Source organism: Rattus norvegicus, chromosome 3 (genome assembly GCF_021556685.1).
Source record: "Rattus norvegicus strain SHRSP/BbbUtx chromosome 3, alternate assembly SHRSP_T2T, whole genome shotgun sequence".
Classification (NCBI taxonomy): Eukaryota; Metazoa; Chordata; class Mammalia; order Rodentia; family Muridae; genus Rattus; species Rattus norvegicus.
In genome coordinates, this window is record NC_141536.1 from 109,222,426 (window position 1) to 109,291,783 (window position 69,358).

General features: G+C 41.6%; 1 pseudogene across 1 annotated transcript; it reads left to right on the plus strand.

The window, feature by feature from the left end:
• The first annotated feature begins 33,190 nt into the window (after positions 1 to 33,190).
• On the plus strand, positions 33,191 to 60,455 carry LOC148006537 (sodium/nucleoside cotransporter 2-like; annotated as a pseudogene). Its single transcript, XR_015683750.1, has 18 exons — positions 33,191 to 33,364; positions 33,919 to 34,015; positions 34,100 to 34,197; positions 40,717 to 40,808; positions 41,660 to 41,843; positions 43,865 to 44,006; positions 45,022 to 45,135; positions 45,520 to 45,597; positions 45,725 to 45,805; positions 46,226 to 46,306; positions 54,851 to 54,976; positions 55,058 to 55,188; positions 55,590 to 55,758; positions 55,925 to 56,122; positions 56,681 to 56,762; positions 58,199 to 58,297; positions 58,472 to 58,583; positions 59,697 to 60,455. The product of XR_015683750.1 is annotated as a sodium/nucleoside cotransporter 2-like (transcript).
• Positions 60,456 to 69,358: the final 8,903 nt, after the last annotated feature.

Sequence of the window (69,358 nt, forward strand, 5' to 3'; positions counted from 1 at the left end):
AGTGAAAGCACACAAACATAACCTCACATCCAAATATGAATATAACGGGAAGCAATAATCACTATTCCTTAATATCTCTCAACATCAATGGCCTCAACTCCCCAATAAAAAGAAATAGATTAACAAACTGGATACGCAACGAGGACCGTGCATTCTGCTGCCTACAGGAAACACACCTCAGAGACAAAGACAGACACTACCTCAGAGTGAAAGGCTGGAAAACAACTTTCCAAGCAAATGGTCAGAAGAAGCAAGCTGGAGTAGCCATTCTAATATCAAATAAAATCAATTTTCAACTAAAAGTCATCAAAAAAGATAAGGAAGGACACTTCATATTCATCAAAGGAAAAATCCACCAAGATGAACTCTCAATCCTAAATATCTATGCCCCAAATACAAGGGCACCTACATACGTAAAAGAAACCTTACTAAAGCTCAAAACACACATTACACCTCACACAATAATAGTGGGAGATTTCAACACCCCACTCTCATCAATGCACAGATCATGGAAACAGAAATTAAACAGTGATGTCGACAGACTAAGAGAAGTCATGAGCCAAATGGACTTAACGGATATTTATAGAACATTCTATCCTAAAGCAAAAGGATATACCTTCTTCTCAGCTCCTCATGGTACTTTCTCCAAAATTGACCATATAATTGGTCAAAAAACGGGCCTCAACAGGTACAAAAAGATAGAAATAATCCCATGCGTGCTATCGGACCACCACGGCCTAAACCTGGTCTTCAATAACAATAAGGGAAGAATGCCCACATATACGTGGAAATTGAACAATGCTCTACTCAATGATAACCTGGTCAAGGAAGAAATAAAGAAAGAAATTAAAAACTTTTTAGAATTTAATGAAAATGAAGATACAACATACTCAATCTTATGGGACACAATGAAAGCTGTGCTAAGAGGAAAACTCATAGCGCTGAGTGCCTGCAGAAAGAAACAGGAAAGAGCGTATGTCAGCAGCTTGACAGCACACCTAAAAGCTCTAGAACAAAAAGAAGCAAATACACCCAGGAGGAGTAGAAGGCAGGAAATAATCAAACTCAGAGCTGAAATCAACGAAGTAGAAACAAAAAGGACCATAGAAAGAATCAACAGGACCAAAAGTTGGTTCTTTGAGAAAATCAACAAGATAGATAAACCCTTAGCCAGACTAACGAGAGGACACAGAGAGTGCGTCCAAATTAACAAAATCAGAAATGAAAAGGGAGACATAACTACAGATTCAGAGGAAATTCAAAAAATCATCAGATCTTACTATAAAAACCTATATTCAACGAAACTTGAAAATCTTCAGGAAATGGACAATTTCCTAGACAGATACCAGGTATCGAAGTTAAATCAGGAACAGATAAATCAGTTAAACAACCCCAAAACTCCTACGGAAATAGAAGCAGTCATTAAAGGTCTCCCAACCAAAAAGAGCCCAGGTCCAGACAGGTTTAGTGCAGAATTCTATCAAACCTTCATAGAAGACCTCATACCAATATTATCCAAACTATTCCACAAAATTGAAACAGATGGATCACTACTGAATACCTTCTACGAAGCCACAATTACTCTTATACCTAAACCACACAAAGACCCAACAAAGAAAGAGAACTTCAGACCAATTTCCCTTATGAATATCGACGCAAAAATACTCAACAAAATTCTGGCAAACCGAATTCAAGAGCACATCAAAACAATCATCCACCATGATCAAGTAGGCTTCATCCCAGGCATGCAGGGATGGTTTAATATACGGAAAACCATCAATGTGATCCATTATAGAAACAAACTGAAAGAACAGAACCACATGATCATTTCATTAGATGCTGAGAAAGCGTTTGACAAAATTCAACACCCCTTCATGATAAAAGTCCTGGAAAAAATAGGAATTCAAGGCCCATACCTAAACATAGTAACAGCCATATACAGCAAACCAGTTGCTAACATTAAACTAAATGGAGAGAAACTTGAAGCAATCCCACTAAAATCAGGGACTAGACAAGGCTGCCCACTCTCTCCCTACTTATTCAATATAGTTCTTGAAGTTCTAGCCAGAGCAATCAGAGAAGAAAAGGAGATCAAGGGGATACAATTTGGAAAAGAAGAGGTCAAAATATCACTATTTGCAGTTGATATGATAGTATATTTAAGTGATCCCAAAAGTTCCACCAGAGAACTATTAAGCTGATAAACAACTTCAGCAAAGTGGCTGGGTATAAAATTAACTCAAATAAATCAGTAGCCTTCCTCTACACAAAAGTGAAACAAGCCGAGAAAGAAATTAGGGAAACGACACCCTTCATAATAGACCCAAATAATATAAAGTACCTCGGTATGACTTTAACCAAGCAAGTAAAAGATCTGTACAATAAGAACTTCAAGACACTGAAGAAGGAAATTTAAGAAGACCTCAGAAGATGGAAAGATCTCCCATGCTCATGGATTGGCAGGATTAATATAGTAAAAATGGCCATTTTACCAAAAGCAATCTACAGATTCAATGCAATCCCCATCAAAATACCAATCCAATTCTTCAAAGAGTTAGACAGAACAATTTGCAAATTCATCTGGAATAACAAAAAACCCAGGATAGCTAAAGCTATCCTCAACAATAAGAGGACTTCAGGGGGAATCACTATCCCTGAACTCAAGCAGTATTACAGAGCAATAGTGATAAAAACTGCATGGTATTGGTACAGAGACAGACAGATAGACCAATGGAATAGAATTGAAGACCCAGAAATGAACCCACACACCTATGGTCACTTGATTTTTGACAAAGGAGCCAAAACCATCCAATGGAAAAAAGATAGCATTTTCAGCAAATGGTGCTGGTTCAACTGGAGGGCAACATGTAGAAGAATGCAGATCGATCCATGCTTATCACCCTGTACAAAGCTTAAGTCCAAGTGGATCAAGGACCTCCACATCAAACCAGACACACTCACACTAATAGAAGTACAACTAGGGAAGCATCTGGAACACATGGGCACTGGAAAAAATTTCCTGAACAAAACACCAATGGCGGGCTGGAGAGATGGCTCAGTGGTTAAGAACACCCGACTGTTCTTCCAGAGGTCATCAGTTCAATTCCCAGCAACCACATGGTGGCTCACAACCATCTGTAAAGAGATCCGATGCCCTCTTCTGGTGTATCTGAAGACAGCTACAGTGTACTTATATATTATAAATAAAATAAAAACAAAACAAAACAAAAAAAAAAAACACCAATGGCTTATGCTCTAAGATCAAGAATCGACAAATGGGATCTCATAAAACTGCAAAGCTTCTGTAAGGCAAAGGACACTGTGGTTAGGACAAAACGACAACCAACAGATTGGGAAAAGATCTTTGCCAATCCTATAACAGATAGAGGCCTTATATCCAAAATATACAAAGAACTCAAGAAGTTAAACCGCAGGGAAACAAATAACCCTATTAAAAAATGGGGTTCAGAGCTGAACAAAGAATTCACAGCTGAGGAATGCCGAATGGCTGAGAAACACCTAAAGAAATGTTCAACATCTTTAGTCATAAGGGAAATGCAAATCAAAACAACCCTGAGATTTAACCTCACACCAGTGAGAATGGCTAAGATCAAAAACTCAGGTGACAGCAGATGCTGGCGAGGATGTGGAGAAAGAGGAACACTCCTCCATTGTTGGTGGGATTGCAGACTGGTAAAACCATTCTGGAAATCAGTCTGGAGGTTCCTCAGAAAATTGGACATTGAACTGCCTGAGGATCCAGCCATACCTCTCTTGGGCATATACCCAAAAGATGCCTCAACATATAAAAGAGACACGTGCTCCACTATGTTCATCGCAGCCTTATTTATAATAGCCAGAAACTGGAAAGAACCCAGATGCCCTTCAACAGAGGAATGGATACAGAAAATGTGGTACATCTACACAATGGAATATTACTCAGCTATCAAAAACAACGAGTTTATGAAATTCGTAGGCAAATGGTTGGAACTGGAAAATATCATCCTGAGTGAGCTAACCCACTCACAGAAAGACATACATGGTATGCACTCATTGATAAGTGGCTATTAGCCCAAATTCTTGAATTACCCTAGATCCCTAGAACAAACGAAACTCAAGACGGATGATCAAAATGTGAATGCTTCACTCCTTCTTTAAATGAGGAAAAAGAATACCCTTGGCAGGGAAGGGAGAGGCATAGATTAAAACAGAGACTGAAGGAACACCCATTCAGAGCCTGCCCCACATGTGGCCCATACATATACAGCCTCCCAATTAGACAAGATGGATGAAGCAAAGAAGTGCAGACTGACAGGAGCCGGATGTAGATCGCTCCTGAGAGACACAGCCAGAATACAGCAAATACAGAGGCGAATGCCAGCAGCAAACCACTGAACTGAGAATAGGACCCCCGTTGAAGGAATCAGAGAAAGAACTGGAAGAGCTTGAAGGTGCTCGAGACCCCAAAAGTACAACAATGTCAAGCAACCAGAGCTTCCAGGGACTAAGCCACTACCTAAAGACTATACATGGACTGACCCTGGACTCTGTCCCCATAGGTAGCAATGAATATCCTAGTAAGAGCACCAGTGGAAGGGGAAGCCCTGGGTCCTGCTAAGACTGAACCCCCAGTGAACTAGACTATGCGGGGAGGGTGGCAATGGGGGGAGGTTTGGGAGGGGAACACCCACAAGGTAGGGGAGGGGGGAGGGTGATGTCTGTCCGGAAACCAGGAAAGGGAATAACACTTGAAATGTATATAAGAAATACTCAAGATAATAAAAAAAAATAAAATAAAAAAAAAAAGAAGGCCATACCAACAATTGTTGTAGTCTCTGATGCCTTTCTTGACTGGATCCGGTTGAAAGTTGCTGAGATCAGGAGTTCAAGCAGATCAGTTCAGCATGTCTGATGATGACACTCACCAAAGATATATATTCTGTAATATATAAATCTCAAAAAAATTTTAGTATTAGCAGGATATCTGGTGGTTTTTTTTTTTTTTTTTTTGCTTCTCTGGAATCTAGATCTCCTGGGAGTCTCCCTCTATCAAATCTGATCCATATAGCTCTGGAAGATGTACAGAGCATAATCACCTTTTCTAAAAAACAAAGACAAACCCTTCTTCCCAAATGAGCATATCCTTTCGTCAGCAAACAGACAAGCTTGTATTTTGTATTCTTTTCCAGAGAAATAATATAACCCCAAAACTCAAAATCACACCCATTTTGAAAATTAAAAATCTAAAACAAATGAAGTAAACTAAAATACTGTATGAACCCATTCTTAGGCTTTTTCTATTCTGTCATGTCAAGAAATTAACCCAACAAAGAATCTGAGTTTCCTGCAGACTATAATATACCATCTGTCTGTTATGCTGTCTACCTGTAGTTACAGACTTCTATTTTTCCTGTCTTAGTTCTGAACCCTAGGCAAAATTCCCCGTGTGATTCAGACAAACTTCCTATATGTCTATGCTAAAAGCAAATAGACCAGCCTTTGAACTAATCATACTCCAACCAGGCAGCTTCCATTTCCAGCTCTCTGACTCAGAGCCGTGAGCAGAAACTCTCCGGTGTTTGTTTGTTTCAAGGTACCTGTGCCTGAGTCCACGTGACTCATCCTGGTGCCACCTTTCTCTCACTTAGAAGATAAAACTCTAACTCTTAGGCTGACAGTCTTAAGTTTCTAATGGATTCTTGCCCCACACTGGGTGCCACCTATAGCATTAAATTAAAAAAAAAAGGATTTTTCTATCCCATGCCACTGCTGGTTACTCTCTGGCCCCATTGGTCTTGCTGCCTCTATGGCTAGCCCCATGTAGAGACCATAAGTGATCATAGATGTCTTGTGGACTCTGCTCACATTTCCAGACAGACTCGGCAGACTCTCTGACCCAGAGCTCTCACATCATCTCCACCTGACTCACTAAGTTCCCTTTGCAGGTCACTGCCTCACCAGCCCCATGCAATAACAGACCATCTCATGTTTAGCTGTCACAAATCCCTGCAACCAGGCAAAATTAAAATTCTAGAGGCTTGTAATTTATTAATCAGATATATATCAGTAAATTCTCACCCCAGAAAATGTCCACACAATAAACTCAGAGCCAATTGGTATTGATATAAACTGCCCACCTAGATAAGAAAAATTGTCCTGTAATTATCCGTCTCTTATAAGATATTCATAGCTACCTGTGACTATTTAAGCCACATAGATCTGTGTTGCTGTTCTCTTCATCATCATCCCTCCTCCTCCCTCTGTACAGAGAGGAGAGTTCTATAAGAATCTCAGCCCACCTTTATTTTTCACTGCCCAAGCACAGGCCTTGTCTTATCTTGTGCTTACCCCCCACCTGCGTATAGACATCAGCCCACACATTACTATAATCCATAGGCTGACTTGGAACCTTACGAAACCATAAATATGGCCCATAGAGAGACTGACAATCTTATAGTGTAGTATTACAGAATATTACTGGTTTTTGTAGCTCAGTTTATTCAAATAGCTAAAGCCTAACAAAGACAAAGAGGCTACACATATATCATTTTTTAAAAATTATTTTCATCTTTATTAACTTGAGTATTTCTTATTTACATTTCGATTGTTATTTCCCTTCCCGGTTTCCGGGCAAGAATCCCCCTAATCCCTCCCCCTTCCCTTCTCTATCGGTGTTCCCCTCCCCATCCTTCCCCCATTACCTCCCTCCCCCCAACAATCCCGTTCACTGGGGGTTCAGTCTTGGCAGGACCAAGGGCTTCCCCTTCCATTGGTGCTCTTACTAGGTTATTCATTGCTACGTATGGAGTTGGAGTCCAGGTCAGTCCATGTGTAGTCTTTTGATAGTGGCTTAGTCCCTGGAAGCTCTGATTGGTTGGTATTGTTGTTCATATGGGGTCTCAAGCCCCTTCAAGTTCTTTCAGTCCTTTCTCTGATTCCTTCAACGGGGGTCCCGTTCTCAGTTCAGTGGTTGCTGCTGGCATTCGCCTATGTATTTGCTGTATTCTGGAGGTGTCTCTCAGGAGAGATCTACATCCGGTTCCTGTTGGCCTGCACTTCTTTGCTTCATCCATCTTGTCTGGTTTGGTGGCTGTATATGTATGGGCCACATGTGGCGCAGGATCTGAATGGGTGTTCCTTGTGCCTCTATTCTGAACTTTGCCTCCCTATTCCCTGTCAAGCATATTCTTGTTCCCCTTTTAAAGAAGGAGTGAAGCATTCACATTTTGATCATCCGTCTTGAGTTTCATTTGTTCTAGGCATCTAGGGTAATTCAAGCATTTGGGCTAATAGCCACTTATCAATGAGGGCATACCATGTGTGTTTTTCTGTGATTGGGTTACCTCGCTCAGGATGATATTTTCCAGTTCCGACCATTTGCCTATGAATTTCATAAAGACATTGTTTTGGATAGCTGAGTAATGTACCATTGTGTAGATGTACCACATGTTCTGTATCCATTCCTCTGTTGAAGGGCATCTGGGTTCTTTCCAGCTTCTGGCTATTATAAATAAGGCTGCTATGAACATATTGTAGCATGTGTCTTTGTTATATGTTGGGGCATCTTTTGGGTATATGCCCAAGCGAGGTGTGGCTGGGTCCTCAGGTAGTTCAATGTCCAATTTTCTGCGGAACCTCTGGACTGATTTCCAGAATGGTTGTACCAGTCTGCAATTCCACCAACAGAGGAGGAATGTTCCTCTTTCTCCACATCCCTTGCCAGAATTTGCTGTCACCTGAGTTTTTGATCTTAGCCATTCTCACTGGTGTGGGGTGAAATTTCAGGGTTGTTTTGATTCGCATTTCCCTTATGACTAAAGATGTTGAACATTTCTTTAGGTGTTTCTCAGCCATTCAGCATTCCTCAGCTGTGAATTCTTTGTTCAGCTCTGAACCCCATTTTTTGTTTACATAAAATCAGTCAATTCCATTTTCACTTGAACCCCAATTTTTAATAGGGTTATTTGTCTCCCTGCGGTCTAACTTCTTGAGTTCTTTGTATATTTTGGATATAAGGCCTCTATCCGTTGTAGGGTTGGTAAAGATCTTTTCCCAATCTGTTGGTTGCCGTTTTGTCCTAACCACAGTGTCCTTTGCCTTACAGAAGCTTTGCAGTTTTATGAGATCCCATTTGTCGATTCTTCATCTTAGAGCATAAGCCATTGGTGTTTTGTTGGGAAAATTTTCTCCAGTGCCTATGTGTTCAAGATGCTTCTGCACTTTTTCTTCTGTTAGTTTGAGTGTATCTGGTTTGACGTGGAGGTCCTTGATCCACTTGGACTTAAGCTTTGTACAGGGTGATAAGAAGGGACCTATCTGCATTCTTCTACATGCTGATTTCCAGTTGAACGAGCACTATTTGCTGAAAATGCTATCTTTTTTCCATTGGATGGTTTTGCCTCCTTTATCAAAAATCAAGTGACCATAGGTGTGTGGGTTCATTTCTGGGTCTTCAATTCTGTTCTACTGGTATATCTGCCTGTGTCTGTACCAATAACATACAGTTTTTATTACTATTGCTCTGTAATACTGCTTGAGTTCAGGGATAGTGATTCCCCCTGAAGTCCTTTTATTGTTGAGGATAGCTTTAGCTATCCTGGGTTTTTTGTTATTCCAGATGAATTTGCAAATTGTTCTGTCTAATTCTCTGAAGAATTGGATTGGTATTTTGATGGGGAATGCACTGAGTCTGTAGATCGCTTTTGGAAGATGGCCATTTTTACTATATTAATCCTGCCAATCCATGAGCATGGGAGATCTTTCCATCTTCTGAGGTCTTCTTCAATTTCTTCCTTCAGAAGCTTGATGTACTTATCATACAGATATTTAACCTGCTTGGTGAAAGTTACACTGAGGTATTTTATATTATTTGAGACTATTATGAAGACTGTCATTTCCGTAATTTCTTTCTCAGCTTGTTTCTCTTTTGTGTAGAGGAAGGCTACTGATTTATTTGAGTTAATTTTATACCCAGCCACTTTGCTCAAGGTGTTTATCAGGTTTAGTAGTTCTCTGGTGGAACTTTTGGGATCACTTAAATATACTATCATATCATCTGCAAATAGTGATATTTTGACTTCTTCCTTTTCAGTCTGTAATCCCTTGATCTTCTTTTGTTGTCTGATTGCTCTGACTAGAACATCAAGAACTGTATTGAATAAGTAGGGAGAGAGTGGGCAGCCTTGTGTAATCCCTGATTTTAGTGGGATTGCTTCAAGCTTCTCTCCATTTAGTTTAATGTTAGCAACTGGTTTGCTGTATATGGCTTTTACTATGTTTAGGTATGGGCCTTGAATTCCTGTTCTTTCAAGGACTTTTATCATGAAAGGGTATTGAATTTTGTCAAATGTTTTCTCAGCATCTAATGAAATGATCACGTGGTTTTTATCTTTTTATCTTTCATTTTATTTATATAGTGTACTACATTGATGGTTTTTGGTATATTATACCATACCTGCATGCCTGGGATGAAGCCTACTTGATCATGGTGGATGATTGTTTTGATGTGCTTTTGGATTTGGTTTGCCAGAATTTTAATGAGTATTATTGCGTCAATATTCATAAGGGAAATTGGTCTGAAGTTCTCTTTCTTTGTTGGGTCTTTGTGTGGTTTAGGTATAAGAGTAATTGTGGCTTCATAGAAGGAATTCGGTAGTGCTCCATCTGTTTCAATTTTGTGGAATAGTTTGGATAATATTGGTATCAGGTCTTCTATGAAGGTGTGATAGAATTCTGCACTGAACCCATCTGGACCTGGGCTCTTTTTGTTTGGGAGACCTTTAATGAGTGCTCCTATTTCTTTAGGAGGTACGGGGTTGTTTAAATGGTTTATCTGTTCCTGATTTAACTTCAGTACCTGGTATCTGTCTAGGAAATTGTCCATTTCCTTCAGATTTTCAAGTTTTGTTGAATATAGGCTTTTGTAGTATGATCTGATGATTTTTTGAATTTCCTCTGATTCTGTAATTATGTCTCCCTTTTCATTTCTGATTTTGTTAATTTGGACACACTCTCTGTGTCCTCTGGTTAGTCTGGCTAAGGGTTTATCTATCTTGTTGATTTTCTCAAGGAACCAACTTTTGGTTCTGTTGATTCTTTGTATGGTTCCGTTTTGTTTCTACTTGGTTGATTTCAGCTCGGAATTTGATTATTTCCTGTCTTCTACTCCACCTGGGTGTATTTGCTTTTTTTTGTTCTATAGTTTTTAGGTGTGGTGATGTATGCTATCTCCTGTTTCTTTGTGCAGGCACTCAGAGCTATGAGTTTTCCTCTTAGCACAGCTTTCATTGTGTCCCATAAGTTTGGGTATGTTGTACCTTCATTTTCATTAAATTCTAAGAAGTCTTTAATTTCTTTCTTTATTTCTTCCTTGACCAGGTTATCATTGAGTACAGCATTGTTCAACTTCCATGTATATGTGGGTGTTCTTCCCTTATTGTTATTGAAGACCAGCTTTAGACTGTGGTAGTCTGATTGGGCACATGGGATTATTTCCATCTTTCTGTATCTGTTGAGGCCTGTTTTTTGACCAATTATATGGTCAATTTTGGATAAAGTACCATGAGGTGGTGAGAAGAATGTATATCCTTTTGTTTTAGGATAGAAAGTTCTATAAATATCTGTGAAGTCCATTTGCTTCATGACTTTTCTTAGTCTGTCTATGTCTTTTTTTAATTTCTGTTTCCATGATCTGTCCATTGATGAGAGTGGGGTGTTGAAATCTCCTACTATTATTGTGTGAGATGCAATGTGTGCTTTGAGCTTTAGTAAGGTTTCTTTTACGTATGTAGGTGCCCTTGTATTTGGAGCATAGATATTTAGGATTGAGAGTTCATCTTGGTGGATTTTTCCTTTGATGAATATGAAGTGTCCTTCCTTATCTTTTTTGATGACTTTTAGTTGAAAATTGATTTTATTCGATATTGGAATTTCTACTCCAGCTTGCTTCTTCAGACCATTTGCTTGGAAAGTTGTTTTCCAGCCTTTCACTCTGAGGTATTGTCTGTCTTTGTCTCTGAGGTGTGTTTCCTGTAGGCAGCAGAATGCAGGGTCCTCATTGTGTATCCAATTTGTTAATCTATTTGGGGGCAGGGAGTTGAGACCATTGATGTTGAGAGATATTAAGGAATAGTGATTATTGCTTCCTGTTATATTCATATTTGGATGTGAGATTATGTTTGTGTGCTTTTCTTCTCTTTGTTTTGTTGCCAAGACAATTAGTTTCTTGTTTTTTCTAGGGTGTAGCTTGCCTCCTAATGTTGGGCTTTACCATTTATTATCCTTTGTAGTGCTGGATTTGTAGTAAGATATTGTGTAAATTTGGTTTTGTCATGGAATATCTTGGTTTCTCCATCTATGTTAATTGAGAGTTTTGCAGGGTACAGTTAACTGGGCTGGCATTTGTGTTCTCTTAGGGTCTGTATGACATCTGTCCAGGATCTTCTGTCTTTCATAGTCTCTAGTGAGAAGTCTGCTGTGAATCTGATAGGTCTGCCTTTATATGTTACTTGACCTTTTTCCCTTACTGCTTTTAATATTCCTTTTTTGTTTTGTGCATTTGGTGTTTTGACTATTATGTGACAGGAGGAGTTTCTTTTCTGGTCCAATCTATTTGGAGTTCTGTAGGCTTCTTGCATGTTTATGGGCATCTCTTTCTTTAGGTTAGGGAAGTTTTCTTCTATGATTTTGTTGAAGATATTTACTGGTCCTTTGAGCTGGGAGTTTTCACTCTCTTCTATACCTATTATCCTTAGGTTTGATCTTCTCATTGAATCCTGGATTTCCTGTATTTTGGACCAGTAGCTTTTTCCGTTTTACATTATCTTTGACAGTTGTGTCGATGATGTCTATGAAATCTTCTGCTCCTGAGATTCTCTCTCCTATCTCTTGTATTCTGTTGGTGATGCTTGCATCTATTGCTCCTTTTCTCTTCCTTTGGTTTTCTATATCCAGGGTTGTTTCCCTTTGTGCTTTCTTTATTGATTCTATTTCCATTTTTAATTCCTTCACCTCTCTGATTGTGTTTCCTGGAATTCTTCCAGGGATTTTTGTGATTCCTCTTTATAGGCTTCTACTTGTTTATTTATGTTTTCCTGCGTTTCTCTAAGGGAGTTCTTTATGTCTTTCTTGAAGTCCTCCAGCATCATGATCAAATGTGATTTTAAATCTAGACTTTGCTTTTCTGCTGTGTTTGGATATTCAGAGTTTGCTTTGGTGGGAGAATTGGGCTCCAATGATGCCATGTAGTCTTGGTTTCTATTGCTTGGGTACCTGAGCTTGCCTGTCACCATCAGGTTGTCTCTGGTGTTACCTTGTTCTGCTATTTCTGACAGTGGTTAGACTGTCCTACAGTCCTGTGTGTAAGGAGCGCTGTAGACTTGTTTTGTTGTTTTCTTTCAGCCAGTTATTGGAACGAGTGTTCTGCTTTCAAGCCTGTAGTCTTTCCTGTCTACTGGTCTTCAGTTGTTCCTGTGGGCCTGTGTATTGAGTCCACCATGCGGGTGGCTTGGAGCAGAAAAGTTGGTCTTACCTGTGGTCCTGTGGCTCAAGTTGCTCACGGTGGGCTACTTTTGAGCTCCCTGTGAGGGCAGCAACCAGGAGGGCCTGTAATGCCTTTTCCAGGAGCCCCTATGCACCGGGGTCCCAGGTGGCCTTAGGTGTTTTCCTCTGGAGTGAGAAATGTGGGCAGAGTGTAGTCTCCTCTAGTCTTCCCCTCTTAAGGTTTAGCTCTCCCTCCCACGGGATTTGGGTGCAGAGAACTGTTGACCAGGTCCCTTCAGGTCCTGACGGTGTCTGGAGCGCCAACTTCTTTAGTCTTAATGATGATGCTATAAGATTTCCTAAAATTATATCAGTGATTATTAAGTTCTTTTTTAGTGGGGCTGCTAATAAGTGTTTTTCTGATAGTTAAAACTGCAGTGAAAACTTTGCCAGTCTCCCAGGTGTCACCAGTTAATTGCTCTTAGTAACCAGACTTTCTCCTACTCAGAACACATTCCAAGAGGTTGTAAAACAATGATCAAGAGTCATAAAAAGAGAACAAATGATTTATTACAGGTACAAGGACAGAGGATAAGATATTAACTGAGTTTATCTATACATAACTTCACTAACAACTATGGTTTTAGACCTTCAGTGAAACTGTAGAGCTGACACTGGTGATGAATGTTTAGCCAGATAATTACTCCTGATGGATATTCATGTTACATTCTCAGTTGTAAACCTCTATTTCAATTTATGCTTTTATCTTTCATATGAACTTTTGATGAACTTCCAGATCTTTCATCCAGAATGAGTGAGTTCTTTCTGCACCGATGCTTGGTCTTTTGCTCCATATGCATATGTAAGTATGGATGTTTGTGTAAGTATGTAATTGTCAGAATGTATGCACGTGTGTGTGTAAGAATGTAATTGTGAGAATGTATGTAAGCTGGGCCCAGCTAAATTTGAGTGGAAATGTATCAATGCACATTTATGGAATTCGTGTGTGAAATTATATATGTTTATGCATATTTTGGTTATTTAAAGTTTTTCCTTCTGCAAGTGCTATTCACTTCTCTTGGTTCAATAGAAGTTTATTGCTCCAAACTTTCCCCTGGCCGGACAAGCAAGAGTCATAGGGACAAAAGGGAAAAGGCTCCAGCAATTAATCCTCTACTTGATCTCCAGCTGTTTGAGAATGAGGTGCTAAATGCCAGAGACTGCAGTGTTCTGCCTCAGAGGATACAGAAGGCAGGCGGGTCAGTCAGAGTAGCAGAGCATAGTGACTTAGACATAGATAAGTAAATCAGCTACAGTAACATAGTAACTTACACTTAGATAAGTAAATTTATTATTATACAGCAACCCTAAGTATCTCGTAAGACAAAGTCTTACCCTCCACTGATGCTTTTCCCTATCCGCTGCCTCAAGAAGAACCAACAGGAGAAAGAAGAACAATGTCAGGGCTGGCCCCTGACATACTCACTAATATGTAGATTCATAGTACAGAATACCCAAGATACAGTCCACAGAACTCAAAAAGGTCAACAAGCTGAAGGGCCCAAGTGAGGATGCCTCAGCCCCACTTGGGAGGGAGAAGAAAGCAACCACAAAGGGAGAGGAGGGAGGGACTCAGGAGAAAAGGGGCACAGAGAGGAGGGGAACATGATCTGGTTTTGGGTGAAAGGAAAGGACTGAAGCCTTGAGGGCCAGCAGAAACAATGGAAACAGGTGACCTCAGGAGGAAGGAAATTGGGAGGACCCTCCAGAATGTACCAGAGACCTGGGAAGTGACAGACTCCCAGAACTCAAAGGGGGTACCCTAGATGAAATGCCCTACAAGGAGAGAGGGAACTTGTAGAGCCCACCTCCAGCAGAAAGACAGAGTATCAAGAGAGGTATGGGGTTGCTATCCCACAGTCAAAACTCTGACCCATAATTGTTCTTGTCTGAAAGAAATGCAGGGATGGAAATGGATAAGAGCTTGAGGAAAAGAAGGTCCAGGGACAGTTCCAAAAGGGCATCCAGCTTAAGGGGAACCCCAAGGCCTGACATCATTATTGAGGCTATGGAGCACTCACAAAAACAAACCTATCATGACTGTCCTCAGAAAGACCCAACAAGCAGCTTAAAGAGTCAGATGCAGATAATTGCACCCAACCAATCAATGGGAGCTGCTGGCCACTGTGGCTGAACCAGGGAAAAGCTGGAGGAAGCTGAGGACCGCAACCCTGCAAGAGGACCAGCACTCTCAATTAACTTGGACCCCTGAGATCTCGTAGACACTGGATCGCCAAGCAAACAACAGCTGATATGAGGCCTCCAACACATATGCAGCAGAGTACTCCCATGTCTGGGTTCAGTAACAGAAGATGCATCTAATCCTCAAGAGACTAGAGGCCTCAGGGAGTTTAGATGTCTGGCAAGGTGGGAGGGGTAAGGACATCCTAGTGGAGATGGGGCAAGGAGGATGTGTGGGATGTGGAATGGTGGGAGGGTGGACCAGAAGGGGAATAAAATCTTGAGTGTAAAAATAAAAAAAAAAGTTCCTAGAGAATTCTTAGACCTGCAAAATAGTCTGAAATTTATAAATAGTAACTTTAGAGTTGCATTCCTAGGGCAGACCCAGTGACGGAGGGCCTGAAGCATAAAACTAACCAATGTCCGGAGACCTTGCCTCTGACACCTGCATTCTTGGTCTTCAACAGAATCTACAAAGGAGCATCAGCTGTGGTAAGTGAGGCCCCTGAATGAGGGCAGAAGTCTTATTTGTCAGATTTTTTAATATCCAGATGAAATTCAGGTAACCTGTCCTATAAAGGAAGGCATAATTTACATGATAAAGATTAATTAGACACATTTAAATGTTATTATTAAATTTTAATTGAATGTATATTACAAATACATGTGTGGGCATGGCACACATGCATTCAGAGGCCAGAGGAGAATGTTGGGTGCTCTACAGCATTACTCTTTGCTTTATTTTCCTGTGAGGTTTTTTTCAGTAACCTGGCAAGTAATGAGCCCCCTTTCTGTCTCTCACAGTTCTCTTTTTTTTTTCTGATCAAATATCTTCACTTTTTTCTTTTTCTCCATCTTAAAAAATTGGTTATTTCTTATTTACCTTTCAAGTGTTATTACCTTTCCCAGTTTCCAAGCAAAAATCACCCTAACCCCTCCCCCTCCCCTTCTGTATGGGTGTTCCTCTCCCCATCCTCCCTCCCTTACTGCCCTTCCCCCAACAATCCCATTCACTGAGCGTCCAGCCTTGGCAGGACCAAGGGCTTCCCCTTCCACTGGTGCCCTTACTAGGCTATTTATTGCTACCTATGCAGTTGGAGCCCAGGGTCAGTCCTTGTATAGTCTTTGGGTAGTGGCTTAGTCCCTGGAAGCTCTGGTTGGTTGGCATTGTTGTTCATATGGGGTCTCAAGCCCCTTGAAGCTCTTTCAGTCCTTTCTCTGATTCTTTCAATGGGTGTCCCGTTCTCAGTTCAGTGGTTTGCTGCTGGCATTCGTCTATGTATTTGCCGGCTGTGTCTCTCAGGAGAGATCTAAATCCGGTTCCTGTTGGCCTGCACTTCTTTACTTCATCCATCTTATCTAGTTTGGTGGCTGTATATGTATGGGCCACATGTGGGGCAAGCTCTGAATGGGTGTTCCTTGTGCCTCTGTTCTGAACTTTGCCTCCCTATTCCCTCCCAAGGGTAATCTTGTTCCCCTTTTAAAGAAGGAGTGAAGCATCTGCATTTTTGTCATCCTTCTTGAGTTTCATGTGTTCTGTGCATCTAGGGTAATTCGAGCATTTGGGCTAATATCCACTTATCAATGAGTGTATGCCCTGTGTGTTTTTCTGTGATTGGGTTACCTCACTCAGGATGATATTTTCCAGTTCCATCCATTTGCCTATGAATTTCATAAAGTCATTGTTTTTGACAGCTGAGTAGTACTCCTTTGTGTAGATGTACCACATTTTTTTAATCCATTCCTCTGTTGAAGGGCATCTGGGTTCTTTCCAGCTTCTGGCTATTATACAAAAGGCTGCTATGAGCATAGTGGTGCATGTGTCTTTGTTGTATGTTGGAGCATCTTTTGGGTATATGCCTAGGAGAGTTATAGCAGGGTCCTCAGGTAGTACTATGTCAGATTTTCTGAGCAACCACCTGACTGTCTTCTGCAGTGATTGTACCAGCTTGTAATCCCACCAACAATGGAGGAGTGTTCCTATTTCTCTACTTCCTCGCCAACATCTGTTGTCACCTGAGTTTTTGATTTGGCCATTCTAACTGGTGTGAGGTGTAATCTCAAGGTTGTTTTGATTTGCATTTCACTGATGACTAAGGATGTTGAACACTTCTTTCAGTGCTTCTTAATCATTCAATATTCCTCAGTTGAGAATTCTTTGTTTAGCTCTGTACCCCATTTTTAAAATAGTATTTTTATTTGGAGTCTAACTTTTTGAGTTCTTTGAATATATTTTCTTAGCCCTTCACTGGATGGAGAATTGGTGATGATCTTTTCCCAATCTGTTGGTTGCAGTTTTGTCCTAATTACAGCGTCCTTTGCCTTAAAGAAGCTTTGCAGTTTTATGAAGTCCCATTTGTCCATTCTCGATCTTAGATCATAAGCCATTGGTGTTCTGTTCAGGAAGTTTCCCCTGGTGTCTATGTATTCAAGGTTCTTCCCCACTTTTTCTTCTATTAGTTTGAGTGTATCTGGTTTTATGTGGAGGTCCTTGCTCCTCTTGGACTTGAGCTTTGTACAGGGTGATAAGAATGGATTGATTTGCATCCCGACCGCCAGTTGAACCAGCACCATTTGTTGAAAATGCTATCTTTTTTCTAGTGGATGCTTTTAGCTCCTTTGTGAAAGATCAAGTGACCATAGGTGTGGGGGTTCATTTCTGTGTCTTCAGTTCTATTCCACTGATCCACCTGCCTGTCTCTGTACCAATAACATACAGTTCTTATCATTATTACTCTGTAATACAGCTTGAAGTCAGGGATGGTGATTCCCTGAGGAGTTCTTTTACTGTTGAGGATAGTTTTCACTATCCTGGGTGTTTTGTTATTCCAAATGAATTTGCAGATTGCTTTTTCTAACTCTATGAAGAATTGAGTTGGGATTTTGATGGGGATTGCATTGAATTTCTAGATTGCTTTAGGCAAGATGGCCATTTTTTAACTATATTAATCCTGCAAGTCCATGAGCATGGGAGATCTTTCCATCTTCTGAGATCTTCAATTTCTTTTTTCAGAGATTTGAAGTTCTTGTCATACAGATCTTTCACTTGCTTGCTTAGAGACACAATGAGGTATTTTATTTTATTGGTGACTATTGTGGAGGGTGTCGTTTCCCTAATTTCTTTCTCAAACTATCTATCCTTTGAGTAGAGGAAGGCTACTGATTTGCTTGAGTTAATTTTATACACAGACACTTTGCTGAAGTTGTTTATCAGGTTAAGTCATTTTCTGGTGGACCTTTTGGGGTCACTTAAGTACACTATCATATCATCTGAAAATAGTGATATTTTGAAGGACATCTGGGACAGGAAATTTTAACAGTGGGTAGAAATTTAGGGAGTACACATGATCATGATCATGATCATACATTTTTCTTGGCATAAAAATGACCAGATGTGGTATCGATACATGGACTGTAGTTAATGATTTGGTTGGATGGCCTGGGACTTGGAAGTATGAATAGAAAATTGGCGTGAAAGACATTTGGGGAAGGGGTATGTGGGTAACCACTTCAGATGGGCAAAGGATGTGAATATAATTTTGTGCCCTATAAATGCTCACTGAAAGGTGACTTCAGAGGAGGAGGAGTTTAATAATCAAGTGGACTGAATAACCTACTCTGTGGACAGTTAGTTTCTTTTTGTGGCCATCCCTGTCCATTTCCTTGGTGACTGTGCCGTCAGAAAAGTTATGTATTGGCTAATAACATGGACTTTTATTCTACAAGTCCGTCCTTGTGGTGCTTGCTGCATGCCAAACCTGCCAATAGAAGAGATTCACAGTAAGGTTTTGATACGGTATCTACCCTGGGGTTATCAGTCAGTGTACCTGAGGGCAAGTTGACAACACTGCACCAGTTTTGTGGTGGAAAAGACAGCATTTTCCTCTTACTGAAATAGAAAATTACGCTTGCTTATTTTCTTTTCTTGATATATATATATATATATATATATATGTATATATATATATATACTGTAGCTGTTTTCTGACACACCAGAAGAGGGCATCAGATCCCATTATCAATGGTTGTGAGCCACCATGTGGTTGCTGGGTATTGAACTCAGGACCTCTGGAAGAAACATTCAGTGCTCTTAAGCACTAAGCCATCTCTCATGCCACTTTTCCTGCTTTTTTAGTTTTTCTATCAAAACTACTATTTATGGACTTACAGAATGTCTTATTCACTCTCCAGACAGCATTGCTTCTGACCAAGGAACCCACCTTACAGCCAATCAAGATTGACCATAGACCGGAGGATATGGATCCTGAGGCAGGACTTTTGATATAATAGTACAATGTTCTTTCTAAAATAGTAATGATTTCATTTACTTTTTTTGAAAATTTCATATAATATATTTTGATCATATTCTTTTCTTTCCCCAGCTCCTTCTAGGTTCTCTCCTACCTCTGTAAATACTCAACTTCCTATTCTTTCTAAAAAACAGAACCAAATGTAGTAAACCCTGGAGTCCAATTTATGCTGGCAGACTACTTCTGAGCATGGGGCTTGTCCTGAAATGTTGTTAATCTACCCAATGCCACTTCCTTCATGAAAATAGATTTTCTCCCTCCCAGGAACTATCAGTTATGAATAGTTTCTTGGCCAGGAATGGGGCTTCCCGCCATCTTTCCTCTTTCATGCTGGGATCTTTTCTCACTTGAGCTTGGCCATCTGTGTCTTCTGTAACAGTGTCTGAGTTCTTATACACATATGGCCTATAGTGTCTAGATAACACGGCTTCTCTGAAGTCATCCACTCACTCTGGCTCTTACTGTCTGTCTTTCTGTCTTTTCCACATAGATTCTTGATCATGAAAGGGATGGTATAATGTAGATATCTTATTTAGGGCTGAGCACTACAAAGTCTTCCATTTTCTGCATATGGACCAGTTGTGGATCTATGTGTTAATTACTATCTACCACAAGAAGAAGATTTCACTGATCTGTGGATATAGCAATATATCACCAGGGGTCAAGTTACTGCTGTGTTCATTTAGCAGAATAATAGTGGTAGGGTTTCCTCTATGGACTATTACATATCAAAACTTGTCAGTCTGTGTCCCATAGGCTGTCCATAGAGACCTCTGCTCCATCTCACGCCCCTTGAGGAAGGGTTCAAGAGAAGGAGAAAGGACTTGAGCAGGGGGAAATGCTGCTGCCTCCACTGATCTGGTGCCTCTGCCCCAGCAGCTGCTGTTGCTCCAAGACACTGCACTGAACTATGCTGAGCCAAGCCAAGCTGGGCTGAGCAGAGGTTAAAGTGGGGTGAGGGGTGATTGGGGGAGGGTGGAGAGAGGGTGGGGACTGGGTGAGTGGTTGGTGCGGTTAGTAAGCAGAGTGTACAGGGGAGCTTCTGGTGGCAAAAGCTTCAGAAAGCATTCTTTTCCCAGGCAGTGTTACAGTTCTGATAACAGATGCTCTCAGACAAAGGAGTAATTCTCACACACCTTCATTCTATCTGGATAGAATCCTATATACAGCTCTGGGGTAGGTTGGGTCTGACAGCAGGTGCTTCCTGTTGGCTTGGCCTGAGATGTCTCATCTACATGAGGAAGGACTCGTGGGTGCTGCCCCTATGTAACTGATGGCCATGGTTCTGTCTATAGGTGTGGGGGTTGTGGTTGTGTGACAGGGGCCTGGAGTCAGGTGCAGGCAAAGCTCCTACCGTCCCTCCTGGGTCTTTGCGGCTTCAAGCCCTAGCTCGACCTTACCGGGCTTCCTCTCATAGTCCACTGTCCTACACAAACAGATTTTTGAGCTTATTGACATGTCAGCTATGGGTTCTATCTTGTAGAGAGGGCTTTAATCCAGTTTAAAGAGTTATTACTCCTGTAATAGTCATACTACCACTGCACCAGTGAGTATATCTGGTAGGCAGATCATTCCTATGGCTTGCAGTATGCATAACTAGGAGAGATTGATGATTTTCTTATTCAGTAGGAGGCATAACAACTTGCAGAACCTTGAACACTAGTGAGTATATCTGGTAGGCAGGTCATTTCTGTGACTTGCAGGATGCATAGCTAGGTGAGGTTGATGATTTTTCTCCTTCAGTAGCAGGCAAAACAACTTCTAGAACCTTGAACATTAGATAGTAGATAAAGCTTCCAGAGGACCATTATGTATTTCACCATGTTCTATGACATAGGTATCTGGTGCTTTCAGCAATACGGTCTTGTCATCAAGTTGTAGGGGACAATCAAACAGCATTATCATTAGCCTGTAAGGTTTGGGGAGGGTTCCATGGGAACCCACTTGTAAACAACTCTTAATAATGTACCCTATTCCCAGTAATAGAGCTTTTATTTGATAGCATATAATGTCTAGTTGAGATACTGTCCCTCTACCCCATTATATGGTAACTCTATTTAACTCTATTACATATGTATGCATTTTAGGAGAATTTAAAAGAATTTGGTTTCCATATACCATTTTCAAAGACCCTTACTGTTAGTTATTCTCATAGTTTGCATATGCTTGGCCCAGGCAGTGGCACTATTTAGAGGTATGGCCTTAAAACCCTCATCCTAGCTGCCCAGAAGCCAGTATTCCGCTAGCAGTCTTCAGATGAAAATGTAGAACTCTCAGCTCTGCCTGAACTATGCCTAGATATTGTCATGCTCTTGCCTTGATGATATTGAACTGAATTTGTAAATCATCCCCAATTAAATGATGTCCTTATTGGAATTACCTTGGTCATGGTGTCTGTTCACAGCAGTAAAACCCTAACAAAGACAGTTACTTATTCCCATATCCCCTCTTTACACTGCCCTCCCATCTTATACCCCTTTTAATCACTTATAATTTTTCCTTTATCTTTTTATAGCATTGCATTCTATTTAACTTTCCTTGGAGGATTCCCCTTTCCATGATACGTTACTAGATAATTAACCTCTGTGGGTATTCCAAATGAGATACACACATCTAAAGTATAAAAGCTACCATCCATGTATGGAAGAAAACAAAATTTTTTAAAATGTGTGTGGAAAATTCATCATGCATGTATATCTGTGTATCACTTGCATGCAGTGCTTGTGAATGCCAGATAGGGGCATTAGATCTCCTGAAATTGGAGTTAGAGATGACTGTGAGCCTAAATGTGGATGTGGGATCAGAACCTGTGTCTTCTGTAAGAGCAGCCACGGCTCTTAACCTCTGAGTCTTTTCTCCAGGCCTTTATGTCCCATTTTTAAGGTGCGTTGTTTTCTTGATATTTAGAGTAATCTCAGATCCAATGCATTTCCCATAAAAGTCTAACAAATTCATTGAAATAATTGAAAATAGTTTTTCATGGAAGCACCAAAACCCCAAGATAGCTAAAATATTCTTGAATAATATAAGAATTACTCAAGGTACCACCACTCTTCATTTTTAGCTGTACTATAAAGCTATGGTTAATAAAAATAGCATGGTATTAATATAAAACCAGATATAATACTCAATGGAATAGAATTGAAATCCTGAATATAAGTCCACACAACTACAGGCTGTTCTTTTAAATCTCAATTAAAATCTGTTGATTTAAATCTCAATTGTTCAATTTTACCAATAATGACTGGGAGTCAGATGAAAGTCTGCTAGCCCAGAGAGGCAGAGAAAGCACCTAACTGACGTTCCTCCTGAGGCCACATACCAAAAATCCAGTTCTCCTTCTACATGCCTTCTTAAAACCCCACAAACTGAATGTCCCTCCCTTCTACTTCCTGTGTTTCTCTCTATCTATCCTCCTGACTTTTTCTTACTCTTTATATTTTTTCCTATGATCAATAACTGTCAATGAACTGCAGCAACAGATGCCTGCTTTTTGACAAAGAAGCCAAAAGTACACATTGGATGTGAGAGTTTGTATATGTTTGGCCCAGGGAATGGCACTATTAGGAAGTGTGTCCTTCATCTACATACATAAAATAAGCCTTACTAAAGCTCAAAACACACATTGCACCTCAAACAATAATAGTAGGAGATTTCAACACCCCACATTCATTAATGGACAGATCATGGAAACAGTACTTAAACAGAGACATACACAGACTAAGAGAAGTCACGAATCAAATGGACTTAACAGATATTTATAGAACATTCTATCCTAAAACGAAAGGATATACCTTCTTCTCACCACCTCATGGTACTTTCTCCAAAATTGACCATATAATGGTCAAAAAACAGGCCTCAACAGATACAGAAAGATAGAAATAATCCCATGCGTCCTATCAGACCACCACGGTCTATAGCTGGTCTTCAATAGCAATATGGGAAGACTGCCCACATATACATGGAAGTTGAACAATGCTCTACTCAAAGATAACCTGGTCAAGGAAGAAATAAAGAAAGAAAAGTAAAGACTTCTTAGAATTTAAGGAAAATGAAGGTACAACATACCCAAACTTATGGGACACAATGAAAGCTGTGCTAAGAGGAAAACTCATAGCTCTGAGTGCCTGCAGAAAGAAACAGGAGAGAGCATATGTCACCAGCTTGACAGCACACCTAAAAGCTCTAGAACAAAAAAAAGCAAATACACCCAGGAGGAGTAGAAGGCAGGAAATAATCAAACTCAGAGCTGAAATTAACCAATTAGAAACAAAAAGGACCATAGAAAGAATCAACAGAACCAAAAGTTGGTTCTTTGAGAAAGTCAACAAGATAGATAGACTAACCAGAGGATACAGAGAGTGTGTCCAAATTAACAAAATCAGAAATAGAAAGGGAGACATAACAACAGAGCCAGAGGAAATTAAAAAAAAAAATCAGATCCTACTACAAAAGCCTATATTCAACAAAACTTGAAAATCTGAAGGAAATGGACAATTTTCTGGACAGATACCAGGTCCCGAAGTTAAATCAGGAACAGATAAACCATTTAAACAACCCCATAACTCCTAAAGAAATAGAAGCAGTCATTGCAGGTCTCCCAACCAAAAAGAGCCCAGGTCCAGATAGGTTCAGTGCAGAATTCTATCAGACCTTTATAGAAGACCTCATACCAATACTATCCAAACTATTCCACAAAATTGAAAGAGACGAAATGTTACCGAATTCCTTCTATGAAGCCACAATTACTCTTATACACAAAGACCCAACAAAGAAAGAGAACTTCAGACCAATTTCCCTTATGAATATCGACCCAAAAATACTCAATAAAATTCTGGCAAACCGAATCCAAGAGCACATCAAAACAATCATTCACCATGAACAAGTAGGCTTCATCCCAGGTATGCAGGGATGGTTTAATATATGGAAAACCATCAACATAATCCACTACATAAACAAACTGAAAGATAAAGACCACATGATCATTTCATAAGATACTGAAAAAGCATTTGACAAAATTCAATACCCCTTCATGAAAAAAGTACTTTAAAGAATAGGAGTTCAAGGCCTATACCTAAACATAGTAAAAGCCATATACAGCAAACCAGTTGCTAACATTAAATAAATGGAGAGAAACTTGAAGTAATCCCACTAAAATCAGGGACTAGACAAGGCTGCCCATTCTCTCCCTACTTATTCAATATAGTTCTTGAAGTTCTAGCCAGAGCAATCAGAAACAAAAGGAGATCAAGGGAATACAGATTAGAAAGGAAGATGTCAAAATATCACTATTTGCAGATGATATGATAGTATATTTAAGTGATCCCAAAAGTTCTACCAGAGGACTACTAAACCTGATAAACACCTTCAGCAAAGTGGCTGGGTATAAAATTAACTCAAATAAATCAGGAGCCTTTCTTTACACAAAAGAGAAACAAGCCGAGAAAGAAATTAGGGAAACGACACCCTTCATAATAGTGCCAAATAATATAAAATACCTCGGTGTGACTTTAACCAAGCAAGTGAACGATCTGTATGATAAGAACTTCAAGCCTCTGAAGACAGAAATTCAAGATCTCACAAGATGGAAAGATCTCCCATGCTCGTGTATTGGCAGGATTAACATAGTAAAAATGGCCATTTTACCAAAAGCAATCTACAGATTCAATGCAATCCCCATCAAAATACCAATCCAATTCTTCAGAGAGTTAGACATAACAATTTGTAAGTTCATCTGGAATAAGAAAAATCCTAGGATAGCTAAAACTATCCTCAACAATAAAAGGACTTCCGGGGGAATCACTATTCCTGAACTCAAGCAGTATTACAGAGCAATAGTGATAAAAACTGTATGATATTGGTACAGAGACAGGTAGATAGACCAATGGAATACAATTGAAGACACAGAAATGAACCCACATACCTATGGGCACTTGAGTTTTGACAAAAGAGCCAAAACCATCCAATGTAAAAAAGATAGCTTTTTCAGCAAATGGTGCCGGTTCAACTGGAGGTCAGCATGTAGAAGAATGCAGATCGATCCATTCTTATCATCCTGTACAAAGCTCAAGTCAAAGTGGATCAAGGACATCTACATCAAACCAGATACACTCAAACTAATAGAAGAAAAAGTGGGGAAGCATCTCGAACACATGGGCACTGGAGAAAATTTCCTGAACAAAACACCAATCCCTTATGCTCTAAGATCAAGAATCAACAAATGGGATCTCACAAAACTACAAAGCTTCTGTAAGGCAAAGGACACTGTTGTTAGGACAAAGTGGCAATCAACAGATTGGGAAAAGATCTTTACAGTCCTACAACTCATAGAAGGCTTATATCCAAAATATACAAGAACTCATGAAGTTAGACTGCAGGGAGACAAATAACACTATTAAAAAATGGGGTTCAGCAATGTTTAGAACAGAGGCAGAAGGAACACCCACTCAGATCCTGCCCCACATGTGGCCCATGCATATACAGCAACCAAACTAGATATGATGGATGAAGCAAAGAAGTGCAGGCCGACAGGCCGGATGTTGATCTCTCCTGAGAGACACAGCCGGAATACAGCAAATACATAGGCGAATGCCAGCATTAAACCACTGAACTGAGAACGGGACCCACATTGAAGGAATCTTAGAAAGGACTGAAAGAGCTTGAAGGGGCTTGAGACCTCATATAAACAACAATGCCAACCAACCAGAGCTTCCAGGGACTAAGCCACTACCCAAAGACTATACATGGACTGACCCTGGGCTCCAACCTCATAGGTAGCAATGAATAGCCTAGTAAGGGCACCAGTGAAAGGGTGCCCTTGGTCCTGCCAAGACTGAACCCCCAGTGAACGGCATTGTTGGGGGAGGGTGGTAATGGGGGCAGAATGTGGAGGGGAACATCCATACAGAAAGGGAGCTGGAGTGGTTAGGGGGATGTTTGCCTTGAAACTGGGAAAAGTAATACCAATTGAAATGTAAATAAGAAATACACAATTTAATAAAGATAGAGAAAAAATAAATAAAAAAGAGGCAGTGTGCCCTTGTTGGAGTAGGTGTCTCTGTTTTCATGGTCTTAAGACCAATATCTTAGCTGCCTGGAAGTGCGTCTTCCACTAACAGTCTTTAGTTGAAGATGTAGGCAGCTCTGCCAGCACCATGTCTGCCTAGATGCTGCCAGTTTCCCACCTTGATGATAATGGACTGGACCTCTGAGTCTTTAATTCAGCCTCAATTAAATGTTGTCCTTTTTAAGACTTGCCTTGATCATGGTGTCTGTTCACAGCAGTAAAACCCTAACTAAGATCTCCTGGAGCTGGGGTTACAGGTGATTGTTAGCCAATGGATGTTGATGCTTGAGATCGAACTCTTGTCCTCTTCCAGAGCAGGAAATGCTTACTCACTGAGCCATCTCTCCAGCACCCCCACTTTTTTTTACCATTTATTCTAACATTGAGATAATATAAGTCGTTAAGTGTTGTAAATATGTATTATCATATTCAGGTTATGGGACACTAAGAAACTAAATGTTTCCTAAGCAAGTTTGCCACCTATTGTGGAAGAAAAAAAATATGCTTATGGCTTTAATGTGGGACAGTTACATCATGCTAGGCAGATTCATGATTTAGTTACTGTTTTTATTTGGGAATTAAGCGTGACAGAAAGACAGGTGAGTGGGTATCAAGTTGTCAAGGGGCAGACTTCTGATGGTTAATCTTGGTTGTCAACTTGACTGGATATGAAATCAACTTTATTTTTTTGATGCAAGAAGCTAGGCACACCTGTGAGGAACTTTCTTGACCAGATTATTTGAAGAGGGATGACCCATTGTTAATGTTGACAGCTTTTTCCAATAGCATCCCAGGTATAAGAACGAAGGGTACTGGAGAGACTGACTGTTCAATGGCCAAGAGCACTGGCTGTCTTCCAGAGGACCCAAGTTCTTTTCCCAGCTCTCACACTACAGCTCACAACCATTTATAATTCCAGTTGCAGGGGGGATCTGACATCTGTGACCTTTTTGGGAACCAGGCCATACACATCCTTTAGTGACTTTTACTTCCAGATTGTGGTTAATTCTTTATCCTGTTTGTTGGGGGACGGGCTGTGTAATCTAAGTCCAATGGGCAGTCCTTGGTTCATTGTTCCCAAAGTCAATTTTATGATTAATTTTATGTCAATTGCATCTGACACAATCTCCCATCTCAACTGATCAGGGAGAAACAAGGTCCCTGTGGCAGTTATCCAAGTTTGAAAGTACTTCCTCAAACAGCACAGTAATGGCTTGACTCACACAAACTTTAGAACTCCCTAATAATCATGGTGTCCCCAAAAGTACAGTAGTCACTGTGTCAACTTCTTTTTTGCTTGATCACTATAAGCAAAGGAACTTCAGAGAATGGAAAGGAAAGTTACATTGAATTACTGTAATAGAGAGTCAAGGTCCCCTCAACTCATTTGCAATCTGGAGTCAGTTACAGACAGATCCCCTCAAATCAATGGGAGGACAGGTCTCCTTGAACAGAACCTACTACAATGTCAGAAATTTTCCGTGTTTCTTTTTCTCTTTCCCTCAGGAAAGTAGAATTTTTATGAGGGTAAAGTCACATTGAAGTAAAGGAAGTGATCAAACTTCCTCTGGTCCAGGAGACACTGCTCTGAATTGACATTGCTTTCAGAAGATGGCAAACTGCATTTTGCTCAGAGTCAAAGAAGAGGCTTATGGGAGTCAGGCCATTGATAGAGTTTTAGCCAAAGTGTGACTCACACTGAGTCCAGAGTCTCCCTATACTTATGCTATTGTTATTTTCCAGTCCTAGAATGCATAATTGGGATAGATACATTTAAGTGTTAGCGGATTCCCCACATTGGTAACCTGACCTCTGGTTGACAAGGCCAAATGCAAGTGAATAGAGCTGCCCCTGTCAGGGAAAATGCTGAGTCAAAACTGGTGTGCAAGGCCCAGAGGATTACAGAAGTTTGTTCCATCATCAAGGACTTGAAAGATGCAGAGCAATGGCTCCCACCTCATCTCCTACTGGCCTGTGCAAAAGACACAGGGATCTTAGAGAATGACAGTTGTCTATCACAAACGTAATTAAGCAGTGACTCCAATTGCCACTGCTGTACCAGACATGGCTTCTTTCTCTCAGTAGACTAGCATACCTCCTGGCACCTGGTATGAAAACATGGACCTGGCAAGTGCTTTTATTTCCTTGACACTTTTTACTTTAAGAGCTCACTAATTCTCCACCCCAGTGTCCTAACTTAGTTTTCAATAATCTTGATCACTAGAATCTTCCACTGTGGTCACACTGGTCTATTTGATTGAGGACATTACTTCTATTGGACCAACAGAATAGGGAGAAGACATCACTTCGGACTTGTTCCCATCACATGATGGGAAAGAACCTGGACAAAATGCAAGGATCTTCTACATCGGTGGAATTTCTTGGAGCCCAGTGGTGTGGGGCAGGTAGAGGCATTTCTTTTAAGCTAAATGGTAAGATGTTGTATTTGGCAATTTCCACCACCTAGAAATAAGCCTGCTGCTTGTTGGCTGTATTTGGATTTGGAGGCAGTCTGTTCTTTACTTGGTTGTGTTATTCCAGCACAGATTTCAAGTATCTTAACAGGCTCCTTATTCTGGATAGTTTCTTGGAATAAGAGACCCTTTCTCACAGGTGCAGATTACTGTGCAGGCTGCTAGTACAATTGTGCTGGATGACTAGCCGACCTGATAATACTTGAGGTATCAGTGACAAATAGTGATACTATCTGAAGTCTTTGGAAGGTCCCTGAAGGTGAATCCCACTGGAGGCTTTTGGAATTTTGGCAAAAAGCCCTATTGTAATCTGCTGTTCTGCCTTTGAGGAACAGTTCTTGACTTGCTAGCATGACTTCATTAGTGGAAACTGAGCACTTGACAGTGATCTACACAATTTTCATGTGATATGAACTATCAATCATGAGCTGGGTGCTACCCAACACACCAAACTGTATCCTTGCACATCAATAGCAGCAATATATTATATACATATGAATGGATTTAAGCTGGTTCTTGGGGAACAATGACATTACATGAAGAAGTTGACCTAAGCCTGTGTATTACTGTTAATGCCTTCTGTCCCCAAAGGAGGGCGTACCTTTGGCCTGTTGGATGTGCTCTATGATTGATTGACCAAGAAACAGAAGACTAAGGCCTACTTTACAGATGGTTCTGATTGATGTGCAGGGTCCACCCAAAAGTGGATATCTGTAGCTTCACTATACCATTCTGGAACAGATATGAAGGACACTAGGGAAGGGAACTTTCACAGTGGGCAAGCACTTTGGGGAGTACACATGGTCATGATCTTATAATTTGCTTGGAATAAAAATGATCAGATGTGGTATTCTATACTGATGTTTAAGTACTGCTGTAGGTAATGACTTGGCTGGATAGTCAGAGACTTGGACATATGATTGGAAAATTAGAGTGAAAGACCTTTAGGGAAAGAGTATGTGGACAGACTACCCCAAATATGAAGATATTTGTGTCTCTCACAATTGCTCACCAAACCTAACATCAGCAGAGGATTTTAATAACCATGTATAGGCTGACTGTTCTGTGAGTGCTAATTCACCTCTTATTCCTTCCTCATTATTGTCTCATGGGACACATGAACATACTTGTAATGGTGGCACAGATGGATGGTATACATGGGTTTAGCAGCATGTACTCCTTTTCACCACGACTGACCTGGTACAGTTGCTGCTCAGTGTTAAATCTGGCAACAACAGAGATGAACGCTGTGTTCCTGATGTCACACCATTCTGCAGCATGACGAGCCAAAACTAGGTGACAGGTGGACTGCATCAGTTTACTTCTATAGTAAAAATATCAGTGATTTGTTCTTACCAGAAAAGATACTTCTTCTGGCCACGGATTTTCCTTTTCTGAAGGCAATGATTCAGATAAAGTACCATTTTTGGATTAATAAGTTCTTCTATAGTATTCCACGTATTGTTTCTGACCAAAGAATTTTATATATATATATATATATATATATATATATATATATATATATGTATGATGGTGGGATTAGTAACACTTTCATCGCTGTGAAAAAATACCATGACCAAAAGTGACTTAAAGAAAGTTTATTTTTCCTTAAGCTTTCAGATATCTACATCCATAATGGCAGGGTCAGCATGGCATCAGACAGGTGTGGCAGCAGGAGCAGGGAACTGGAGCTTACGTCTCAGTCACACACAGGGAGCAGAGAGAAACAGGAAGGTGGGTGAGCCTGTAAGCCCTGAAACACCACGCCTCGAGATGTCCTTCCTTCAGCAAGGCTAAACATTCCATAGTCTCCTCAAATAGCACTACCAACTGTTGACCACTGTTCAAATGCACAAGCATAGGTGGAACATTTCTCACTCAAAACGCCATGTTCTCCATCATCTTGAAGTAGCTGACTTGAGTAAATCGCTTTGTAAAGACACAGTTACTGTGCCAAAAATGAATAGGAGGAGAAACTATACTGAGGTAACTGGAACTCAGGTCTCCCTCAAGGTGGATCCTGTCTTCTAACCTTTAGAGATGTACATTTATGTGAAAGTAACTGTGTAGATCCCAGGAAACTAGAAAGGATCACATGCTGAAGGGGGAAATAGAATCTTTAGTGGAAGTAGAATGCCCGTGATATGAAAGTGGAAAGGGGAATGCTGGGAGTGAAGAGGTATGAGGAGGTGTGACCGAGACACAGAGGAAAGGAGTCAACCCAAACAAAGGGTGCATGAAAACACCACAAAGAAACATGAGTCTTGATAGAGGAACAAAAATTTAATTAATAGTTTAAATAGACTTATTTTATGTAGGTAGAAAAATCTGTTAAATAACCCTGAGTCATGGGTTACTTAGCAAAAGCCTGTGTCAGGGATGATACCTCCCTTTGGATTGCTGATCAGGGAGTCTCATGGAAGGGGGGGGGGCAAGACAGGCATCTGCTATTGTTTGCTCACCAGGACTAGGTAGTAAAATCAGGTTGCTGAAGATGCCCCACTTCTTGATCACCAAGACATAGAAAATCAAGCTACAACTTGTCTGGAAAACTCTTCCTTGCTGGTGATCACTTAAGAAGCTAGAAGGTGTTACATAGGCTGTTGGAGAGAATTGTTACCAACACACTTACTTAGCTGTGGACCCTGTGTGCAACAGTACTGACAGGCTAGATAAGATAAGCCCACTAGTACATCAGTGGTAGGGGATACCCAACTGCTATCTGGTTACATTTTATGTCCACCACCAGGAAGGAATTCATAGCCTGTGGTTAGGGAGGTTATATTTCCCAATGGGGAAGTACTGCTGTTGCTTTGCTAAATGGACATGATGTTCCCATTAAGTTGCATCCTAATATAACTGTTTATGTTCATAAGATAGTAGCTTCTGCAGTGTTCAGTGGTGTGTGAAGAGAGGCAACTGGTCAATGTACTCAGAGCAAATGACCACTGATTGTCCAGCAATAAATGAGATAGCTATTCAGTCACATATAAGACTTCTGAGTATCACAGAAAGAAGGAGGGGAAGAATCTATGAGTTTGAGGAAGGGAGTTGGTGATGTTGATATGGTGATGACTTCTGGGCATGGTATAATTGCTGCACTCCTGGACTCACTGCAGTTATGATTACTTAGCAAAACTTATCAGTATCCTGTGCTGTTGATACTGTATTTAGTGGAGTCCTACTGCTTCCTGAGGATTTATCTTTATCAGGTAGTGGTTGATAGGGGAAGGAGACACCTCTTTTTCAGGTATAGCCATTGACAAGGTGCTCATGGCCCTGTAAAGAAACCCTAATGAAATCCACTGGGTTGTTAAAATAAAATTGAGACGTGGAAGCAGAGGAGTGGCTAGTTTGGAAGAGAAGGAGTATTAGTGGGAGTGGAAGGAGACAGAATAGGATAATGGGGCTGAATAGGATCAAAGTACATTATGTTCACATATAAGAATATTAAAATGAACTCCATCCTTTGTATGTAGTTGATATATGCTAATAAGAACTAATCTTCAGTTCCACCTTGAAAAGATGCAGTTATATAGCCAGCCAACTGGCAGCAGGTTGGAATGCCGAGGTTCTCCTGAAGGTGTGATATGCTCCAATCAGTGCGCAATATATGGTTTCTTCCATTATTCAGGCTTTGCAGGTCCAGCTTGGAGATGTGGAAATGGAAATGATACCTCATCAGCATCTGCAGTGAGCCACTAGCCAAACTTGTGTTTTGTGTTCCCACACGTTTATGCTCTTTGTCTTCATTCCAGAAGTGGGGTTGCTTTAGCGAGAAGACACAGGAGACATTCCACTGATCTGGAAGCTAAGACTACTCTGTAGCCACTCTGGAAGCAATAATAGTTAGGAGGAGTGGTTGACCCAGACCAAAGGGAAAATGGACGTTTTCCCACAATAGAGGTAAGCAAGAGCATATCAAATGCAAGGGATTTGCATTGTGATTAAAGCCAATGGGAAACTACACCACTCAACCCAGGTAGGATGATACTTAACTGAGACCCTTCAAGAGTAAAGGCATCGATCTCTCCTCCAGGTAAAGGACCAAGAGAGCCTGAGGTGCTTGCTGAGGGTGGAGGGACTAGGGAACGGGTGTAGAAGATAGTTATAACTCCAGCTAAGGCTACAAGATCTGTTATAGAAATGAGGATTATTATTGCAATGAGTATTTCTGTCCCAATTTTGTTCAGAATATGCTTGACTAAAGAGATGCATATATTAAGCAAATATCTGTGATTTCATTATTTCTGTTCCTCTAGCTAGTAATGTAATGACTGAGATGATATCAGTAATTAAATGTTCTTAAATTTATATTGTCACAGTTAAGCTATAAGACACTAAAGACTGCATTCCTCCAGGGAGCTTGTCAGTTATTCTTTGGGAAAAATGGTGTATTTTCACTGGTAATGAGGTAAGTATATGTTAAGCTCAACTAAGAAACATGTTTTCAAGAAGCCCTTCCCCTATAGTGGGTGGCACTTTTTAATGGTAACCACCTACATAAAAGGAAGTCTTGTGGTGAAACTGTTCTGTTCCCTGCACAGAAGTCTTGCTGAAGGGAAACCTCCACTTCCTGCTTGTGAGAGTATTAATCCCTGCTGCAGCTGTCCATCCCCACTGACATCAGACTCCAGTTTCTCCAGGATCCAGTGTGTTCTGAAGATCAGCAGCTCTCCCGGAGTCTTCAAGGCGCCAGATTTGGAAGTCCAAGGCATCTGGCTTTGTAACCTGAGCAGCTCCCAGGTTCTAGGCATTGTCTGACTAGGTTGTGCGGCCCTACCTAGCACATTGTAAGTCATTCTTGGAAGTCCTCTCTTCATACACACTCTATCAGGTCTGTTCCTGAGAGAACCCTACCTAAAGCAGTCTACTGTTCTCTCCTGTTTTTCCCCCAGCAATACTGGGCACCCAGGGCTTCCTCAGATATTCTCTTCCCTCTTGTTCCTTTCAGCATAGCTCAGTGGGGCCTGTTCGGAAACAGATAAAGAACATTGCTAGGTGACCCTTGATTTCAGGGACTAAATGGGTTATATTTCAACCCAGGTCTTGGGGCCCTGGGAGGCCCATGGTTTCCTTCCAGTTCTTCCCTACCCTTTACTTCTTGCCTGCCTAATTGCCTTTTTTTTCCCCAAAATCATTTACAGCAAGAAATCAAATTCTACCGTTTGTTATTTATTTTATTATTCTGTTCTCAATCTCTCCGGTTCTTATTCTTAATGGAAGCATCAGACTCTTTAGAGAGGTTTGGTTTGTTTTCTGAGAGGACCTGACCTTAAAATATCTCATTTGCCCCACATGACTGAGTGACAAATGGGCCAGCCTTAGGCTTGAGTTTGTTTTTCAGCAGAGGATAACAGGAGATGGCGAAGTCAGAGGGAAGAAAGTCTGCTTCCCAGGACACATCAGAGAATGGCATGGAGAACCCAAGACTGGAGCTCATGGTATTTCAGTATGGTGGCTGCTGTGTGGCTGTTTTCCCAGGCTCTTGATTCCCTGGCTGATCTCACCTTTACCTGTGCTTCTAGGAAGTCAGAAACCTTGAGCAAGGCAAAACACTGGAGGAAGTGACACGGGGACATAGCCTGAAGGATGGCTTGGGGCATTCTTCTCTCTGGAGGGAAGGGTGTTCTAGAGTTCATCTTAGTAAGCAACAAAACCCTGGGAGATGGGAGGGCAGGGAAGAAAGGTGACTGGGAACAGATTGAAGCTACTGATTCTCAGATTGCTTATCTCACAGGCAGGACCAGGGTCACTGCATGTTACCATGTGAACGTGTATATATTTTATAGAATTAACTGAGAGTAAGCCCATGACATGGACAAGCCCTTCAGTGCCTGCCAGGATGACATTCAGAAAAGAATAGCAACAGCAGTGGTAATGACAGTATATGGCTAACATTTACTGAGCACTACTATGTGTAATTATCTAGATGAACAGTCAACTTTGTACATTTTTGTAATTACGACATTTCATCCTTTGGTTAGCAGTTTAACAGCCAATAATGTAAATTCCATGGAAGTTTGCTTGGAGCCATAGCACAACTCTGCCCAGGAATATCCTGGTTTGTTTTGCTTCGCTTGTTTGGTTTTGGCTCTTTTTTCCCCCCTCTTCTTTTTCTTTCTTCTGTTTGCTTTGTGATAGAGTGTTACTATGTAGTTACTGCTGACTTGGTATTCACTGTAGAAGCTAGGGTGTCCTTGGATTTACAGATATTCTCTTGCCTCAAACTCCTGAGGGCTGGGATTATATTCTTGCTGCTAAATACATGAGTGGAAGTTCATGCTGTACACACCTGTCAACTCTGGACCTTGAAGGCAGATACAGGAAGATGAGTTCTGTTCTTATTGAGTATGAGAATAATCTGGGAAGTATCGTAAGATGCTCTTTCATTCCCCCAAGTTATTTTTCCTCTTTAAGCATAATTTAGACAAGAATGTTATAGATATTTTTGCTCACCTACCAAGGATGATTACAAATTGGCACACTAATGTGCTGCTCTGAAACCGCCACCATTACACACAGCAGGAGTGATGGTCCTCCAGCGCTTGAACTCTTGAAATTCTAGTAGCGCTTCAGACTTCCCACTCAGGCTTACTCTCCTTTCCTTCTGAGCACGACTTACTTGTCATCCATTGTGGTAGGTGCAGGACTTATACCCTCATATTTTGTTCCTTGGTTATTCAAATAGCACCTATAATTTTCCTTGCAAAAGAAATAAACACAAGGGCCCAGCCTGAGATGTGCATGGAGCATAGTCATGAGATAGAACATCTTCCCTTGGAAATCTCCACTGTCTGTCAGAACAAATGCAACTTGAAGAGAGAGGAGTTCTGGAGGAAGAAGCTGAGAGTAGGCTGGCAAACTCACTGTATAGGTTCTTCATGTCTGCTTATCCGTCTACTTATTTTTGTATCTATATATCTGTGTATATATGTATGTATGTGTGTGTGTGTATGTATGTGTCTATCTATCTGTCTATCTACCTATCTATCTATCTATCTATCTATCATCTATCTAAGTGTCTATGTATTTATGTTCTATCTATCATCTATCTATCATCTATCAAAATATCACCTGTCTGTCTAGCTGTCTGTCTGTCTGTCTGTCTATGTATCTGTTTTATTTATCTATCACCTATCTATCTATTTATCTATCTATAATATATCAGTCTATCATCTGTCTATCTAACTATCTGTAGGATGATGTCATTATGCAGGTGAAGGCAAGTATAAGATAGAAGCATGCCTGTCGTTGAGAAGGAAGGATAGGCAGGAGAAAAGTTTATGGAGGAGGAGGAGGAGACTAGAATGGTAGAAAAGCAGTCGAGAGAACACGATGTTAAGATTCCTCTCTGCACATCTACAGGTTGTTATGATTATTCTTAAGGGATGGATGTGTACAGGGCTTTGTATGTCTAGATGAGCAAATGACATCTTATTTAAGTGAGCAATTATATCTTATGAACTGGATCAGAGGTTATTGTGTTGTTTGTTCTTTCATGTGACGATTTAATTTAATTCAAGAGAGTGTGTGGCGGCTGTAGACACTGGGCTGCCACAGAATGAGATGTGTATGTCTGGCTTGGTGGCAACCTGCCTTGGGTACTAGCCGCGTAGAGAGAGATTGTTGCCAGGCTCAGAGAGTAGCTATCTGCGGGTGAGACACCTTACTGACTGAGATGAAAATATCAAACAAATGTCATGGGGCACTACAGTGTTGGATTTAGTGCAGATTAAAAGAGAACAGTTTTTTTAATTTTACAGAAACAGGTGGTGCCCATTTTACCTCAACATCTATCTGTCTGTCTATCTATCCATCCATCCATCCATCCATCCATCCATCCATCCATCCATCCATCCATCCACCCATTCTCCCATCCACCCACCAACCCTTTTATCTATCTATCTATCTATCTATCTATCTATCTATCTATCTATCTATCTATCTATCTATCTATCTATTGAGGCACTCTTATTCTGTCACCCAGGCTTGCCTCAAAAATCTTATGGGCTCAGCTGGGCATACAGCAGTGACTCACCACACCTAGCTTGCTTGGTACTTTGTTTGTTTGTTTGTTTGTTTTTAAAGATTTGTTTATTTATTATATGAATACACTGTAGCTATCTTCAGATACATCAGAAGAGGGCCTCTCTGATTTCATTACAGATGGTTGTGAGATGCCATGTGATTGCTGGAACTTGAACTCAGGACCTCTGGAAGAGCAGTCAGTGCTCTTAACCACTGAACCATCTCTCCAGCTCAGCACCTTGTTTTTTAAAGACTTTTGGTCTTGCTTCTTCTCCATAGCATGGTAAAGATCAGGCATTTGCTATCTTCTGTGAGGACTGTATCAAGCAAGAATGTGGGTAATTTGGGACAGAAAGTCCTCTCCCAGACAACACATCTACTAAGACTCAGTAGTGACTATGTTTCGGTTTAGGTCTTGTCTCATTGGTTTAGGTCTTGTATCATTGAATTTGGACTCAGAACCTTTAGAACTAGTTATCTCCTGCTTCTCCAGTTCCTTATAGCTATCACCTCTGAATTAAACATGCTGGCCTTCCCTGATAGACTTTTCTGAGACAGTTTTTTCTTGGCTTTACACACTGGTTATTAGCCTCTGTTTTTGTTTGAGACTCAGTTGGCATTCTCCTTTGGATGACTTTGTAAATTTCTGTTTCCTATGCAACAATATCATTCAGTTCTTAAGTTCAGAACCAGTTGTGTAAAAAGAATTAATCAGTCTACCTAGCATGTGTTAAAGACACACAATTCAGGTATTTTATTTTCCATCTGTAAGCCTAGATTGGGTACGATATGGAGTTATTTTAAGTAATATCTCAGTCATATGTATCTTATTACCAGTTGTTTCTCTTGGCCATATGCTCATGGTCCATCTCCCCTCAGGAGGCCTCTTGAAGAGCAAGAAGGAGGAGGAAGAAGGAAGGTGTCATGGTGTAGGCCATGAGGGCCAGAGAGTTGGAGCAGGAGCAGCCCAGGGAGAACATGGCAAGTGATATCTCGAGGCCATTGACAGGGAAGTAGACAAAATAGCATAGAGCCCAGCTCTAGTGATTTAAGGCTTATTATAAACATGAAGGGATGTTTCTTTTATTTGGGAACTAAATGATCTAAGGTGGGGTAGAAACACCCAAATAATATTTAGCACCACACAGTTGTGTACATAACTTTGGCTATGAAAACTGATACTTCAGATGGTAGGCTTGTTACAACAACAACATCTTTTTCCTGTGACTTATTTTTACAATACCAGAGTATATCCCCTCTTGCTTTGTAGTAGCATGTCTAACTGGTATTTAATTGGGTATAAAATAAGACCTTAGACCTCTTGAAAGTTTCTAGAGACCTGTGCTGGGCAATCCTCACTGTTTTCTCACACCGTCAGTTGATTCTGAATTGACTTCTTCAGTTCCTGCTTTTATTTCATTCTTCAAGCCAGTGTAATAAACCAGCTTTCTTTAGCCAGGGCTGCACTGTTGGCATTCACAGACACTGAATTGTCTGAAAGCTGCCTCACATTTTCCACAGCTTGAGCTGAATGTATTAACAGTTAAACGAAGAGCCCCAGATCCTGGCAGTTACGCAGGGCTCCGTGTACCCAAGTTAGAAGAGTTTCTACACCTGGCAGATAGTTTGACTAAGAGAACTCATGGACACCTTTGCTGCTGGTTTGCTGCTGGATGTGGTGACCACCAAAGTCATGCTTAGCTAGAGCTTCTGACCATGCTCGCCCATTTGACTTCCACCCACCACGTGTGGGTGGAGCCAGTAAGCCTGCAGGAAGGTTGTCTTTAGTCAATACCGGAAGCTTCCATACAAATGTCTGGAGGTAGAGGCAAAAAGTGTCAGTGTTCACTCACCTAAGAGCTAAACCTCTCAATTCAGTGTCTAGCTATAGCACAGATACTAAGCCTCAAACTGTAGCATTATGTAGGGTAAAGGGCTTGCTACTGTTGGCAAGATGCTGGACCAGGGAAGATACAGAGCTCATGGACACTTGTGTATGTGCTTCTATGACTGCTTGATTAGTTTAAAAGGTTGAGTTCTTCCTCTTTTTATTTTGGATGTATAGTCCATCATCGTTTTCTTTTTAATACTCAGTTCTAACCTGGTACTCTAGGATTCCATTGTTCATGAGTTTTGCAAACGTTTCGGTAATTTCTGAGTACTTGTTGACCTTCCCAGGAAATGGTGGTTTGTGGTGAAGAGGTGAAACCCTAAGCCTGTGCTTTCTATTGACTCTTAGGCTCATGTATATTCCTTTCTTTTTTTCAGTGGCTTTGCCCAATAGGTACTTAATTGGATATAGTTTCAAGCCAGCTTCACCTTGTGAATTAGAAAACAGGTAGCATATTTAAAGTAGACTAACCAGATGAGAGTTTACTCATAAAGAGGCTGAAATGTGCAAATAAAGTATAATGACAGGCATGTGAAAATAATATAATAAAACCCAATACTAACCTAAAGAGAGAATTAAGAGAGAAACAATAAGAGTGGCTGGGGAGTTGGCTCAGTGGTTAATTAAGTACATGCACTGCTCTTTTACACGTCCCACACCCAGTACCTAGAAGCCACACCCAGTGGCTTACACTTGCCTAGCTACATGAATCAGGGAGCACAATCTATCCCTAGATCAGAAGGGTGTAGTGCAAGAGAACCTGGTAGTGTGCTCAGACCAGAATCCCTCCCTGCTTAGATGGGAACTTTCTGTATTGTGATGTCTTGTGAGGTCCCATGGGGGAAACCCACTAGATAAGCCAAAGGGTTTGGAGTTCAGTGGTATGTCCTCACTGATTGAACTCTCAGGACCTAAGCAGGGTGGAGTGAGGATCTGGAGGAGCAAGTGAAAAACCAGGAACTTACAGGTCAAAACTGAATGCTTTGTGAATGATATTCAGTTGGCAAGAACAACCTCCTCCAGAGTTCCACTGCTGTCAGGTACCGACACTGTAAACTTTCTGACTCCCTAAGCTTCTTCACTAAGCACAGATGGTGGCAGGGGCCTGTAGATCCCAAATATCCTCCTGAGGTGAGGGGCTTAGACAATCCAAGCGTGATACAGATAGTTTCCCTCTCTCTTTTACTTCCCTGTACCTGAGAATATACACCCTGCTGAGGCAACCTAGGGTCAGACTTCATTCAGAAGTTAAGGAGAGAGAGGTGGAACTGAAGAAGGAAGGGTGTAGGACCTATGGTTACAACAGGTTCAACCCAAGATAGGTGGGATGGGCACCAATAGACTCCAAACTGTGTGGTCCAAGACCACAGACCATTTAACTGCTGGTACCATCTGTAGCTAATACCTTAGCACCACAGTCTCAGACAGGTCACTTCTAGCTGGGCTCACTTTCTTTGGAGTTTCCAAAAGTGTGGGAGTGGGATCTATTTGCACATATAGGTACAGTGTGCCCCTTAGGAGTGGCAAAGGCAGATGATGGGGTCAGGTAAGGTGCAGCTGGGATAGTGATGGAGAGTTTAAGTACAGAATCCAGGCTACTCAGAGACAAGTTCTCCTGATAACCTCTGTGACCTTGGGAAAGTTACTTGGCTTCCTGGCTTTCAGATTGCAATAGCACCCACCCCCAGGGTCATTAGAGGGTCAATGGTGTTAGTATGTGCGAGTCCTTTGAGTCCAAACACATGAAAAACACCACACAAAGCAATCTTGAGTAGTTCTTGCTGAACGTCTTCTCTCAGTCCTGTCAACCTAGAGACTGAGCTTGGTGCTGTTTTCCCTCCTACCTGCCAATGTGTGAAGAATTACTCAAAGTACTAGGTTTGTGTGGTTTTAGGGTGCTGTGATAGAATAGCCTCTAAGAAGGAGAGGCAGAATATGGAAGCCAAGCAACGCCTGTCCTTAGGCAAACACAGACCACCACCCGCTTCTGTGGTAGTAAATCACCAATGACGTAGCTACTCCAGGCTGTCTCAGCCTTTCTGACCTGGGGCGCAGGCACAAAATTTGAGCTGGCCTTTGGGGACCTTGTTGGAGAACTATTGAATATCTGCATCTGATTAATTTTCTTCATTAACTAAGAACAAACTTTGCCTGGTCTATCAAATTCAAAGTCTTGCACACAGGATGAAGTAATGCTCACATTTAAATTTGTCTTCTCATCAGGAGGATTCTTCAGCCCTTCACCAAGGCCAGAAGTTTCTACGAGAGACATGCTGCTTTATTCAAAAAGATCCTGCTTGGTCTCTTGTGTTTAGGTGAGATCATGAGAATTCATGGACGGGGGGGAAACAGGAGCATTTTTACAGTTGTCAACTTGTGTCAAGATTGTTGCTGGGAGAAAATGAATAGTACTCAGAAACTAACCTAAAGGCTATGTGAGGTGCAGATCGTAACTGCCTGTAGGTGAAGACAGTTTATTGTCTTAGACCGAGGAGGATAAGTAAAATCCAAAGAAAAGCTGTAGTTTAAAAGCACACTATTTGACATGTTTAAAGTTTTAAGAAAAAATATTTTTGTTCACCTTGTTTTTAGTGCTTAGATTTCATTCAGAGCACATGTCTGTAGTATTCATGAAAGACACCTTTATACACAACTTATTTACTGTTTTGTATTTAAAATTAGTGCTAGATATTATTTTTGAAAGACAGAAAACCCTGTTTATGGTATGCTGTCAGTGGCCTGCGGAGCTTTGATTAGGTACAGCTGGGATGCTGAGACCACAAATTATGCTTCATGTGGCTTTCCCTTTTAGTGCCAGCCTCCCTACACAGCTTTACTCATGATAAAGTTTTATCATTGTCATGCCGACATAACTGGCAAGAAGAAGAAGAAGAAGAAGAAGAAGAAGAAGAAGAAGAAGAAGAAGAAGAAGAAGAAGAAGAAGAAGAAGAAGAAGAAGAAGAAGAAGAAGAAGAAGAAGAAGAAGAGAAAGTCTGATTTCCAAAGAGTCTGACAGTGGCTGTGGACCACATCTAAGGGAGAGAGCAAGAGTGAGGGCAGCAGCTAAACTGGAAGGGTTGAGACTTCCCCAGAGCAGAGAGGAATGGCCTCCTTCCCTGTGGAAGCTCAGCCTTCCTGACTCCCACCCTTCGCCTTCTCTTCACAGCGTATGCTGCCTACCTCCTGGCAGCTTGCATCCTGAACTTCCGGAGGGCACTGGCCTTGTTTGTCATCACCTGCCTTGTCATCTTCATCCTGGCTTGCCACTTTCTGAAAAAATTCTTTGCTAAAAAGTCAATAAGATGCTTGAAGCCCTTGAAAAACACCCGCCTGAGACTTTGGCTTAAGAGGTAAGTGTGCCAACTTTGTTGCTGTTCACTAAATCCCTAAGAACAGCGCAAAGGCTCTTCTGGCTCCCTGGTTCAGAGGTTTAGCTGTGGTCTCTTAGCCCCATCAATGTTGGCTGGTGATAGAGCAGAATATTATGGTGGGAAGTGAGCAGGTGAAGTAAAGCTGTTCACATCATGGAGGCCAGGAGGCAAGGGTGTCAGTAGGGCAGAGATCAGCACAAGGTGTAACCTTCAAGGGTTGCCCTGTGATTGACTTCCACCAGTTGGGTCTCAGCTCCTAGAGCTTTCTCCACCTCCTAACAATCCTTTTAACTGTGAACGTGTCCGTGGATTAACTCACTGATGACGTCAAAGCCTTCTTCTTGTCTCCTTTTACCTCCCTTTCTTTTTCTTTTCTTTATCATGAAACAAGGTCTCTTGCCCATGCTGGTCCCAGAACTCTTTATCTACATATAAAGGATTTATATACATATCAAGGATGTAGCAAAGGATGTCTTTGGACTGCTGATCCTCCTGCCTCCACCTCTTCAGTACCAGAATTACACATGTACTTAGTTCACGGAGTGCTGGGATTGAGCCCATGGCCTTGTCCATACCAGGGAAGCCTCTACTTGGACAAGAGGTGGCTGAGCATCACAGCCATCTCTTTAGTATGTTCCCTTTTGACAGCTCCTGAGTGGGCAGGCTCTCACCTTATACCAAGGCAAGTGCAGAGAGCACAGAGCAACAGGCCTTTGAGCCCCACTCCAGTTTCTCATAGACTTGGGTCAGCATTGCTGGTGCAGATGGGACTCCGTATCAGGGAGGAAGTTCAGTCTGAAATCCCAAGCGGCCATGACAGAAGTGAGAAAAGCCATGCTTCTCCTCAGTGGAGTGGTCAGAGCAGATGCTCGCACTTACACCAACCTATTAGCCAGGTGGCCTCTCCCTGCCCTGTGTTAGCCCCTTTCCCTCCAGTCCTCCCAAGCGCCTCTATGTGATTTCATCTTTACAGCCCCTTAGAGCAGTGGTTCTCAACCTTCCTAATGCTGTGACCTTTTAGTGTACTTCCCCATGCTGTGGTGACCCTCCAACCAGAAAATGGCTCATCGCTATCTAGTTGTAATGTTGGCAGATATGCATTGTAATAACATTAGTGTTATCATAATGTAAATATCTGTTATGTATGATATCTGATATAAAACCTCTAAAGGGGTCTTGACCCAGAGGTTGAGAGACACTCTTAGAGTCTAGGAGCAACTTGCTCACATGCATAGATGAATTCATTTTCAATTTTATGTGTATGAGTGTTTTGTCTGCATGTATGTGTGTGTGCCACATGCATGGCTGGTGACCACTGTGTTCAGAAGCAGGGATCAGATCCCTTGTGACCTGTGTTACAGGTGGTTGGTGAGCCACCATGTTGGTGCTGGAAATTGAACCTGAGTCCACCACAAGTATAAGTGTTCTCAGCTGCTCAGGCAATTCTCCAATCCCCAATCTTGCAATCACATTCCTCCTGCCTTCCTAAGGTTTGCACTCCATGACTGTCTCCTTATTCATTTTGGTAGGCTAGGGATTAGACCCAGGGTCTTGTACATTCTAGGCAAGTGCTCTGCTGAGCTACATTTCCAGCCTCTAGTCTATGTAGTAAAGGCCGTAAGTCCATAGATGATGTATTTGATTCCAATATTTAGAGTGGTCAAAAAAGGAGTAGCAGTCCGTACGGGACCAGCTCAATATTGTCTTCTGTTTTCAGTATTTTATTGGTCACTGGAAGCACCTTCATGGATGAGTCTGCATATCACATTTCAATGATATGTCTGTATGAGAAATGAGACATTATGCGGTTTGTAGTCTCTGATTAGACACTTATTCATGTAAATTGGGGAGCAGAAGGTAGGGAGCTACCAGAGGATTCTCAAGGTTCATCTCTGTGTAGTGAATGAGCCCTTGTGTTCTCTCACAGAGCCTCCGACTAAGGGAGTTCTCTGTTGCTCATTGCCTGAGTCTGTGACTGAGCTTCGTCATCCCTCCTCCAGGGTGTTCATGGGAGCTGCTGTTGTTGCCCTTATTCTCTGGCTGGCTCTGGACACAGCTCAAAGGCCAGAACAGCTGATCTTCTTTGTGGGAATCTGCATGTTCCTCCTCATTCTCTTTGCCTGCTCCAAACACCACAGTGCGGTGAGTTTGGGGTACTTAGGTTGGGCATAGAAACACAAGCAAGGGCTACGTCGAAATTACAAAGTGCCCATGTCAGGTATACATGGCAAAGACAGAGCTAAGCAACATTTCCTGGAATCTTCTTCTGACGGGTTTATTCCTATGCAAATTTGAAAGCTTTTAGAGTCCTTTGGACTGTTAATTGTTACTGTGGTATATATGAAATCTAGTCAGCATTAAAGAAATATAAAATCAAATAGAAGGAAAGAAAGAAAGGAAGGAAGGAAGGAAGGAAGAAAGAAAGAAAGAAAAAAGAAAGAAAAAAGAAAGAAAAAAGAAAGGAAGGAAGAAAACAACATGGCAGAGAATCAGATGTCATGTACAGAAATGATGTTTGCAGAAGTTATTTGTATGCATGTGTCATTGCTATAATGTAGCTTATGTAAAAATTAGTACAGATGTACTTGCATCTCCACAGTATCACCATATTTTTTGTACCAGTCTCCCTGTTCCCTGTTCTATTTTCGTGGTGGAACTCCGTGACCGAGAGCAACTCCGGGAGGAAGGGGTTTTACTTGTCTCATACTTTTTCATCACTGTTTATCATTGAAGGAAGTCAGAACAGAAACTCAAACAGAGCAGGGATCCTGGAGGCAGGAGCTGATGTAGATGCAGTGGAGGGGGGGTGCTGACTGCCTTGCTCAACCTGGCTTGCTCTGGGTGCTTTCTTATAGAACCCAGGACCACCAGCACCCCTCACAATGGACTGGGCCGTCCACCATCAGTCACTAGGTCTCCATCAATGCCCTATAGTCTTGTCACCAGCCCAATCTCATGGGGGCATTTCTCAACTGAGGTTCCTTCCCCTTAGATGACTTTAGTTTGTGTCAAGTTAACATAAAACTAGCCAGCACAGCTACATTACCCCAGACTGTTCACACACTCCCTTAGCACCCCTCCCAGGACATGGTTGAATTAGGCAATGGCTGAACAAAGTCTGTAACTCATGCATGGAATATTTTCTTTTTGGTCTCAGGTGAGCTGGAGGACAGTGTTTTGGGGCCTGGGCCTTCAGTTCATCTTTGGGATTTTGGTCATCAGAACTGAACCTGGATTTAATGCATTTCAATGGCTGGGAGATCAGATCCAGGTACAGGGAATTGGATGTCAGAGTTTTCTTCACTGGGAACCTCAGAGAATGTGGATTTGAGGAAGCAGGAGGCTTTGGGACTATGCCTTAATGATGCTGTGGCAGAATCTGGTCGGGTAAAGAGAAAGAGTAATGGGGTTCCGGTGAGAATACGGAATCCAGTTAAGTAGAGAGTAATAAGGTTCAGGCAGTACACAGAATTGGGTAACGAGAGAAAGAAGAAGGGGCGAGGTGAGAATGTAACTGAAGAGAAGTTGATTGGCTGAGTCTGTCATTTCATGACCAATTTCTGGGACATGGCTCACAGGTGGTCACACCTGAGTCATATCCCATCTTCCTGTGTCCCACCTTTCCTAATTCTCATCCCTTTTCTTTTCACTTCAGATTTTCCTGGCATATACTGTACAAGGATCCAGTTTTGTTTTTGGTGACACACTGGTCAAAAGTGTTTTTTCTTTTCAGGTAATGCCAATTTTGTGGGCAGGCATGACAATGTCAGCAAAGGGCAGGGGCAGAGAGCTGGGGATGATGTGTGCCCCACACCGCACACTCACTATAGTCTCACACACTGCCTCCATTCTTGTTGCAGTCTCTCCCAATCATTATTTTCTTCGGATGTGTGATGTCTATTCTCTACTACCTGGGCCTTGTGCAGTGGGTGATCCAGAAGGTAAGGCATTTGGTTTCCATGAAAGGACCTTCAGCTTGAGTCTGTCAGGAGAATGAATGAATTCATACTTACGTTGGGGGAGAAAGTTCATACGTGGGATATGGAGAAACAGAACCAATTTGAAAAGTCCATCTCACTGAAGCCTCCTGGTATCAAATGATTACCCAGGCCTGAGATGGGCTGGAGGCAGAACATGGTAAAAAGTTCTTTCATACTGGGCTGAATTTGCTTGTTCTAGAAACCCCAAGGCCTGAGTTCTGTCTGGCTAATGTTTGCAACTTCTTCTGTTACTCTGGGCCATACTATTTTTTGGGGGCCTGCGTTTCTTTATCACCCAATGGAATAGAGGGGAGGGCTTTTGCTGGAGAATATCCAAGACTCCTACTAATGTTGAAGATTTATGTGTCTGGGTTCTTGTAGATTGCCTGGTTCCTGCAAATCACCATGGGTACCACAGCTGCAGAGACCCTGGCCGTGGCAGGAAACATCTTTGTGGGAATGGTAAGTTCCCTGGAGCCTTCTGCTTTTCTAATCTCTCGAGAACCAAAAACTTTAAACAGAACAAATTTACAAAGAGGATTTTCCCTTCCCTTCCCTCCACACCTCCTTCTTTCGTGTTTTTCTTTCTCTTTTTTCCCCATCTTTATTAAATTGGGTATTTCTTATTTACATTTCAAATGTTATTCCATTTCCCAGTTTCCATGCCAACATCCCCCTAACCCCTCAACCTCCCTTTATATATTGAAGTTCCCCTCCCAACCTCCCCCCATTACGCCCTACTCCCAACAATCAAATTCATTGGGGGTCCAGCCTTGGCAGGACCAAGGGCTTCCCCTTCCACTGGTGCTCTTACTAGGCTATTCATTGCTACCTATGATGTTGGAGCCCAAGGTCAGTCCATGTATAGTCTTTGGGTAGTGGCTTAGTCCCTGGAAGCTCTGGTTGGTTGGCATTGTTGTTCATATGGGGTCTCAAGCCCCTTCAAGCTCTTTCAGTCCTTTCTCTGATTCCTTCAAAAGGGGTCCCATTCTCAGTTCAGTGGATTGCTGCTGGCATTGGCCTATGTATTTGCTGTATTCTGGCTGTGTCTCTCAGGAAAGATATACATCTGGTGTCTGTTGGCCGGCACTTCTTTGCTTCATCCATCTTATCGAGTTTGGTGGCTGTATATGTATGGGCCACATGTGGGGCAGGCTCTGAATGGGTGTTCCTTCAGCCTCTGTTCTATCCTCCCTATCCCCTCCCAAGGGTATTCTTGTTCCTCTTTTAAAGTAAGAGTGAAGCATCCTCCTTTTGGTCATGCTTCTTGAGTTTCATATGTTCTGTGCATCTACCTTATTTCTAGTATTGGTGCTAATATCCACTTATCAATGAGTGCATACCATGTGTGTTTTTCTGTGATTGGGTTACCTCACTCAGGATGATATTTTCCAGTTCCATCCATTTGCCTATGAATTTCATAAATTCATTGCTTTTGATAGGTGAATAGTACTCTATTGTGTTGATGTACCACATTCTCTGTATCCATTCCTCTGTTGAAGGGAATCTGGGTTCTTTCCAGCTTTTGGTTATTATAAATAAGGCTGCTATGAACATAGTGCAGCACATGTCTTTGTTATAGGTTGAGGCATCTTTTGGTTATATGCCTAAGAGAGGTATAGCTGGATCCTCAGGTAGTTCAATGTCCAAATTTCTGAGGAATCTCCAGACTGATTTCCAGAATGGTTGTTCCAGTCTGCAATCCCACCAACAATGGAGGAGTGTTCCTCTTTCTCCACATCCTCGCCAGCATCTGCTGTTGCTGTAGTTTTTGATCTTAGCCATTTTGACTGGTCTGAGGTGGAATCTCAAGGTTCTTTTGATTTGCATTTCCCTTATGACTAACGATGTTGAACAGATTCTTTAGGTGCTTCTCAGCCATTCGGCATTCCTCAGCTGTGAATTCTTTGTTTAGATCTGAACCCCATTTTTAATAGGGTTATTTGTCTCCCTGCAGTCTAACTTATTGAATTCTTTGCATATTTTGGATATAAGCCCTCTATCAGTTGTAGGATTGGTTAAGATCTTTCCCCAATCTGTTGGTTGCTGTTTTGTCCTAACAATGTTGTTTGCTTTACAGAAGCTTTGTAGTTTTATGAGATCCCATTTGTCAATTCTTGATCTTAGAGCATAAGCCATTGGTGTTTTGTTCAGGAAATTTTCTCCAGTGCTCATGTGTTCGAGATGCTTCCCCACTTTTTCTTCCATTAGTTTGAGTGTATCTGGTTTGATGTGGAGGACCTTGATCCACTTGGACTTAAGCTTTGTGCAGTGTGATAAGCATGGATCAATCTCCATTCTTCTAAATGCTGACCTCCAGTTGAACCAGCACCATTTGCTGAAAAGGCTATCTTTTTTCCATTGGATGGTTTTGGCTCCTTTGTCAAAAATCAAGTGCCCATAGGTGTGTGGGTTCATTCCTGGATCTTCAGTTCTATTCCACTGGTCTATCTGCCTGTCTCTGTACCCATACCATACAGTTTTTATTACTATTGCTCTGTAATACTGTTGAATTAAGGGATAGTGATTCCCCAAGAAGTCCTTTTATTGTTGAGGATAATTTTAGCTATCCTGGATTTTTTGTTATTCCAGATGAATTTACAAATTGCTCTGTCAAACTCTATAACGAATTGGGTTGGTATTTTGATGGGGATTGCATTGAAACTGTAGATCGCTTTTGGTAAAATGGCCATTTTTACTATATTAATCCTGCCAATCCATGAGCATGGGAGATCTTTCCATCTTCTGAGGTCTTCTTCAATTTCTTTCTTCAGAGTCTTGAAGTTCTTATTGTACAGATCTTTTACTTGCTTGGTTAAAGTCACACCGAGGTACTTTATATTGTTTGGGTCTATTATGAAGCGTGTCCTTTCCCTAATTTCTTTCTCGGCTTGTTTCTCTTTTGTGTAGAGGAAGGCTACTGATTTCTTTGAGTTAATTTTATACCCAGCCACTTTGCTGAAGTTGTTTATCAGCTTTAGTAGTTCTATGGTGGAACTTTTGGGATCACTTAAATATACTATCATATCATCTGCAAATAGTGATATTTTGACTTCTTCTTTACCAATCTGTATCCCCTTGATTTCCTTTTGTTGTCTGATTGCTCTGGGTAGAACTTCAAGAACTATATTGAATAAGTAGGGAGAGAGTGGGCAACCTTGTTTAGTTCCTGATTTTAGTGGGATTGCTTCAAGTTTCTCTCCATTTAGTTTAATGTTAGCTACTGGTTTGCTGAATATGGCTTTTACTTTGTGTATGTATGGGCTTGAATTCCTATTCTTTCCAGGACGTTTATCATGGAGGGGTGTTGAATTTTGTCAAATGCTTTCTCAGCATCTAATTAAATGATCATGTGGTTTTTATCATTCAGTTTGTTTATATAGTGGATTATGTTGATGTTTTTCCGTATATTAAATTATCCCATCCATGCCTGGGATGAAGCCTACTTGATCATGATGGATGATTGTTTTGATGTGCTCTTGGATTCACTTTGCCAGAATTTTATTGAGTATTTTTGCATTGATATTCATAAGGGAAATTGGTCTGAAGTTCTCTTTCTTTGTTGGGTCTTTGTGTTGTTTAGGTATAAGAGTAATTCTGGCTTCGTAGAAGGAATTTGGTAGCACTCCATCTGTTTCAATTTTGTGGAATAGTTTGGATAGTATTGGTATGAGGTCTTTTATGAAGGTCTGATAGAATTTTGGACTGAACCCATCTGGACCTGGGCTCTTTTTGGTCTGGAGATCTTTAATGACTGCTTCTATTTCTTTAGGAGTTATAGGGTTGTTTAAATGGTTTATTTTGTTCCTGATTTAACTTTGATATCTCTCTAGGAAACTATCCATTTCCTGCAGATTTTCAAGTTTTGTTGAATATAGGCTTTTGTAGTAGCATCTGATGACTTTTTTGAATTTCCTCTGATTCTGTAGTGATGTCTCCCTTTTCATTTCTGATTTTGTTAATTTGGACACACTCTCTGTGTCCTCTCATTATTCTAGCTAAGGGTTTATCTATCTCGTTGATTTTCTCAAAGATCCAGCTTTTGGTTCTGTTGATTCTTTCTATGGTCCTTTTTGTTTCTGCTTGGTTGATTTTAGCTCTGAGTGTGATTATTTCCTGCCTTCCACTCCTCCCGGGTGTATTTGCTTCTTTTTGTTGTAGAGGTTTTAGGTGTGCTGTCAAGCTGCTGATATCTCCTCTTTCTATCTGCAGGCACTCTGAGCTATGAGTTTTCCTCTTACCACAGCTTTCATTGTGTCCCATAAGTTTGGGTATGTTGTGCCTTCATTTACATTAAATTCTAAGAAGTCTTTATTTTCTTTATTTATTTCTTCTTTGATCAGGTTATCATTGAGTAGAGAATTGTTTAACCTCCATGTACATGTGGGCGTTCTTTCCTTATGAATATTGAAGACCATCTTTAGCCTGTGGTGGTCTGAATCGGCATATGGGATTATTTCTATCTTTCTGTACCTGTTGAGGACCGTTTTTTGACCAATTTATGGTCGATTTTGGAGAAAGTACTATGAGGTGGTGAGAAGAAGGCATATCCTTTTGTTTTAGGATAGAATGTTCTATAAATGTCTGTTAAGTCCATTTGGTTCATGGCTTCTCTTAGTCTGTCTATGTTTCTCTTTACTTTCTGTTTCCATGCTCTGTTGGTTGATGAGAATGGGGTGCTGAAATCTCCTACTATTATTTTGTGAGGTGAAATGTGTGCTTTGAGCTTTAGTAAGGTTTCTTTTATGTATGTAGGTGCCATTGTATTTGGAGCACAGATATTTTGATTGAGAGTTATCTTGGTGGATTTTTCCTTTGATGAATATGAAGTGTCCTTCCTTATCTTTTTTGATGACTTTTGGTTGAAAATCGATTTTATTCCATATTAGAATGGCTACGCCAATTTGCTTCTTCAGATCATTTTCTTGGAAAGTTGTTTTCTCGTCTTTCACTCTGAGGTATTGTCTGTCTTTGTCTCTGAGGTGTGTTTCCTGTAGGCAACAGAATACAGCGTCCTTATTGCGTATCTAGTTTCTTAACCTATGTCTTTTTATTGGGAAATTGAGTCCATTGATGTTGAGAGATATTAAGGAATAGTGATTGTTGCTTCCTGTTATAGTCATATTTGGATGTGAGATTATGTTTGTGTGGTTTTCTTCTCTTTGTTTTGTTGCCAAGATGATTAGTGTCTTGCTTTTTCTAGGGTCTAGCTTTCCTCCTTATGTTGGGTTTTACCGTTTATTATCCTTTGTAGTGCTGGATTTGTAGAAAGATATTGTGTAAATTTGGTTTTGTCATGGAATATCTTGGTTTCTCCATCTATGTTAATTGAGAGTTTTGCTGGATACAGTAACCTGTGCTGGCATTTGTGTTCTCCTAGGGTCTGTGTGACATCTGTCCAGGATCTTCTGGCTTTCAAAGTCTGTGGTGAGAAGTCTGGTGTAATTCTGATTAGTCTGCCTTTATATGTTACTTGACCTCTTTCCCTTACTGCTTTTAATATTCTTTCTTTCTTTTGTGCATTTGGTGTTTTGACAATTATGTGAATGGAGGAGTTTCTTTTCTGGTCCAATCTATTTGGAGTTCTGTAGGCTTCTTGTATGTTTATGGGCATCTCTTTCTTTAGGTCAGGGAAGTTTTCTTCTATGATTTTGTTGAAGATATTTATTGGTCCTTTGAGCTGGGATTCTTCACTCTCTTCTATACCTATTATCCTTAGGTTTGCTCTTCTCATTGAGTCCTGGATTTCCTGTATGTTTTGGACCAGTAGCTTTTTCTGTTTTACATTATCTTTGACCGTTGTGTCGATGATTTCTATGGAATCTTCTGCTCCTGAAATTCTCTCTTCTATCTCTTGTATTCTGTTGGTGATGCTTGTATCTGTGGCTCCTTGTCTCTTCCTTTGGTTTTCTATATCCAGGGTTGTCTCCCTTTGTCCTTTCTTTATTGCTTCCATTTGCAGTTTTAATTCCTTCACCTGTTTGATTGTATTTTCCTGGAATTCTTTCAGGGATTTTTGTTTTTCCTCTCTATAGGCTTCTACTTGTTTATTTATGTTTTCCTGCATTTCTCTTAGGGAGTTCTTCATGTCTTTCTTTAAGTCCTCCATCATGATCAAATGTGATTTAAAATCAAGATCTTGCTTTTCTGGTGTGTTTGGATATTCAGTGTTTGCTTTGGTTGGAGAATTGGGCTCTGATGATGCCATGTCGTCTTGATTTCTGTTGCTTGGGTTCCTGTGATTGCCTCTCGCCATCAGGTTGTCTCTGATGTTACCTTTTTCTGCTATTTCTGACAGTGGCTTGACTGTCCTATAGGCCTGTGTGTCAGGAGTGCTGTAGACCTGTTTTCCTCTTTTCTTTCACCCAGTTATGGGAACAGAGTGTTCTGCTTTCAGGCATGTAGTCCTTCCTGTCTATTGGCTTTCAGCTGTTCCTGTTGGCTTGTGTCCTAAGTTCCCGAAGCAGGTCACTTGGAGCAGAAATGTTGATATTACCTCTGGTCTCAGGCCTGTAGTCATTCCTTGAGGCTGGGGTTCAGCTCTCTGTGAGGGCAGTTACAAGAAAGGCCTCCCCCTCTTTCTCCTGGGTCCCTGTGCACAGGGGGCCCAGATGGCGCTTGGTGTTTTCCTCTAGTGTCAGAAATGTGGGCAGAGCGTAGTTTTCTCTGGTTTCCCTGGTGTGTCTACCCCTCTGAAGGTCTAGTTCTTCTTCCCATGGGATTTGGGTGCTTGGAGCTGTTTGACGAGGTCCCTTCAGATTCGAGCCCAGTGTGGACTGTAGGGCTCCTGCAGCATGAGTGCACCTATCTTCCTGTTCCCAGCATCCCTATACAATTTCCTCTTGGGCCAGGGTTGTAGGCAAAGTGCACAGTACTGGAAGGCTCTCCTGCCCTGAGGTCTCTGAGTCCCCACATGTCGGGGCAATCAGCTCTCTCTCCCATGGTGTTTGGGAGCAGGGAGTTGTGGGCCGAGATCAGTGAGGTTCAGGCAGAGCTAGAAACCACAAGTGTCTGGTCCCAGAGGAATTTTGCCTTTGTGTGCCCTAAGTCCACCAGGCAGGTCACATGGAGCAGAAAAGTTGGTCGTACCTCTGGTCTTGGGCCTAAAGTCGCACCTTGGGGTTGGGTTCCAGCTTGCCATGAGGGCAGTAACTGGAAACCCTTCCTGGTTTTCTAAGACATGGTGTTATGTAGCCCAGACTGACCTCATAGTCACTATGTGGTTGAGTTTGAACTGGAATTTCTGAACTTCCTGCCTCCCTCTCCCAAGTGCTGGGCATATAGGCATGTGTCACCAAGAATCTTGATGTGCTCATTTTTCTTGTGAAAAGCAGAGAAATGAAGACTGTGGGGTAGTCAATCCCTTATGAAAGTCCTCAGAGGGTCTTGGAAAACTCAGTTCATTGCTTGACCCTAGATGACTAACACACAGTCAAGACACACTATTTAGAAGGTTGTTCTTAGCCACTGATGCAGCTTCTCACACAGGATTGTAGGTGAAAGTCCTAGCCTCCTAACCTTAATCCCTCTTGAGCTAGGAAGAATGGCTGAGCTACCTCTACTTTCTTGCTGTGAATTCCTGTGGCTTTCCAAGGTGTCTGGGGAGGCAATGGCTTGTCTTTCTCAGGACTAGCAGGGCTCTTCTATACACAGCATCTTTCTCAGTGCATCTATCTGTGTGGTAGAAGAGGAAGTGTTTGTGTGGAATGGGTGTCTTTCCCCTTTGCTGTGATGAACCACCATGGAAAAAGGCATATAAAGAGAGAAGGGAATTATTGTACTCATAGTCTGAGAGTACAGCCATCCTGTGGGGAAGAGCTTGGTGACAGGAGCTTAAGGCAGCTGAAGAGTGATGTTGGTGCCCAGCATCCAGGATCCAAGCCTAGGGAGTGGGTCTTCCCACTTCAATTCACCTAATTAAAATGAGCTCACACAGGCTGACCTATCAAGATAACCCCTCACAGGCATCCCTAGAGTCATTTTTAAGGAGATTCTATCAATTATTAATGATGAACATTAACCATTCCAGTGTTAAATCTATGCTATCTACTGGTCAAATCAACATTAGGGACAATTGTTTTTCAAATGAGTAAGAAATTAACATTGGGGTCTTTCTCTCCCAAACCTTTGGGTTACTTACCTGCTTTTGATCTATTTTCAGAATATGTCTAGATTTTTTCATGATCTTACATATTGCTAAAATCATTTATAATCAGTTGAATTTTTCAACCTAGACTCTAATCTTCTAGGAATCTTGCATGAATGTTCTTAGTAGCTAATAAATCCTTTTGCTGACACTTATTAAAGGATAAATGACCTCATGGATTGAGTTAGGAAATTTCCTCTCTGAATCTTCCTAATTAATAGGCAATTACAGATGTTTCATTAAAAATTGCATTGTGCTTATTTAATACCTCTCTCTCTCTCTCTCTCTCTCTCTCTCTCTCTCTCTCTCCTCTCTGTGTGTGTGTGTGTGTGTGTGTGTGTGTGTGTGTGTGTGTGTGTGTGTAAGTGCTCTTGTATCATGGCTCTCATGTGGAGGTTAGAAGACAACTTGTAGATGTTGGTTTCTTCTTTCCTTCTATCTACCATGTGGGTTCTAGATATTGTCCTCAGGTCTTCTGGCTGAACTTTCTTGCTGGCTTGACAGTATTTTCTTATTATTTCATAAAGCATTTGCTTACACAAGCTATTTTCAGTTCCTTTAATGCATGCTTTATAGGCATCTAGTGTGCGATCAACAAGTGAGCTCTATGCTATAATTTATTCGCTAGGTGCATGGATTTAGGCATGGCAAATAAAGTGAATGATCACCAGTTGTCTACAGTATTCTATAACATGATATTGGAACACTTGAAAACAGACCAGCAAGGAGATGATTGGGCAGGACTTTGTCCACTAGCTGGAAGGGCATGTATCTGATAGGCCCATTCCCTTCCTGGGCTAAGTACTTTGACATGAGGAGTAATACTCTCTCGGTATGTGACTATTTCTCTTTGTTTTTAGACAGAGGCACCTCTGCTCATCCGTCCCTACCTTGCAGACATGACCCTCTCTGAAATCCATGCAGTGATGACTGGAGGCTTTGCTACTATAGCAGGCACAGTGTTGGGAGCCTTCATATCCTTTGGGGTGAGGCACAGTCAACAGAATCGCTCTTGGTGTACCCATGTTGAGCCCTATAGTGGTGCTAATCCCCATCTGGCTTTACAGATTGATGCATCATCCTTGATTTCTGCCTCAGTGATGGCTGCCCCTTGTGCACTTGCCTTGTCCAAACTGGTATATCCAGAAGTAGAAGAGTCCAAGTTCAAGAGCAAGGAGGGAGTGAAGCTGCCTCGAGGGTGAGCAGGGGACAATTCAGGAGATGGTGATGTGTGCTACCTAGAGAAGCCTAGTGCACTGGAGACTTCCAGTTTCCCCAAAGGAAGAAGGTCTGTTACCCCATATCTCCTTTTGCTATTTTGGCTTCCCAGCTAATCATTTTCAATTTTTGTTTTGTTTGGATTTAACTTTCCCACCTGTATTAGTGCCTTATATAAAAATATTCCAAGTTCTAGGCATCAGACTTTCATAGCAAGAGCATCTGAATCACTTCAGAGAAAGAATTGCTAAGGAGTCGCATCACCCCTCACAGTGGCTGGCTGCCCACTTCTTCCACTTTAGGGTCAATGGAGCTTCTCCTCTCTGAGGAGCTGAGACTACTGTAGGTAGCATATTCTTTCTCTATGCCCAATAACCACAGGGAAGAGAGGAATATTCTGGAAGCCGCGAGCAACGGAGCCACAGATGCCATAGGCCTTGTTGCTAATGTTGCAGCCAACCTGATTGCCTTTCTGGCTGTATTGGCCTTCATCAATTCTACCCTTTCCTGGCTGGGGGAAATGGTGGATATCCACGGACTCACATTCCAGGTAAAGTCTTATATGTGTTGGGCTTGTTTTCCTGACCCTCAGTAAGCTGAAATCCTGAGGCAAAGAAGGTGGTGGAGAAAGGAGAGGAGCCTAAGTGTCTGGAGTGACTCCCGGCATCTGACCTTTGTTGTCTTCTCTTCCTTTCCCTTCTTTCTCTCTCCCTCAGGTCATCTGCTCCTATGTCCTAAGGCCAATGGTTTTCATGATGGGTGTATAGTGGGCAGACTGCCCATTGGTGGCTGAGATAGTGGGAGTCAAATTCTTCATAAATGAATTTGTGGCCTATCAACAACTGTCTCAGTACAAGAACAAACGTCTCTCTGGAGTCGAAGAGTGGATCAATGGCGAGAAACAGTGGATTTCTGTAAGTGACAATCCAGCAAATTACAGAGCGAGAAGCATATCTGAGGGAAGGCACAATGTGCCACACAAATATTGGGGGCCCAAGGTGTTTCTTAGTGTCCCAGCCTAAGCACGAGACAAGCAGAAGCATGTGTGTCAGTACTCAAGCTTCTGCTTCAGGTCTGTGTTCTTTCTCTTTTGCATTCTGACCCAACTTTGATCTATGAGCTGATTGCTGTTCCTTACATTGGGACTGTCCAAAGAACATATCTTCTCCTGGATGTCCTACTTCCATTTATGTGCACATTCAAACGTCTATGAAACAACCTTTCTTGCCTCTGCCTTTGCATCTAGGTCATTTTCTCTGTATCTTTAGTAAGAATCCTGTTGGGTCAGGAGTTGTGTAGTATTACCATATCATGACAGTGGTTGTAACTGGGGCTGGTTGTTTTCTGAGCACCATTTGTGATTCCTTAGAGCACTGTAAGAAAGTTTTGGTGTGCCCTGGAACTTCCAACCTGGTTCTGAGCCTAGGTTGGAATTTACTAGGACTAAATTTATCTACTTGTTTCCCCCCCAGGTGAAGGCTGAAATCATTGCAACATTTTCTCTCTGTGGATTTGCCAATCTTACTTCCATAGGGATCACACTGGGAGGCTTGAGTGAGTTGTTCAATTCCCCCAGGTCCTCTACATGCCAGGCAGATCCAGCCTTAGCTCACTGCAAAGCTGAGGCTCACTAGAGAAGCTGGAATGAAGTGGCCTTCTTAGGCCACACATAACTCAGAGCTAACGCAGTCAGTCTGACTACCGTTTATCCTTTATAATAGATGTCTTATCTCCCTCTTCTCCTTTCTCCAAGGCACAAATGCGCTTTATTTTTATCTTCCTTTTAAGAAAGAGGTTATGAAAATTATATTTCTATCTTGCTCCTTAAACTGCCAAAAGTACTTTCTGAAATTAACCTGCTCAACAGTTTTTAACTTTATAGGAGCGATATTTGTGCAGGAATTTAAAAATGCCAAAAATAAACACGAGACATATCAGAGAAGTGGAGTCAGTGAGTATCATAACTCGTTGGGTAAAAGCCGAGAGTCCCGGAGTACTGAGGAGTAGTTAGTACTTGAAGCAGAGGTATTCAGGGTGCTGACTCTGGGTGATGGTTGGAGGAATACCAAGAGAGAGGGAGTGGTCCTGCAGGGCCGTGTGTGTGTGTGTGTGTGTGTGTGTGTATGTGTGTGTGTGTGTGTGAGAGAGAGAGAGAGAGAGTCTCTGTGTATGTGTGTGTGTTTGTTTGTGGTGTGTGTGTGTGTGTGTGAGAGAGAGAGAGAGAGTCTCTGTGTATGTGTGTGTGTTTGTTTGTGGTGTGTGTGTGTGTGTGTGTGTGTGTGTGTGTGAGAGAGAGAGAGAGAGAGAGAGAGAGAGAGAGTCTGTTTATGTGTGTGTGCTGTGTCTGAGTTTCTTTCAAAATCTCGAGTTGAGCCCTTGGAAGAGCCAAGTTAGAAATGGGTCTAAGAAGCAATTAAATATGAAATGAATGTTAAAATGTCATTTATGGCTATCATATTCTGGGATAGATTCACTAAATTTATGTCATTGATAACTGATTAAATCGTGTGAAGATGAAACAATTTCCTTTTGGGTTATCTTTTTTCTCTCTGTTAAACACTCATCCATATTTCTGTATGTTTGTCACATGATAGCTGTGACTGTGAGCTGGGTTTAAAATGGTCCATATAGTTCCAGTCTGGACTTAACAGTGTAGATCTCAACTGGCCAACACAGGCACCTGTGCCTGCTTGAGGTGCTCAGAGCCCAGCTTGATTCAGATTTATCTTGAATGTGTTCCAGAACCACTGAGGTAAGGGTCAGATATACAATCCTTGATCCAGGAGAAGTCTGAGTTATAAATCAAGACTAACTTATATATACACCTCTTAAGGAAGGTTAACAGCCTTAGATGATTTGTCAAAGAACACTATTCATTGGACCTGCTTTTTTTTTTTTTTTTTTTTTTGCACTCTTCTATTGGGGACTCATGGGCTACACCTCCTTGCTGTGTGAGGAAGATATCAATTGCTTTCTATTGTTTCCTACAGCATCCATGGTTCCCCAAGGGAAGAGTGACTTGTGCAAGCTTGTGGTCAGGGCCCTCTTCACAGGTGCCTGTGTTTCCTTCATCAGTGCCTGTATGGCAGGTAGGTGGCTAAGCATGGTCTCTTGCAGAGATAACAGGATCTCTCTCAGAAGGTTTATTTAACTAACCATCCATCCCACAGACACCTAATCTACATCCAACCAAGCAGTACAGACCTTTGGGGGCCATGTACCAAATCTTCCTCCTTGAAGTCATTCTTATCTCCTCCATGCAGGAATCCTCTATGTTCCCAGAGGTGCTGAAACTGACTGTGTCTCATTCTTAAACACAAATTTCACCAGTAGAACCTATGAGACATATGTGTGCTGCAGAGAGCTCTTCCAGAGGTAGGCGAGCACCAGGGTTACTGCTCCTTCTTAGCATATCCTCTTACACGAAGGGGACTTCTGTATGTTGGGAGAGCAAGGCTGTGAGTACAGCGCCATGGAAGCTGTATGGGGTGCATGAGACACAACAGATGTTAGCTCTATAACAGGTTAAGAAACCAAGTAAAAGTAAGCAAGTCACTAAATTCCTTTACTGCTAAAGCAGAATTTATAAACTGGATAGATTGTTCTTCTGTTTGTCGGTCCTAATTGGTGTTCTCAGTGGATTTTCTAAAGGTATAATCTAAGAGTCATTGGCATCTAGAAACCAAAAGAAATGTTTTCAGGGGCCGAAAACACCAAACAATGCCACTCACAAGTCAACTGGCATCTGGCTCACGTAGTTCATATGCTACTCTTGCAGAGGGACTAGGAGGCTGCTGTTGGTGAGGACCCGAGTCCTAGTTCCCCATGCACACTTGGTGCTTCCAACCATCTGAACTCCGGCTCTAGAGGGGTCCCATGCTTAAGTCCTCTGCAGGCACCTCCACTATGCACACACCCACTCCTGCCCATGGACATATAATTGGGAAAAAATAGCAGCTGGATCTGTCTGTCTGTCTATGCATGTAAGAATAGAGGGTAGGATTTGAGGGACGGTAAGTGGGAGGGGGTGGAGGGAGGAAAAGTGGGTGAAAGTGACATAATTCTGTTTCTGTTTGAATGAAATGAAAATCAAAAAATTGAAAAGAGAAATACCTTTGTCTAATTAATTTATACCAATGAAGTGTAGACAGTTTTTTCTTTCTCAAGAGGAAAGTGGCCCTAGGTAGTCAGCTTATATTTTTATTAAATTGAATTCTGAATCATTTATAAGGCCTTTTCCCTCTCAACTGTGTGTAAATGACATTTCTAACTGGATGAGTTTAGGAGCTGGGCCCCATGCAGACAATGGTCAGGGTTCTGTACTAACATTAACTAAAGGGGCAAACTTCGTTCGGTTGGGTCTCATTTCACTGGTTATGACAACAGATCTACTCAGAGTAGGTTTGCTTTCTGCTACTTGGAAAACTTGTTGATATATTGCGCTGCCTTGTTTGTGTCTCACCCATGTGTCTGGTTTTATTGTTTCAGTACTTTGCTGAATGGCACCAACATGGCTTCTTTCTCAGGCCCTTGGCAAGACAAGGAGTCCAGCCTCAGGAATCTTGCTAACTGCTGTTACCTCTATACCAGCACTGTGTGTGCCTGAGGCTGGTGGGGCCATTCCATGACAGTTCTTATAGAACAGATTTGTATTACCAAATACATGTTCATGTACTTAGGCTTCCCATTCTCCGAGAACTGCACTAAACTCCACAAAATGAAAGTCCTAATCTCACTGTGGCACTGTATAAAAACGAGCACCCACCTTTCCACTGGCGTGCCACATAGCAGATGTGAAATTCATTATAGACCCTCTTGAGCCAAAGTATGGTGGGAATGTAGCTAAGGGGGAAATATATGTGTGGTAAGTTCTAGGATGGAGATTCAACCCCTGGCCAGGGCCAGAGTGGGGAGAGTGGGGAAATCCAAGTAGATGCTTAGATTTAACTTGGGGATGGTGGCACACCCCTGTGGTCGCTTACCTTTAAGCTCAGAGCTAAGGGGATTGCCCCAGATCCAAATCAAGCCTGGCCCGAACCCCAAAGTCTTTCACAGAAGTAAAAGAGTAGAGGCCATGTCCTCGGGCAGGGGTGGAGGTGAGAGAATATATTTTTTAAATTATATGGGAAACACATGTGAATACTTAATGATAACATTTTTATTGACAAAGATTTATAAACTTTAAAACCATTTTCATTTTCATACAGTAATAAAATCTTTCTGTAATAAAGTGTTTTTTAAAAGGTATTTTTTAAAAATTGTGTGCATGTGTGTGTCTCTGTGAGTTTGTACTTGTAAAATGCAGATGCCAGAGGAGCCCTGAGGTGGGAGCCACCTGCACCTGGAGTTACATTGGTCCTGAGACACCCAACATGGGGGCTGGAGACTACACTCCTGTCTGCTGCAGGAGCAGTACACACTTAACCAGGGAGCCATCTTGTAACCCAACATGTAAAATCCCAAGGAATGCTCATTCTTGAAAAGGCCCTTACTTTGTTTTGGCATTCTCATTTAGTGCCAGTTACCTGTACTTTGGGTTTAGATAGAACCCTTTAAAATAGTTTTTGACCATCTAAATGAATCACCCTGTAAAAAGCTGAGTTAGACCCTGAGAGAATTTCTCTGAACAGAAATGGATAAGGGGCTCTCACCGGGGCTACTGAACAGTCACTCCAGCTCCCTCACCTCTCTTGAATTCAACTCCTCAGTAAGGGGCCATGTTTGGGTGACACATGCCTTGGATCTCTGTGAGTTTAAGGCCAGATTGGTCTATGTGGTGAGTTTCAGGAGAGCCTGGGCTACATAGAGAGACCTTATTTCCAAAATTCAGAAGAAATAAAAAACAAAAATGCAAAAGAGACTCTGCGGGACTTATGGTCTGGTGCTGATGCCATGCTGAAGAACCCAGGAGCTGTCAGGTGTACAGGTGACAGAGGCAGTGCCATAGACAGCAATGCTTCCATGGAGTTACTCAGAGCCACAGGTCACAGAGAGGCTGGGTGTCCAAGAACACTTGGCATGATTGGGTCATCATCAGTAGGCTAGAGGCCATGGAAGACACCAAGAAAGCCAATCCTTTGTCACACTCTCAGTGTGGGTTTTGGGCATCGAATCCAGGGGTTCAGCAAGCAGTTTACCGACTGAGCCATCTCTCTAGCCCAAGAGTAGCTTTAAAATAATTAGTTTATTTTACTGTGTGTGTATGTGCACATGCCTGTGTGTGTGTGTGTGTGTGTGTGTGTGTGTGTGTGTGTCCTGTTTGCTTGCGTGTATCTATCTGTCTGTCCAAGTATGCAGGCCAAATCAGCAATCAGAGCATTGCAGTGTGAGAAGTCAGGGCTGTCCTGCCACGTTGCCAACTGTGGATTGGTGTCTTTATTCAGGTGAGGGCAGGCTCATGATAAGGCCAGGCCTATGAGTGGCAGTGAAAAAGTAAGGCAGGCATAGAGTTTTGGAGGAGAGAGGAGGAAAAAGAAGAAGAAAAGATGGGGGAGGAGTAGGATGACCCACGCCTGTGTGGCTTTAATTAGCCACAGGAAGCTATGAAAATCTCATAAGGGATGGATAATTTCAGGACAATTTGTTTCATGTAGGTGGGTAGTTTATATTAATATTAATTGGCTCTGAGTTTATTGTGTGTATGTTTTGTGGGATGAGAATTTACTGATATAAATCTGATTGATGAGTTAGAAGCCTCCAGAGTTTTGATTTTAATGAGTTGTTGGGAATGTGAATTCCCAGCAGAGAGCTGGGAGATGGAAAGTCTCTGTATGGGACTGGTGTGGCAGAGACCCGCCTTGGGAACTAGATGAATGGCTGCTGGTGGGGCTAGTCATGGAGGAGAGGTCGAGAGATTGATGCAGGGCCCAAAGAGTAGCCAGCGGTAGTGTGGGATGGAAACTGGGAACTGAGTGAGTAGGGTGGGGATGTTTTGAGAACTCTGGGCCAGAGAGTCTGCCAGAGTCTGTCTGGCTGAATGAGACCTCTGACACCATGTGGCCCACTGCTAAAGGTGCTTGCATGAGTTGGAGTTCTTTTTAAAAATGTTTACAGCAACAGGTAACCCTAGACTAACTTAGTCATCACCATACACTGTCTCCTGCCACCTAGCCAAAAGCCTTATCACTCTGTCACCACACACAGCTACTGAGTTTCCTTAGAAATCTATACCTTCCTGCTAAGTGACCCTCCAAGGTCCCACCCTCTCATGTGAAAATAACTACAGCTTCATAGAAGGCTGCTGTGGAAGATGTATCTTCTCTCCAGCATCGTCGCTGGGACACAGAGACGCATATCCAGTGTTCGCTCTCTTTTCTCCTGCATTCATTTCCTTTCACATCTCCTGTCCTAACATTTAACACTGCTAGATTCTGAATGTTTGTACCACACTGCATTCATATATTGAAATCCTATCCAGGAGGTGTTAGTATTAGAGGTGAGAACTTGGAGTGTGGTTAGGTCATGTGGGTGGAGTTCTCATGAATGGGATCCATGCCCTGATGAAAAAACCAGGAAACACATTGTCCTTCTGCCTGTTGGTGGGTGATGGGCATGTGTATGGAAGGGGGTCCACCAATATCAAACAGTGCTGCTCTCATCTGGGACTTTTCAGCCTTCAGAAATGTGAGGACTATATTTCTATTGTTTAAATGTCATTTGATTTAAGGTATTTTGTTCCTAATCAGGTAGATGAAGATGAATACTTTTTGCATACGTCTACCACAGACATGTTTTATTTTCTGCAGGGGTACCTGGCACCCTACCCTGCATATGCCCAACTTCTGTCCTACCTAGTCTCAGAAGGGCAGGGTTAGAAGCATTTGGGCTGGAGTTTGTTCAGGGGTACAGACTGGAAGTCCTTGTTCTGATTAAGGTAAACTCTAAAGTTCAGACTTGATGGAACCATGTACACTCTTCTTTTTTTTAATCTTTCTTAACTTGAGTATTTCTTATTTACATTTTGATTGTTATTCCCCTTCCCGGTTTCCGGGCCAACATCCCCTTAAGCCCTCCCCCTCCTCTTCTATATGGGTTTCCCCTCCCCATCCTCCCCCCATTACCACCCTCCCCCCAAAAACCACCTTCACTGGGGGTTCAGTCTTAGCAGGACCAAGGGCTTCCCCTTCCACTGGTGCCCTTACTAGGCTATTCATTGCTACCTATGAGGTTAGAGTCCAGGGTCAGTCCATGTATAGTTTTTCGGTAGTGGCTTAGTCCCTGGAAGCTCTGGTTGCTTGGCATTGTTGTTCATATGGGGTTTCAACCCCCTTCAAGCTCTTCCAGTCCTTTCTCTGATTCCTTCAACGGGGGTCCCTTTCTCAGTTCAGTGGTTTGCTGCTAGCCTATGTATTACTGTATTCTGGGTGTGTCTCTCAGGAGAGATCTACATCCGGTGCCTGTTGGCCTGCACTTCTTTGCTTCATCCATCTTATCTAGTTTGGTGGCTGTATATGTATGGGCCATATGGGGGGCAGGCTCTGAATGGGTGTTCCTTCTGCCTCTGTTCTAAACTTTGCCTCCCCATTCCCTGCCAAGTGTATTCTTGTTCCCCTTTTAAAGAAGGAGTGAAGCATTCGGATTTTCAACTTACTTACAATTATAAAAATTTGTACCAAATAAGATTATGGCTGTACAATCAATTCTAGCTAATTTTTCCCTGTTAAATTATGACCATTTCTAATTTCCCCATAAAAATAACCTTAGAATAACCACCTGCAGCCTCCCAAAATTTAGGTAATTGTGTAGAGGACTCTTTATAACTTCTTCAAGCTTTACATAGGTGTTGAGATCCCTTGGTTGGGGAGGGGAATAGTGGAGTTGTTTGGCTTTAAGAAGGCCACACCGCCAATTGTTGTAGACTCTGGTATCTGTCTTGACTGGATCCGGCTGAAAGTTGCTGAGATCAGGAGTTCAAGCAGGTCAGTTCGGCATGTCTGACAATGAGATTCACCAAAGCTATACATTCTGTAATATATAAATCTCAAAATTTTTTTTAGTATTATCAAGATATCTGTTTTCTTCTCATTCTCTGGAATCTAGTTCTTCCAGGAGTCTCCCTCTATCAAATCTGATCTATATAACTCTGGAAGATGTCCAGAGCCTAATCACCTTTTCTAAAATACAAAGACACACCCTTCTTCCCAAATGAGCATATCCTATAGTCAGCAAACAGACAAGTTTGTATCTTGTATTCTCTCCCAGAGAAATAATGTAACCACAAAACTCAACATCACACCCAGTTTGAAAATTAAAACAATCTAAAACAAATGAAGTAAACTAAAATACTGTAGGATCTGATTCTTAGGCTTTTTCTATTCTGTCATGTCAGGAAATTAACCCAAAATTCCTGTGGTGTCCACCAACAGAGAATATGAGTTTCCTGCAGACTATAATATACCATCTATCTGTTATGCTCTCTACCTGTAGTTACAGACTTCTATTTTTCCTGTGTTAATTTTGAACCAAGGTCAAAATTCCCCATGTGATTCAGTCAAAATTTCTATATAAGTCTATTCTAAAAGCAAATAAACTAGACTTTGCATTAATCATACTCTAATCAACATCTGTCAAGGAGGTAGGCAGCTTCCATTTTCCAGTTCTCTGACTCAGAGCTGTGAGCTGAGCCCTGTGTTTCTTTGTTTTATGGTACCCGTGCCTGAGTCCACGTGACTCATCCGGGCTCCACCTTTCTCTCACTTAGAAGATAAAACTCTAACTTTTAGGCTGATAATCTTAAATTTATAATGGCTTCTTGCCCCACATTGGGCACCACCTGTAGCATTAAATAATCAAAAAGGATTTTTTCCATCCCATGCTAATGCTGGTTACTCTCTGGCCCCATTGATCTTCCTGCCTTTATGGCTAGCTCCATGTAGAGACCACCAATGATCATGGCTCTCTTGATACAGACTCTGCTCACATTCCCAGCCAGACTTGGCAGACTCTCTAGCCCTGAGCTCTCACAACATCTCCACCTGCCTCGCTAAGTTCCCTTGGCAGGTCACTGCCTCACCAGCCCCATGCATCAACAGACCATCTCATGTTTAGTTGTCACACATCCCTGCAACCAGGCAAAATCAAAAGTCTAGGGGCTTGTAATTTATCAATCAGATATATATGAGTAAATTCTCACCCCACAAAATGTCCACACAATAAACTCAGAGCCAATTGGTATTGATATAAACTGCCCATCTAGATAGAAAAATTGTCCTGTAATTATCCACCTCTTATAAGTTATCCATAGCTATCTGTGACTATTTAAGCCACACAGATCTGGGTTGTCCTTCTCTTCATCATCCTTCCTTCTCCTCCGTCTGTACTCTATGTCCAGTCTCTAAGAATCTCAGCACACTGCCCAGTCACAGGCCTTGACTTGTCTTGTGCCCACCCTCACCTGCATATAGACATCAACCCACACATTACTGTATTCCATAGGCTGACTTTGATCCTTACAAAAACTGTAAATGCAGCCCACAGAGAGACTGACAACATTATAGTGTACCATTACAAATTATTACAGGCTTTTGTAGCTTAGTTTATTCAAATAGCTAAAGCTTAACAAAGGCAAAGAGGCTAGACATATATCTTTAAATCAACTATTGTTAACCTGAGTGACCTCAGGAATTTACAAGCTTTATTTATCAAATATATTTTATTTATTAGACATTTTTTGATTTTTTAAAATAATATTTAGATTTAGGATAAACATTTTCATTTCAAAACCCACCCTAAATTCAAAATATCTTATAGACCTATAGTTGTCACATTAGTCTTAAAATGAGATAACAGGAGAGTTATTTCAATTTACATATAAGCATGTAGCAGCAAATTAAGATTACCAATGTATAGATTTTAAGCTTTTTGTTACAAATTTTATACTAGCTGTTTTGGCTTGGAATTTTACAGGTCCTCTGTTCTATGCTGTACCCACTTTCCCCAAGCAATGGTCTTACAGATACTGAGAGAAAGATAGTTTACATTTTAGCAATAGCTTTGGATATCCATGGCCTTTAAAGGGAGAACATTTTATTATATATATGAATGAACCAAGAAAGAAGTCAAAAAGTTAACCACTTGTAATTATTTAGCATCTTAATTTTTTTTCTTTTTTTTTCCGGAGCTGGGGACCGAACCCAGGGCCTTGAGCTTGCTAGGCAAGTGCTCTACTATTGAGCTAAATCCCCAATCCCCTTAATTTTTATATAAATCCTTTTTATTAAAAAATTTAACTAGGTGAGCAGGCAGAGCACTAAAAAGGCCCCACCCTCCACCACACCTGTGCAGAGCTGGCCCTGTCCCTTATTGGCTTTGTTACTCAGAAGGGCCACCAGGAACCTCATCTGGACAGCATGGTAGAGCTGTCCCTGGTGCCATGGATGCGTGAGAGCTGGCAATGATGGAGTGGCAAGAACACAGGAGAGAAAGCCGTGCCCCTCACCTGGGCAAAGTAAGAGAGCCAGCTCTGTTGGCAAGGGCTCAGGAGAGTTGGTGGGCTGATCAGCTCAGTTACTACCCAGGCTGAGATCCAGGGCTTTGAGTTGGCCCACCTCAACATCTAGTCCGTCTATGAACTGTTGGAGCTTGTGAAGTGATCCCCATGACACAACAGCAGGTTATCTTAGAAGAGTCCCAGTGAGGACTCTCTATTGATGGTGCAGCAGAAGCCAGAGGCTTCAAGACAGATCAGTGACTCAGTGCAAGCAACATTCCTTTGCATGCAAAGCTGTTTGGGCAAAAGGACATATCATATAACATACCTCAGCTTCCACAGTAAAATTTGTTTTGTTCTTTATTTGTCAAATTTTTGTTTTCTTTTGTGAGGAATGTTCCAAGGGTAGAGGGTGGATATAGATGGAGGGGGAGATAAATGGATTGGGGTGCATGATATGAAATTCATAAAAAATCAATAAAATAAAAAAGACAAATTACAAAAAATAAAATAGCATGAGACATAACAGTAACTAATTTACCATTTGTTGTAAGACATCTTTCCTAAGGGGGTGTTAGAGAATATCTGGAGTCTTTACTCAGAATACGTAACTGCTTTCCCCCTGGTGCATGAGTTCCCTCCTTATACTTTTAGCTTTTAGCCTTCTACACTAGTTTCCCCAGAAAACCTTGAGCCTTCATGCAGTCAGGAGTTAATGGCATACAACCAGTTGGAAGGAGTGACCAGATACTCAGGTGAAGGTTCAAGGGATTGTGGGACGGAGTAGCTGGGAATGGGGGCAGTGAGTGTATGTAAAGTGAATTAGAAAAAAAAGAAAAGAACTATTTTCCCAGAAGTTTCACCCTTCATTTTGGGGTGGAGCCTCTCATATCAATTATTGTTCAAGAAAGTAACTCAGATTTGCTTACAGACATTCTGATGGAGGCATTTGCTCAGTTGAGGTTCCTCTTCTCAGATGACCTTAGGTCATGTCAAGTTGACTAAAAACTTACCATCACCATAAACTTTTTTCTTCTAGGGTTTAGTACAAGACAACATGACAAACAGCAGGACTAGAAAGAAATACAAATGACACCACATGTTTGTTGTATGAATAGCTCACATTATAAGAAGACAGTACATGAGGGTCCTGGACTGCAGCCCAAAAGCTGAAATCAGGACAATAGAGGATCTTGAGTTGGGTCTTAAAGAATATGTGATACTGGGGCAGGAAGGGAAGCAGTAGGGTTAGGGGCCTGAGGCAGGATGAAGAGTGAAGTCTGGGTTAGCTGCGAGGACTCTGGGCTCAAACAGTATTGTCATTTGCTCTCTGGATGACTTCTGCAAATTTCTCCACTCCTTTGCTTGAACTGGAAAGCTGCCATAATACTAGGTACCTGCCTAAAAATTCATGGGTGGGGATAAGGGAGAAAACACAAGTAAACTGAAGGGAAACAATACTGGAAATGAGAAAGAATAATCTAGCTTCAGTTAAAACAGAAAAAAAAGTGATATTACTGACATCGTTGTACTTAAAATGGCTATTGAAATAATGTTTTTGGAATGACTATTCATGTTTGTTATGTCCTTAATATTTGCTGTAATTAATGTCTCCAATAAACTTTTTAAAAATTATGTGTGTGGGTGTAGGGATTTGTGTGTGTCTGAAGACAACTTGTGGAGGTGTGTTGTTTCTTTAAGCTAGGTGAGTCATAGGGATTGAACTCAGGTCTTCGGGCCCAGGATAAAGAACCTTTATCCACTGAGTTGAATTCTCCAATAACCTTACAGGAATAGGTGGTGACGTCACTTCCATTTTACAGACGTGGAGATTGAGGCTCAAGGAAGTTCAGTAGTCTCCTCACAGTCATTAGGGTATTCTGCCCACAGTGCTTCATAATTCAAATCTTTGCATTTGTGTTTTGCATTTGTATTGTTTTACTACTAAAGTAAAACAATAAATGGAAGAAACCCACGGGCTCAAGCTCTGAAATTCTTCAGAGCAGATAGTTTGGCTAAGGAGTACATCCTGATAACTTGTTTTTCAAACAGAGGTAGATTTTTATCAATGGGATGCAGTTAGAAAACATAGTGAGAAGGCCAGGAGTTGGTCAATTAAAAACAATATTCTTAGACTTTGTCCCCTTACAGTAGTCATGCAAATGATTAGTCAACTCCAAATCAATAAAGAACTGATTATAATTAAATAAGGAATGCTTGAAGTCAGGCTTTTAGAATCAGAACTTAACTCAAAGTTTCTCAAGAAGATTAACTCCTGGGAACAAAGATATCACCCTCCCATAAGATGGTACAGAAGGTCGTTGACGTTGGATCTCTAGACCTGATGAATAGGCTCACAGTCCTGCCTTGTAAGGCCTCATCCTTCCCTATCACAAGCAAGAGACAGGAAAGAAGATGAGGCTCAGCACCACAGAGACAGTAGCTCCTCAGGAGTTGCTGTATTCCCATTCAGCTTTCTGTGCTCAGAAAACAATGAGTTGCTCTTCTCTGGGGAGATGGTTTGAAACAAGGTAAAAAACAGGGGCTGCCGTCTATAACCCAGACTGACCTGAGAGGCTCTATATAGACCGGACCTCAAACTCTGGTGATCTTCCTGCTTCTACCTCTTCAGTGCTGAGATTGCTTGTGTGAGCTACCATACTTTGCTGGAGAAATGCATCTCCAGATGCTTCCCTTTGCATTCCATTCCATGTCTCCTTTT